Source organism: Bidens hawaiensis, unplaced genomic scaffold (genome assembly GCF_021521415.1).
Source record: "Bidens hawaiensis isolate Kalapana, Puna unplaced genomic scaffold, B.hawaiensis_p1.1 tig00032184_1, whole genome shotgun sequence".
NCBI classification, from domain to species: Eukaryota; Viridiplantae; Streptophyta; class Magnoliopsida; order Asterales; family Asteraceae; genus Bidens; species Bidens hawaiensis.
Genome location: NW_027495478.1, coordinates 1 through 72,089, shown reverse-complemented (window position 1 = coordinate 72,089; position 72,089 = coordinate 1). Strand labels below are relative to the sequence as shown.

At 36.3% G+C, this 72,089-nt stretch overlaps 6 protein-coding genes and 1 pseudogene across 7 annotated transcripts; 5 read left to right on the top strand and 2 right to left on the bottom strand.

The window, feature by feature from the left end:
* The first annotated feature begins 44,543 nt into the window (after positions 1-44,543).
* On the top strand, positions 44,544-45,829 carry LOC143583251 (putative proteasome inhibitor). The gene is made up of 5 exons (XM_077065604.1): positions 44,544-44,632; positions 45,121-45,221; positions 45,324-45,495; positions 45,607-45,750; positions 45,808-45,829. The coding sequence occupies exons 1-5, from the start codon at positions 44,544-44,546 to the stop codon at positions 45,827-45,829; spliced, it is 528 nt and encodes a 175-aa protein (XP_076921719.1).
* Positions 45,830-45,953: 124 nt separating this feature from the next.
* Positions 45,954-49,479, top strand: LOC143583250 (deoxyhypusine synthase-like). Its single transcript, XM_077065603.1, has 10 exons — positions 45,954-46,151; positions 46,277-46,444; positions 46,628-46,786; positions 46,918-47,004; positions 47,114-47,231; positions 48,126-48,355; positions 48,795-48,968; positions 49,035-49,202; positions 49,289-49,361; positions 49,451-49,479. The coding sequence occupies exons 1-10, from the start codon at positions 45,960-45,962 to the stop codon at positions 49,477-49,479; spliced, it is 1,398 nt and encodes a 465-aa protein (XP_076921718.1). The 5' UTR covers positions 45,954-45,959.
* Positions 49,480-49,483: 4 nt separating this feature from the next.
* Positions 49,484-51,664, top strand: LOC143583252 (deoxyhypusine synthase-like). The gene is made up of 6 exons (XM_077065606.1): positions 49,484-49,501; positions 49,697-49,789; positions 50,009-50,118; positions 50,152-50,174; positions 50,739-50,974; positions 51,482-51,664. The coding sequence occupies exons 1-6, from the start codon at positions 49,484-49,486 to the stop codon at positions 51,635-51,637; spliced, it is 636 nt and encodes a 211-aa protein (XP_076921721.1). The 3' UTR covers positions 51,638-51,664.
* A 582-nt stretch (positions 51,665-52,246) lies between these two features.
* LOC143583249 (uncharacterized) lies at positions 52,247-55,633 on the bottom strand (annotated as a pseudogene). Its single transcript, XR_013144133.1, has 6 exons — positions 55,602-55,633; positions 55,372-55,504; positions 55,165-55,268; positions 54,900-55,071; positions 54,664-54,804; positions 52,247-54,581 (listed from the first exon to the last, which is right to left on the bottom strand). The product of XR_013144133.1 is annotated as an uncharacterized LOC143583249 (transcript).
* A 1,760-nt stretch (positions 55,634-57,393) lies between these two features.
* On the top strand, positions 57,394-59,790 carry LOC143583248 (uncharacterized). The gene is made up of 6 exons (XM_077065602.1): positions 57,394-57,526; positions 58,286-58,335; positions 58,410-58,495; positions 58,751-58,836; positions 59,107-59,172; positions 59,552-59,790. The coding sequence occupies exons 1-6, from the start codon at positions 57,460-57,462 to the stop codon at positions 59,584-59,586; spliced, it is 390 nt and encodes a 129-aa protein (XP_076921717.1). The 5' UTR covers positions 57,394-57,459; the 3' UTR covers positions 59,587-59,790.
* Positions 59,791-63,855: 4,065 nt separating this feature from the next.
* LOC143583247 (uncharacterized) lies at positions 63,856-64,587 on the top strand. Its single transcript, XM_077065601.1, has one exon. The coding sequence runs from the start codon at positions 63,856-63,858 to the stop codon at positions 64,585-64,587; it is 732 nt and encodes a 243-aa protein (XP_076921716.1).
* Positions 64,588-67,263: 2,676 nt separating this feature from the next.
* Positions 67,264-68,813, bottom strand: LOC143583246 (putative phospholipase A2 homolog 1). The gene is given in 5 exon segments (XM_077065599.1): positions 67,264-67,442; positions 68,252-68,371; positions 68,608-68,633; positions 68,697-68,758; positions 68,760-68,813. Coding segments are annotated over 5 exon segments (441 nt in total).
* Between the last annotated feature and the right edge of the window lie 3,276 nt (positions 68,814-72,089).

Here is a 72,089-nt window from a genome sequence, read left to right as displayed (position 1 = left end):
CCAATCTCAAGAAGTGTTTAGCTGACGAGAACCTTCACATTCCACTTGATGAAGTTCAAGTTGATGAATCTATGCATTTCGTTGAGAAGCCTGTTGAGATTATGGATCGCGAGGTTAAGCAAACCAAGCGCAGTCGTATCCCTATCGTGAAAGTTCGCTGGGAGTCCAAGCGCGGAGCCGAGTTTACATGGGAAAGGGAAGATCAAATGAAGATCAAGTACCCGCACCTGTTCTCTGCGCAACCTACTTCGAGATAAATTTCGGGACGAAATTTCTTAAAGTAGGGGAGACTGTGACATCTGCCCCGATCCGACCCGACCCAGGTACCCATTTCTCTGACCCGATCTCTTTCTTTTATGATTTAATATTTATTTATACTTATATTTTACTTTTAATAATAATAATGTTTTCCTTCCCGCCTTTTTCTCTCTCTTTCTTTCCGCCGTCCCGTCCCTCTCCTCCTCTCTTTCCGCCTTCTTTTCCCTCTTGTCGCCGTCCCGCCCTTACGCCTTGTTTCCCTCTTTTTCTTCTAACTCTTTGCTTGTCCTTTGTTCCTTCCCGCCTAAGGTTGTCTGCGCAGCTCTACGCGCCAGACCCCTTACAAGGAATCCTGCGTGAAGACCACCTGTTTCAGCGATACGCGAGACGAACTCTTCTCGCAGCGCGCTAAGAATTGTAATTCTTCTCGCAGCGCGCTAAGAACGGTAGTTCTTCCCGCGACGCGCTAAGGATTTGTAGTTCTTCTCGCAGCGCGCTAAGAATCGTAGTTCATCCCTCGACGCGCGCTAGGAATTTTAGTTCCTCCCGCGGCGCGCTAAGAAATGTGATTCTTCCCGCGACGAGTTAAGGTTGGTTCTGTCTGCCTTCGCGCTCGCGCTCTCTTGACCTTCTATGTCTGCCTTCGCGCTCGAGCTTTCTCGCGCTAAACCCTTTGAGTTTTCTTCTGTTTAATCTAGCCGTTGCTTTTGAGTTGTCTTATCTTTTGAGCTGTTGACCTAATCTGCTTTATGTCTGAAAAGTTACTTTCGGCGCAGCATGCGCACCAACCCCATTGGTTGGCAGATAAAGTGACTGACATAATCTTTTGAGATCTGCTTTTTCCATGCTTGACCTGTACCTTTATCTGAACCGCCCATGCTTTTTTTACTGTTCCCTGACAGCTTTATCTTGCCTCTGCAGCTGCCATATCTTTCCATATCTTTTGCTTGATCCTGTTAAAGATCCTTTCCCCTTTTCTAGGGATTATGTCTCCTAGGGTTTTCCTATAAATAATAATAATATTTTCATAACACTACACACACAAAACACTTAATCTCTCCTGTTCTCTTGCTCCTTGCTCCCTCTGCCGTCTTCCTCTCTGCCTCCGTCTTCCTCCCTGTTCTGCCCTGCTTTTCCGGTAATATATATTATATATAATAATTTACTTATTAATTATGCTAACTTATAATCAAGACTTAAAACAAATCATTAAAACAATAATCTTATTTATAGGTTAACTTGTGCTTGTTTAAAGTTGGTTCTTGCTTTATCTTACACCGCATCGTTTATCAAGTGAGTAATCTCGTACCTAATCCCTTTTTATTTTTAATGTTTTGGGATGTTCATGTGTTCATACAAACTTAGAGTCTTAAACTTATTTATGAACTTTAGTCGCGCAGTATCCCATGTGTTGAGGACGTTTACTTGGCTGTTTATTTGTATGTGTGTATCATTAACCGCTTTGTTCGGCCTATTCCGAAGTTTTCATGGATCCATTAGATGAACACGGGAGACCTATCGTTTACGGTTTTCTTTGTTTACACTTGCACAGATGTTTTCTCGTTTTTGTGCTCAATTGGGAGCACGGATTGAACTATGAACTATGAGCTATGATCTATTTAGGCTTGATCACAATCTGATTGCACCCTTGTTAAACACCAGACATACACGTGTTGCGCGCAGATTTATTGTTATCTATGTATTGTATTAAACTTGATTTCTCACCAACACGCAAGTGTTTGACGTTTATTTTAACACATGTTCAGGTTTGCAGTAGCTGTTTTGGAGCTTGTGAACACGTAGGAAGTTTTCTTTATTTTGGACCTAGATTAAAATGTATCAAGACAAGTTATTGCTGTTCGAATATTATGATTTATAATATATTGATTTATGTTGGTTTATTTATATCTTGTGTTTACGTTGCGCGTGCGCGAATGAATGTATTTATTAAATATTGACACCCAATAGTGTCATGAGTAATGAAACAATATGTGGCGCCCCGATGTATAATCCGCCTTTGGTCGGGGTGTTACAGTGACGGCTAAGGTATGAAGATTAGGGTTTAGCTAAAGTTGTGACAGGTGATTTAAGGTTAGTTTATATAGCAAAATCTAAACCGACCCAAGAAGCAAGAAATTACGTAATTAATGAAGAATCACAGCATATATCATAAAGATATGATCTTGGTGAATAAGAAACGAGGTATAACATGTATATCAGTTATAAAACGATTCCTAGGCCCTTAATTCTCGCGATTCATGCCGAAAATAACCGATTTTATGCCAAAAACGAACTAAGGAAACAATATAAACGAGCTGACTGTGCAGCTATCCCACCGCGTCGCGCGACGGCGGGCCTAGGGCCGCCGCGCAGTGCTCCAACGACCAGCAGGGGCAACTTTCATGTATTGGCAGTTTTGGTCCCTCTAGTTTGAACATTGATAATTTTATGAATTATTTTGGATATATTTAGAAATATACAATAATTAAAACATGTATGGTTAGATGTGAACATAAGGAAACCTAATAACTCCTAATGCAAGGTTTTATAAAATATTAAGATCCAAATAACGCTCAGACAATGATAAACAAATATGATAAAAACCGAAATGTTACACAAGTTTCCAATTTATCATCTTTAATGATCAATTACTTGAAAGACAAAGGCACGTATGAAATACCAAAGTTCTAACAATATACTAAATAAAACTACATAATTAACACACTAATATACATACAAAATACCCGACCATCAGCGGGAATATCTATCAATCCCGGCATTAGTACCACTTTGCCATACACACACAATTCAAAGGTTCTCCAAGCCAAGTAGCCCTTTAGAGAGCTCGTTATGACTGGCATTTTAGCATGTCTGCATGACACTTAGCATGCTTGTTTGGTCAGTTATGTTTGGATCTAGACACATGTGTAGCCGGTCTGAGTTGCTTTTATTTTCTATCTTGTATGTTAGAGATCACGTAATCTCTTATAAGCATTTGACTTACTCTTTACGATAAACAAACCGCTTATTTTATTGACTATAAATTTGCTTGACTGACTGTAAAAGGTTTACATATTCACACAAAGTTGAGTGTATCACGTTTGTAAAAAAAAAAGATTAAACGTATTCACCTGTGATTGTCTATTCTGAATATGTGGTGATCTCGTTTGAAAACATTTATGAATGAATGGTGCTTAGCCTATAATAAAATATGTTTACATAAATATCCGAATTGTCTCTTGATCTGACAACAAACCTTTAGTTTGGTTTGGTAACTTTACACCTTTATATATCATTTATTTGAATAAAATAGTTAGACATGTAGTATTTTTGCTTATTTACCAATCATGTACTACGTTTCTTCTTCATGAAGAAACATTTATGCTAGGTTTCTTCTTCAAAAAGAAACATCAATTTGACTATACCTCTTGTATGTAAAAGTTTATGTTTCTTAATCATGAAGAAACAATACTTTACACCTTTCGTATATATATATAATTATAAAGGTTATGTAAGCTTAAATCTGATCAAGGTTTGGGCTATACTCCCTACTATGGTCTAAGCCATATAATAAAATAATAACTTAAGCGAAACCCATACCTTACACTGGTATTTGGAGTTAAACGCCTAAGCTTGGACGAGCAGCACTTCTATGCCGCGTACTAGATCTTAAACCGTTGGAACTTTGGGGCTCGGGACTCGTGGCATGCTTTCCGGAGTTTTATGTATGTAAAGAGTGTTTGGGATTGTTAATTGGGAATGAGACCCCTTATATAGGCAAATTTCAGAGTTCATCACACATCGTGTAGCGTGACGACTCAGCGCGTTCAATTGATTCCACGTGTTGACACGTGGTAGGACACGTGTCACGCAACTGTGGAAGTTATGTCACGTATCGCGATGGTTGAAAGGGTAAGGCCATCACGTAGTGCGATAACGCCCAAATATTAGCTTTTATGAAGCTTCATCGCGTATCGCAATTTCAAAACTCAAATTTTCATTTTTGCTCATTCTACTTTTCACAAAAATACTATGGCGGCTCCCAAGCGGCTCGCGATGGTACAAAGTGCAAAGTGCGCTATCAAAGCGCCACATTACGGCCATCGCCTAAGCCCGTGCGCATGCGCATGCACATCGGGTGCTTCGCATCCTTGCTAAGGCCATAAAGTGTCTTGCAATACAAGAATATTATCTTCCGATCCCTTCTCCTTATAAGGAGCTCACAAGTTTCGTCTTCTATCAAACATAGGACAAATCCATTTTCTTTTTATACCAATATGGAATAACTCCATTTTCTTCTTTCTCCAATGTGAGACAACTTTATTTTCTTATTTCACCAATGTGAGAGAAACATACTTCCTTATCTTATATTCTCCATCACATATATTGGGAATATTTTGGGTCCCTCATCTTTTCTAAGTTGTCAAATTTAAACTGAAATTTTTGAGATGTTACGGTAATAATTGAGGTAGTTGAATATATGGGCTTCAATATATGGGAAATACATACCAGTTTATAGTCAACAACAGGTTTCATGAATTGGGCAATGAATATATGGGCTATATATATGTTGGGCTTCAATATATGGGAAATACATGCCAGCTTATAGTCAAGAACACGTTTCATAAATTGGGCAATGAATATATGGGCTATATATATGTTGGGATTTGTGGGATGAAATACAAAAATGGGAGTTTGATATTTTTCAATAATTTTCAACAATTCAACTTGTGGAGCAATGGGAAATTGGGAAGTCTGCAACGACATAAAGAATTTTAATAGAAGATCGTCAAAACAATATACTATTCATTGTCAAACGAATTTCCGCGCATATTGCATGTTTCATGTTTCTTATTTTAAGAGTTTGCCAGTATTTGGTTTGATAAATGATGAAAATTGTTATAATTAGTTAATTGTTTAAAATAAATAAATAATAGTAAATAAATAAAAAGAAAGAAAAGAATAAAGAAAATAAATAAAAAAAGAAGGGTAAGGGGGAATCAAAACCGCGCCCCTAGCCGCTTTGAACCTTACGTGAAATGCACCAACCATGAGGCAAGTGACTAACCTGTTGGACGGCTGCAACATAAAATACCTATACATTTAATCCAATAGATCCCAATTAAATCCTACAAACCTACACTGTGATTAATTTTGCATTAGATCAATAAACGACTAGCTAACAAGCAAACTAAACACAAACAAATCATTACAGCTTGATTGTTGTTCTTTTCACTATCATATAACCAAATGCAGAAATTCGTAACAGATAACAAGCGAACATTGCACAAATGATTACACTATTTTGTTCCCTCTTTACAATTTTTTCCCTCTATAAGAAATGAACAGCTTATAAGCAAACTAAACATAAACAAACCATCTCAACCATTTTTCCCTGCTCAATATTTACAATTTTCAATTTATGGAGCTTCATGAGGAGCATGCTTTGATTTCACGGGGTAGTAAAAGATCGCTTTTATAAACCCATAAGCCCAACCAACAACGAGACTCCTTATGAAGATTTTAGTCACCTCTATCGGGTAACTTTGAACACTCAATAACCCTAAGAATGAAATAACAGTTGATCCAAAACAAAAGCGTATAAAACCGGATCTGTAGGCGAGTGAATATACCTCCATTCCATGCCGATCCAAATCACATACGAAAACATAAATAAGGTTCCAAAAACCACAATAGCTAACTGATAGTGATTCGCGTTAGTCACATGCAGCTGCATGTAACCAATTAGGATTAGTATGGCTCCCATACCTGTTTAAAGGATTTTGCATTCTATCTTATAACTCTGAGTAATTGGTGGGATTGGATTGTCCAGGAACAAGAACGGGATTTTATGGATTCGATCTTGGAGTAGAAACAACGTTTTTTGGCTTGGGATTTTGGGTGTGTTTGGCTGAGCTTTTCAAAGTTGCTTATTTGCTTTTCAAAAAGAAAATAAGCAAATAATCATGTTTGGGTATCATAAAAACACTTCTAGGTTTTGCGTTTTGTTGTGTATTAAAAAATGGTTTCAGAAGCAAGAAATTCAAGCTTTTAGTTTTGCCTTTTGTTTTACTTTTTTGCTTTTGCAATACCAAATTACAAATATAGCCATTGTTCCATTATCTATTAAACTAGTAAATATATAAGAATGTCCTGTTTGGTCAATTTATCTACTTTTTTGTTTTTCCAACCACAAAAGCTAATTTAGGCACTTTTCTTAAAAACTATTTTTGAAAAAAGCCATAAGTAAATAAACATTTTTGCCAAAATCATTTTCAGAGTTAAATAAGCTTAGCCAAACACCCTATGTAAGGCCCCAAACCTGGGCACCTTACTTTAGTTGGAATTGCACATGAACAATGCCTGACATCAGATTTTACACTTTCTAATTGCAGCAGAAATATAAAACTTTACATAAATATTTTCTTTCTCTAACTATTCTTCTATACGGATAGCATTATGCGCACTTCAAGCTCGCTTCAATCATTTACAATACATGCATGCATACTAAAAGTCAGCTACACGCTGAGTGAGTTCTAGTTTACATAATTTTAGGTTCTTCTTTTACATTCTTTTATTAAGTACAATTTATAATAAAAATCACATCTTTCTAACATTCATACATAACTTAACGTTGCTCATTCATTATTTACTTGTTTTATGTCTGTCTATCAATCAATGCATAACTATATTCTTACATGTTTGCTCATAACCAAGCCATCTATGCTTGCTCATAACCGAGCCTCCCATGCTTGCTCGTAACGGAGCTTCCTATGCTTGCTCGTAACCGAGCCGTCTATGCTTGCTCATAACCAAGCCGTCTATGCTTGCTCACAGCCGAGTTGCTTATAACCGAGCCATCTGTGTTGCTCATAACCGGGCCATTTTTCTCTACCTAGTGCTGTATTGCGTTCAAAAGGATTAAAACGTGTCAGTAACCTGTTGGTGCCTGATGAAAACTACACTAAGTTTAAAGATTGTGTCGACCAATATTGACCACCTGTTGGAGGAACAAAATACACATGTATTGTTATACTTCTTCAAACGATTATAATTCCATTATTTCCATCACATAGAAGATATCTAAACAAGCAGAGGTGATTGAAATGTGACATCAGTAGTATTCAAGGAATCAAAGGGTTAGCAATGAGAAAAACTATGTGTTTTCATTGTCCTGTTATGGCAACCGTGCTAGCAATGTGAAAATGTTTTTCTTTTTGCGTTACAACTGGTACGTTTTGAAGCCACAACGATTATGAGCCTGACCAAAATTAGTAACGAGGTTGACATTTCGAAAAGGACGCTAATCAAACAACCGATGATGTAAAAAAAACAACCTCAAACATATGAATGATTAAAACTTTTAGTACAAACCAAGGATCTTAGTTGCAAACCAATAGCAAATGCATCCATGAAGTAGCTAAGGCCCAACGCGGGTGTATCCAACTAGTTAAAATAAATAAGCAAACAGTCACAAATAATTAAGCAACCAATGAAAGTATCATGCATTTATGGAGGGTATATCCCTTTCTATTCTTTTTTAAACAGAATTACAGAAATTGTCCTTTATCTTTCACCCAAATTTCACTCGTGGTTCCTGATCTTCAAAATTGATCTTTTTTGTCCTTTACGTTTCAAAATCCTTCAGCGTTTGTCCTTTTCCCCTAATCCAGTTAAAAATTTTTGTTAAGTAAGGTCATGTGCAAAGGCACATGAGGGCAAATCAGTCATTTTACCTATTAAATTAGAAAAGTGTTTTAATAAATAAAGAAAAACTATAAAAAACAATTAATATATATTTATATTCTTTCTCTCCCCCCCTCTTCTTCCTTCGTAGCCACCACCAAGCTTTACGGCAGCCACCACCGCCGTCCGCCGCCATCTTCTCCGGCCACTCCACCTCCCGCCGCCGTCTTCTCCGCGGCAGCATTATTATTCTTATTATTATTTAAAAAGGAAGAAACAGGAGAGAAAGCAAGTAGGTAGTAAGTACCGGCGATTAATATGTCTGAGGTGGTAGATTCCGGCCCTGAAAAACCATCCATTCTTTGATTCATCTTCTCTGGTGACGTAGAATCACAACACCGCAATCTTATCCCCCTGTATTCTAACCCTCGTGTTTTCTGAAAACTGGTTCAGCCCTGATTTAGTAGGTGTAGTTAGAAGGTGGTCATCATTCAACCTCCGCTGCTGCTCTCTTCTTAGCAAATCCCCTAATCTCTTCATCATCATCATCCTCCGTTAACATTCTGTCAGGAAGAACCCAATCTCTTCTTAACAAATCCCCCAATTTCTCCAAATTAGGATTTTGAAATTCAATTTCGTCTTCTTGTTCTTTGGAGCCCAACCATAAATTCCGCAGCCGGAGAACAATTCGGTCGAAGGCAGTGGTTCGGCGGGAGCGGCAGGTTCAGATTATTGGGAAAGCTTAGACCTTTTGTTGGGATTCGGATTTGAAAGTATGGTTTGGTGATGGTGGGGAGGACCAATTTTTAAGCCATGGGGAAGATGAAGAATGATTGATGCTGGTGGTATTATTATTATTATTATTAATGGTTCTGTATTACTTTGACTAGATAGGTTCTGTATTACTTTGACTAGATAGGTAGATCTATTAAGGATGGCAACAAGGCCGCCAAAGGAATCCAGTCAGTTGAGCATCTGTTATGCCGACCAAGTGATTGTGGTCGATAATTGGTTTGCGGTGCACCCTTGTGTTCGAGATCTGGAGGTTTAGAAGCAGGCCGGAGAAGACGACGTCGGCAGGCGGTGGTGGTCGCCGGAAAGCTAGGTAGTGGCCATGGATGAAGAAGAAGGGAGAAGAGAGAGAAAGAATATAAATATATATTAATTGTTTTTTATTGTTTTTCTTTATTTATTAAAACACTTTTTTAATTTAATAGGTAAAATGATCAATTTGCCCTCATGTACAAGACACGTGACCTTGCTTAACGAGAATTTTTAACTGGGTTAGGCGAAAAGGACAAACGCTGAAGGATTTTGAAACGTAAAGGACAAAAAAGATCAATTTTGAAGATCAGGGACCACGAGTGAAATTTGGGTGAAAGATAAATGATAATTTATGTAATTCTGTTTTCTTTTTATTTTTCAGTTAATCAATTTATTTAGTTGCCTAATTCAAGCCTCATAATTCATAAAGCCTTTGATCCCCATGCCTCACTTCGCAAAGCACGTGGTGAAACCTCAGCAACTGATTGCTAGTCGTCGGGTGGTACTTTGATCCCCATGCATTACGGGGCGGACCCACATAGAGAACACCGGGGTACCAGGACCCCAATATTTTTTAAAAATATTCTAGAAGCGATATATTAAATTTCTAAGGGACCTTATATATTAGTAGACAGACACCATACTTAAAATGATGATGTGCTGTAGTGGTAACACTCTGTGTTTCTAACAGAAAGGTCTCGTGCTCATAGTCGAGCATTGCAGATTTAGTTATTTATTACGCTATGTTCCCAAGTTCATTTAAAAAGAGAGAAGAAATGAAAGAAAATTAAAAGAGAAAAGAAAGGAAAATATGTGATATTATTTCGTGTTCCCAAGTTTAATAAAAAGGAAAGAAAAGAAAAGAAAAGAAAATTAAAAATTTTATGTGTTCCCGAGTTTGAAAGAAAATAAAAGAAAATTACAGCGTTACTATTATACCCTTTAAGTTAAATTATAATTAAAAAATCCATGTTATAACATTATGAGCATACCTTCTCCAACCATGGCCCATAAACTCAAAAGTGGTCAGATTACTTTGTATCCGAACCAATATTTCAATTCAAGTTTGACTATCAAAAAATCAACACATCTCTTATGGCCACAATTGATCAATGATCTTCCGTCTAATAACTACCAATTTGTACATCATTGTATTGAAGGCAACTTTGTAAGGATTACTAGTTGCAAGTTTGGATTTAAATATAGAAGCAACGTCATTGTATATTTCAAAAATATCAATAATTATAAATTAGCATAATAAAAAATTAAAGCAACATCCATAAAGAGCGATAAACTGTGTCACACCCCGCCAAAAAGGAAGCATGGGCGCGTGACGTTATGTATATCGTAAGCATATGATTATCGCAAACATAAATTTATATAGGATACCAATTGTTTAAAACGTTAACAAAACATGAGCTATTCAAAATACATAATAAGATTTCAAAATGCTTTAGGTTATAATGAAATCCTTCAAAAGATGGTACCCAACGATGCATGTGTGGTCCCTACTTGTCTTCCACGACTTCGGTTTTAACCTAAAAAACATACTCGAAAACGCCAACATAATGTTGGTGAGTTCACAGGGTTTTAGAGTCATAATGTACACCATTTTCTAAACAAAACAATTAAAAGGTACGTTCATAATATGAAAATATGCTTGTCGAAAATGTTAGTAGAAATCTTGTGGACATATATAGAAATCTGCTTATCTTGAGCGAGCTAGGGATATTCCAGAGACCATATTTAGACAGCGTTCCCTTAAAATAATCAGTAACAATCACGACAACGTTCCGGTGATCATAATTAGGTAATCAATTGCATTTAAAGCATTAGTAACAGTAACAGTAATGCTCTTGTTAATAAGCATGAGTAATGATATATAAGACAGTGAAAGCAAGTATGATCGAAAACGTCTTTAGTAGTGAATATGTATATTTGCATGATATGATAAATGAAACACAAGTAAGCTTCGATCCTCGTACATCTAGATTGGACTACGGGTATGCTATTATATGAGCCTATACCTAAACCACGACGTAACAGTAACAGTAATATGCCTCGCGTCATGTGCCCTTGCACATGACAAAACAAGGTGGAACGATGTGATATCATTGACCAGTCGGGTAATGCTGGTCTAGGTTAGCGCTACTAACCATGATTGGGTGTCGCCCCAATAGTACTATTCATATGATCCAAGGCTAAACAATTAGTGGTTATAGTAAGGGTAACACTAATATGGGGACTTGGCGCAAAACAAAGTAATATCAACTCATATAATCATAGATCGAAGCGGAACCTTGTTTCATATTATCCCGTATAAAAAATCAAATTAGCAACATGTATAAGAATGAAAACATTAGGACTTTGTATTTCTCAGCTGGTAAACTTGTATAAGAATAAACACGAAAATGTTGAGGTTTTGATTTCTTAACCAGTAAAGTCGTATAGAATAAATACGAAAACATTGCCACTTGTATTTCCCATTTGGTAAAACCTTATAAGGATAAGTACTAAAATGTTGGAACTTATATTACCCATTATCACATAAATTGAGCATTTAATAGTTTTTGAATATCGTAATAGTTTTCATATACAAATAAATAGTTTTGAATATGTTTCTCTCCCAGAGTTATAAAAGCAGTAAAAAGCGTAAAACTGGGCCATAAACTCACCTGGTAATTTAGTTCCGGTGACCTAGAGAATTTGTTAAGTTCGGTTTTCGTGCTGACCTAAAACGTAAGGACCGTTATAATCTAATTATCATCTTGCAGGTCCATTTATGCCAGTTGTTCACCCAACATAGGGATATTCATTTTATTCTCGTTACGAACGTTAAATCTTGACGGCACGTTGGTGATGTAATCTAGTGTACTTGAGGTTTTGTATTTCTCAACCGGTAAAGTCGTATAGAATAAATATGAAAACATTGGGACTTTGTATTTCCCATTTGGTAAAACCTTACAAGGATAAGTACTAAAATGTTGGGACTTATATTACCCATTATCACATAAATTGAGCATTTAATAGTTTTCGAATATCGTAATAGTTTTCATATACTAACAAATAGTTTTGAGTATGTTTCTCCCCCAGAGTTATAAAAGCAGTAAAAAACATAAACGGGGTCGTGAACTCACCTGGTAATTTAGTTTCGGTGACCTAGAGAATTTGTTAAGTTCGGTTTTCGTGCTGACCTAAAACACAAGGACTGTTATAATCTAATTATCATCTTGCGGGTCCGTTTATGCCAGTTGTTCACCTAACATAGGGATACTCATTTCATTCCCGTGTACGTTACGAACATTAAATCTTGACGGCACGTTGGTGATATAACCTAGTGTACTTTAAGAGAATATAGTATTTTGTTTTTCTCTCGCAAATATTCCGGTCCTTTTCAATTATTTTTCGTTTATTTGAATACAAAGAACTCAGTTGCAAAATAAGTATATACTAGTACTAAGCCTACCCCCCCCCCCCCCCCCGCGTTGCAGCAGGGGGCGCAAAACCATTAAAATAACATTGAAACGTTTTATTGAACTTGTGAATTGAAGAGGCGTTGCGGCGGGATTGTGATACAAAACGAAAAGTGGGCGTCTAACTGTTTTAACTCATGTTCGTTATGGTGTGTTAACACGCTAAAAAGACCGAAATGTATAATATCGAAAAGAAAAACTAAGTTGACTTAGTACCAAGGTGCTAAAAATTAATCCTACTATAATAGATAGTTTTTATATCCTTGATCAAGCACTTAAAAACCACTCAGCTTATAGCCAGTTTTGAAAAAAGTATGTGAACTCCAATGTTGCCATTTTAGAGGACTTTTAGTAGATGAATCAAAGCATCACAGAAGTTTACTCAATGGAGAATTATGCTTATTACATTCAATTGTTTCATGTAAACACAACATTACTCATCTTGCAAGTTCGTCAACTAAGAACATGCCTTTATAACACCCACGAAAAAACCAAACTCCCAATCCCCTTTTCTATAAACCTTCATATAGGCTATAGCACCCACCACACAACTTAAAAGAAACAGATCTTTCTCTCCCTTATCTCTTTAGGCAATAGCCTTCCATCTTCATCATAGATCAAGTATGGAGCTTCACCTTTTATTTCTTGGCATATCTATTATTAAAGCAACAAATGTTCTCTCTCGGGATCACATGATCCAGTGGAACCGATCTTGCTTGAAGCTCAATTTCATCAACAACCAACGTTTAAACGTTTAGACCGTCGTTAGGACTAACAATAACTAACAAAAGGTTCAGATTAAACCATCACAACCTTTTAACATATTGATAGAACATAATCAAAAGATAACTGACATAACCTCAGAACCAGACATAGGCTGATCAGTTGAGTGCGTTGAACACAAATGGCTGCAAAAGAACTTTGTTCTTGGGTGATGCCACGCCAAGATGTGATTCTTTATATCAATCATCATCACAGCCTCATAAGGTAATACATATAAGTCTCAAATCAACAAAATTGGGACTTTGATGATAACCAATCCTCTTGTAGAAGACTCATAAGTTAGTCATTCCCAAACTGTATAAACATTGTTGAATCCCCAAATTGATCGACACCAAAACTCAAAAGAGCCAAATTGTATAACTTTCAATTTCAAAGGTGAAATAAAATCAAACTATAGTGCTTCAATTATTACCTCAAAGAATGCATAATAAACTCAATTGAGGAACTGCGGATCCACCGCCGCCGCCATGGAACGGTCGTGGTCGACAGGCGCCGATATCCGCCATCCCTCAAATTGTTCGTGTTCGTTCGGTTCGTTTACAGCCCTACCTATAAACATGTAGTTATCTAGATTAACCATGTGGGTGACATTTGGCATAACTTACTGTAAACCCACATTAGCATAGATTAGGGAGGGTTTAAGCGTACTTAGTTCTAGGATAGTATTATAAGGATGATTAAGATGCTCTTGAGTTTGTTTCGTCACATCTGACTTGTCATACTTCTTGTAAGCTCATACACTTTTTGAAACACTTATAATGTTTCATAGTCCTTTCCTTAGACTGAAACCAATACCGGGTTCGATGCGTCCTCTTTACGGGAAGAGACCGAAGAGTGTTTCGGACTAGTTTAGGTCTAATAGCGGGCCATAGAGGTGTCAGGTGAGGTTTGGAGCCACACCCGGGTGTTGCGCCAGTATTGAGTGGTGCTTGGCGGTGGAAGATGGTGGTTCGGGGTGATGTATATATAGAGAGAGAAAGATGACGAGATAGAGAGAGAACCGAGCGGAAGGAAAGAGAGGTTAGGGTGTGTCGAAGCATGAAATGAATCTGACCTGATCCATGACGATGTTCCCACGGATTTTCGAGATGAACGAACCACAACTTGATCTTCTTCTCCGATTGCTTGAGACCTGCAATGGCTTTTCGGGGGTGTGGAGGTGACTGCTAAGAAATCCTGAGGATCTCTTGTTTACAGACACAAAAATGGTATGATGGTGGCTCTTATTGAGAGCAATCCAAAAAACCCCCCCTGATAAGGAGGTGGAGACCTCCTTATATAGGGAGCCTCATGGCCACCATCATGGTACCCTAATGGGCCTAGCCCAGTTAGGGTTACCTCCACAAAACCCCCTCAGCCCAATAACATTGTATTAGTCCATATAATAAAATAAGCCAAACATAATAAATTAGGGTCGTAAACCGGGTTTAGTACCATACCCCTACAAGCCCCCCAAGTCCAGTGTTGCTCCTAGGCGTGCAAGCGTTTAGGTGGAGCGCTGGACTTTATAAGGTATGTTAGGACACGAGGCGGTTTTTTCCCTTTTCTTCGGCCTTGTCTTTATTGTCTTTGAGTTTTGGGAGGTTTTCTCCATGATGGTGACATGTTGTGATCTTTATGATGATGATGGTGCCCTGGCATGAATAAGATATAGCACGCACCATAACAATAGTGGCGCGAGGCCTGATAAAAGATAGAGCGCGCATCTCGATAATGATGCTTAATTGTTTGCGCGCGAGGTAGCTTATAAGCTATAAGAATAATGAAGCTTACGCGCAATGTCGACTTACGATAGTGGCGCGAGGCCTGATAAAAGATAGAGCGCGCATCTCGATAATGATGCTTAATAGTTTGCGCGCGATGTCGACTTACGATAGTGGCGCGAGGCGACTTACGAGCTATAAAATAATGAAGCTTGCGCGCAATGTCGACTTACGATAGTGGAGCGAGGCCTGATAAAAGATAGAGCGCGCATCTCGATAATGATGCTTAATAGTTTGCGCGCGATGTCGACTTACGATAGTGGCGCGAGGCCTGATAAAAGATAGAGCGCGCATCTCGATAATGATGCTTAATAGTTTGCGCGCGAGGTAGCTTATGAGCTATAAGAATAATGAAGCTTGCGCGCGAGGCGACTTACGAGCTATGAAGCATGCGCGAGTTGCGGCTTATGAGCTATAATATGATGATAATGACTGGCCCACAAGGGCCTCTCCTACGCAGGATGACTATCCCCGTTTGTTTTCAAAATAATAATGGAGGCGCAATCGGCCAGATAATAATAATGTCATATGTGCTTATGCGACTCGTAGCCGAACCTGCAAAAACATATCAAATTGGCGCGTGGCCGTTTGGGATATTGTTAGGCTCCCGCCCTAAGATTCGGATGTCTTCCATCGCGATAATGTAGTGGTGGTATACCACGATAGTCCCCTAGTTCATTACTGCTAAATAATGTTGTCCTTATCCTGATTTGGATTAGACTATTCTCATTTGTTGCGTCGCTTACGCATAGGTTTTGGCTTTGTGTCATGCGCAGATGTTTTATGCGCTTGCGCATAGGCTGTGTCATGCGCCACGCGCAGATGTTGCATGCGCTTGCGTTTAGGTTTTTTGTCATGCGCCAAGCGCAGACGTTGCATGCGCCTGCGCGTAGACTTTTTGTCATGCGCCAAGCGCAGACGTTGCATGCGCCTGCGCGTAGACTTTTTGTCATGCGCCAAGCGCAGACGTTGCATGCGCCTGCGCGTAGACTTTGTGTCATGCGCCACGCGCAGATGTTGCATGCGCTGATGTGATATGCGTGAGCATGTGATGCGTGAGCATATGTCATGCGAGCACGTGTGATGCGTGAGCATATGTGATGTGTGAGCACATGTGATATGCGAATTCCCAACCTTTAAGTTTGGCGCTTGGCCTTATGGGTTTATGAGGATTCCCAACCTTTAAGTTTGGCGCGTGGCCTTATGGGTTTATGAGGATTCCCAACCTTTAAGTTTGGCGCGTGGCCTTATGGGTTTGAGGATTCCCAACCTTTAAGTTTGGCGCTTGGCCTTATGGGTTTGAGGATTCCCAACCCTTAAGTTTGGCGCTTGGCCTTATGGGTTTGAGGATTCCCAACCCTTAAGTTTGGCGCGTGGCCTTATGGGTTTATGAGGATTCCCAACCTTTAAGTTTGGCGCTTAGCCTTATGGGTTTGAGGATTCCCAACCTTTAAGTTTGGCGCGTGGCCTTATGGGTTTGAGGATTCCCAACCTTTAAGTTTGGCGCGTGGCCTTATGGGTTTATGAGGATTCCCAACCTTTAAGTTTGGCGCTTGGCCTTATGGGTTTATGAGGATTCCCAACCTTTAAGTTTGGCGCGTGGCCTTATGGGTTTATGAGGATTCCCAACCTTTTAGTTTGGCGCTTGGCCTTATGTGCGCATGCACGGCGACAGAGTGGTGACTTGCGGGCGCGCGTGCATGGCAGAGAGTTGCGCACACGCATGGTAGAGGGTTGCGCGCATCTGCATGGCGTTGGAGACTTTACGTAAAACCAAAAGCCTGGAGTCGTCTTTCGAACTCACATAGTGGTTTTCGCGGGCGCGCATGCATGGCTGTGGAGTGAGGATCCGCGAGCGCGCGTGCATGGCGGCAGTCTTTTGCGCAAAACCCACATGGTGGTTTCCGCGGTGGTTTCCACGGGCGCTCACGCATGTCGGCGGAATGGTGACCCGCTGGCGAGCATGCGTGGTGGCAGTCTTCTGCGCAAAACCCACATGGTGGAGGTCTTTTGTGCGAAACCCACATGGTGGTTCCCGCGGTGGCACATGCATGGCTGCGGAGTGAGAATCCGCGGGCGCGCGTGCATGGCGGCGGAAGTCTGGTAATTTTTGGATCTGCAATTTGAGAGTTAGGTCTGTAACTTTAAACCTAAAATCCAGGTCTGTAATCTAGATCTAGATCTGTAAATCAGATCTAGATAGATCTGAAGCTCGGAGCGGAGAGAATTTAAAACCATCATAGATCCGGAGGCTTGATCATCCGAATCAGGTAGTTTCTTTTTTGCACAGATCTGGAAGCCTCTTTTAGATCTATGGATCTTTTTGAGCTTTAATAGAACAAACCTTGAAGCCTTTTTCTTTAAACTTCCAGATCTGGGTTTTTCTTGGGAGAGATCTGAGAGCCGAGACGAAAATCGGTAGTTCGTTGCCGTCCCAAGGATGGCGCCAATGTCGAAGCATGAAATGAATCTGACCTGATCCATGACGATGTTCCCACGGATTTTCGAGATGAACGAACCACAACTTGATCTTCTTCTTCGATTGCTTGAGACCTGCAATGGCTTTTCGGGGGTGTGGAGGTGACTGCTAAGAAATCCTGAGGATCTCTTGTTTACAGACACAAAAATAGTATGATGGTGGCTCTTATTGAGAGCAATCCAAAAAACCCCCCTGATAAGGAGGTGGAGACCTCCTTATATAGGGAGCCTCATGGCCACCATCATGATACCCTAATGGGCCTAGCCCAGTTAGGGTTACCTCCACAAAACCCTCTCAGCCCAATAACATTGTATTAGTCCATATAATAAAATAAGCCAAACATAATAAATTAGGGTCGTAAACCGGGTTTAGTACCATACCCCTACAGGGTGGTGAAGGTGGCGGTTGGTGGTGGTGTTACGATGAAGATAGTGCCATGGTGGAGATGGTGTGCCGTTGGCGGTGGTGATGTTGTGCAGGTGGTGGTGCACCGGTCGGAGGGGTTGTTTGGGTGGTGTCCGACGCAAAGAGCAAGAGGGAGAAGAGAGTGTTGAGCGTGAGGATGGAGAGCCAAGAGAGATAGATAGTGTGCCAAGAGCCATCTGAAAGTGTGATGTTTTGAGAATATATGCAAATTTTTTATGTGGAGTAGAGTCTAGCAGTGAAATAAAATGCAATTTACTAAAGGTAGTAGTATGGTGGATTCGGTCAACAAGGGAGGGATAAGAATATGCATGTCCAATACTTTAATTAGATTTGGTATTGTGATTTTGCAAATAGTCCCATAAGTAGATTTGTTTGAAATAAATAACTTGCAAAAATAAGTGAAGTATGGTGTGTGGTATCTTGAAATTATTTGGACCTAGAGTTGAAAGGGTAGAAGCTATGGTTGAATGGAGTTGGTGATTATGAAGTTTGAATTTTGTAACAGTGAATAGTGGTAAGGTTCTAGTAACTAATGTCATGTCATGGGTTTTGAGTGACCTGGTAGATAAAGTAACATGACATGAAATTATATATAAAAACAAACGTGCAAGAGCTTTCGGTAGGTTTTTGCGGTACCCATCATCAATACATGCATTACTATTATTATTTCAAATATTAATATTAGAAGTAGAAATATAAGCTCACAGTAGAAATATATACGGGTCAATACATGCATTCGTTTATTTATTTGTGTCACATACCGACATACACTAGCTTAGGGTATTATAATTAGGATTTAATTATGTGTTAAGTATTTATGGGTTAGCAAGTTACTCAATATATATAATAAAATTCCCTAATCAAACAGGTTTAGATGCTTAATTATCTAGAAGTCATGGAAATCAATTCGATGTATACTTAGTGTAAAATATTACACCCTCGTACTCCAATATGTTTGTGTGTGTGTGCGTATATATTTCGTTACACATAGTTAATTATGTATTAGATATGGTTCTGTTTTCAAATTAATACCCTATATTCGAACACAAATGCTACTTTTAAATTTTCGTATACAGAATCATAAGTTACGTGTATTATTATTATTATTATTATTATTATTATTATTTTCTTTAATACTTCTCTTGTATTGAATATTTTCACCCTAGCGTTCATGCTTGTCGGTTGTTCCGTGTGTGACCGGATAGTTTCTATAATTGCCTATGTGTATGCTAACGATCAAAGGCTTTGTTAATCATAAGAGGACTAGATTGATACTAGATTAATAAAGTTTAATATAAGGAAATTAACAAAAAGAAATCGTGTTCAAGGTTTGTACGAATAATAATATTTTTAGCCGGGTGTCACAAATTGTATAAAAAGCTTCAATTATAATCAAACTACCATTGAACCCAATTACATAAACATGCAGTTAAGTGACTTGAAACCTAATCCGTAGGCAACGAGTAAACACAATACAACCTTGAGTACTAGGGGTGCAAACAAGCCGAACCACTCGCGAGCTACTCGAGAGCAGATCATGAAAAAACTCGATCGAGTCGAGCTTAATCGATCCCGAGCCTAAAAGTAAGCTCGTTTAATAAACGATCCCGAGCCCAAGCTTCACTTATTGAGCTCGAGTCGGCTCTCGAGCCTAAACGAGCATGCCATTTATATGAATTTTTAATGTATAAATTTAATAATTATTTATATATATATATATATATATATTAAAAGATAACTACAAATAACTAAAGAACATATATTATTTTATTATATATAAAATTATAATTGAAAAAATATATACAATAATAAATATAAAAATATAAAATCAATTAATAAATAGTAAACAAGCCGAGCTCGAGCTTAAAAATCTACTCATGCGCCGAGCTCGAGCTTTGAAGATAGAGCTCCAATGAGCCGAGCTCGAGCTCCGTGTAAGTTAAACGAGCTGAGCTCGAGCCTAGTCGAGCTCGGGCTCAGCTTGGCTTGCCTCGTTTGCACCCCTACCCTTAGACCCATTATCAAAACTCAAAAGTGCCTAAACTACTCCCTTGAATACATGAAATAACTCTGTTATACATGAAAGAAAATTACACTCAAAACATTGATAATACAGGTTATGGCTTATCAACATTTGCAAAAAATGGGGAACCAGAACTTCAATAGATGAAAATGTGTGATGTATGGGAAATTCTGCAATCAAGTTGGAGAAGGGATAGCAATTTTGGTTTTTGCTTGTGCAAGCATGTTCATTGTCTCTGCGTTATCTGCGTTTAGCCTCTTTCGTTTGTATGAAAATAAAGCTTGGTGCACCTGATTGTTACTTGTATAATTAAGCCCGGCTTACCTTTTAAACCTCTATAATGTGTTTGTAATAACTTTTGATTGCCATGCAAAAGATAAACAATACATGAACCAGTGATGATGTTTACTTTTATTCAAATATCACAATAACAGGTATATCATTTATAACTCATGGATGGCTACATTTACATTTACAAGTGCAGCACTTATAGATGTAGGGAATTCAGGTTTGCTTTAAGAACGATTTTCACATACTAGTAATTCATGACAAAATTGTACCAAAATCAAACATATACCCTAGTGCAGTTAATCGGTTCGGTAAATGAATGTAGTTTTGTTATACGGGTTAACTGGAATAACCCGACAAAGTTAAAATTTGAAACAAGCGTAATTGCCCTTGACATCACAGTTGACTAATTCCTAGTCAAACTACCAAATCACAACTTAAATTGGTAAAAATATCAATTTTATGCAGCAATATTCATAAAAATCGCTTATAAAATGTGATATTCAAGCACCGCAAAAATGGTAAAAATCTAATCTGCTGACTACGTCTTAGTCAAACAGCATAAACTTTGTGCACGAGACAGAACACAAATACAAAAGGGTGATGCAAAACATAAAAGATAATTAAAGCTAAATTACACTATGCACCTGTGAATCATCAAATCTGTAACAAATAAAAACCAGTAACAGTAGCAAAAACACAATTCATCACAAAAACAAAAATAACAAGCTCTTTTGCTATAATTCGAGCTCGACTCGTGAGTTATTTTTTCAAGATCAGCAATGAAATAGTCACTGAAACAACATATATGCACCTGTGACTCGAACTTTAAGGATAAAAAAACGCAATCACACTATTCACCAATGAATCATCAATTCTGTAACGAATAATAACAATAACAGTAGCTGAAGATAAACTTGGTATTGTTGTATATATTGATTGTATAATGATTTGTGATTTCAATGAGACTACATGTAGGATATATATAGACAAGGATTAGGGCCGGCTATAATCAACTTAGGGTTGTGCCTATACTAAGACACCTAACAACTAATACTTCCCCTCAAGCTAAGGTCGGGACCGGACTTTCAGCTTGGACTTCAAGAAAATGAAACGATTAGAAGACAAGGGTTTTGTGAAGACATCAGCAATCTGATCATGTATAGAAATTAATTGATCAAATAACTTCTTGTTTGCAACTTTCTCACGAACAAAGTGAAAGTCTACTTCTACATGTTTTGTTCTGGCATGGAAGACTGGATTGGCAAAAAGATATGTAGCTCCCAAATTATCACACCATAAAATCAGAGGTATCTTCATAGAAACACGAAGCTCAGCCAACAATGTTTCAAGCCATGTTAATTCGGCAACTGTATTGGCTAAGGCCTTGTATTCTGCTTCAGTGGATGACCGAGAGACGGTCTTTTGCTTCCTGGCTGACCAAGAGACAAGGTTTGACCTCAAATAGATGGCATATCCCCCCATGGATCGACAGTCATCTGGACAACCAGCCCAGTCCGCATCAGAAAAGGCAGTTAACTTGTGGGCATCAGTATAAGCATGCAAAATAGATGAAGAAGTGCTGGAAATCAAAAGACCATGATCAGACGTCCTATGAAAATACCGTAGAATATGTTTAACAGCAAGCCAATGATTTTCAGTGGGAGAGTTCATGAACTGACAGACTTTGTTGACTGCATAGGTGATCTCAGGCCGAGAGAGAGTCACATACTGTAATTCTCCAACCATTTGCCTGTATTTAACTGGATCAGCAAACATGGGACTGTCATCAAGAGAAAATGAGACATTGGTAGTGCACGGTGAGGAAACCGGTTTAGAATACGATAAGTTCGCTCGAGCAAGTAATTCAGTAATATATTTATATTGAGAGAGGAGAATATCAGACCCAGTACGTACGACTTCAATCCCCAAGAAATAAGATAAGGATCCCATGTCTTGTATGGCAAAAGATTGGCTGAGACCCCTGACAATACAATCAATTGCACTGCTGTTGGTACTTGTCAAAACAATGTCATCTACATAGACAAGCATATACAAAAGTGTGCCATTGTGTGAGTATATAAAAAGGGAGGGATCCGTCTAAGAACCCCGGAAGCCAAGAGTAGTCAATGTTGCAGAGAGTCTTTTAAACCACGCTCGAGGTGCTTGTTTGAGCCCATAAAGGGACTTATGTAAGAGGCACACATGATTTGGTTTTTGAGGATCAATAAACCCCTATGGCTGTTTCATATAAACTGTCACCTTCAAGTCACCATGCAAGAAAGCATTATGAACATCTAATTGACGTAAGGGCCAATGACGTGTAACTGCCATGAAAGAACAACCCGTATAGTGGTAGATTTTACCACTAGACTGAAAGTATCAGTATAGTCAATAACTGCTTGCTGGTTAAAGCCTTTAGCAACCAAACACGCCTTGTGACAGCCCCATGCTGATCCTTTTTAACTTTATACACCCATTTGCAATCAACTATATTTGTGTTAGGAGCACGAGGAACCGATGACCAAGTACCATTTCGAATAAGGGCACTGTATTTATCTATCATAGCTTGACGCCCGTGAGATGCGTTGTTGGCAATGGCAAAGGAGGTGGGTTCCACATCAAATGATGATTCAAGTGTAGTGGTGGATGTATGGAAGGGGGTGGGTTTAAATGTGTTTGTTTGTTTGGGGTTTTGACGTAGGTTTGGTGGGCGAGTATGAGGCTGAGGTGGATGATTTATATTGGTAGTGGATGTGTTGAAGGAGTAGGCGGAGGTGGTCTTGTTTCGGTGGAGGTTTTGTAGTGGTCAAAGGCGGTTGGCTGAGTTGTGGGCTGAGATGTGGGCCGACGGGAGTAGGTAATACCGGGCTGGGTTTGTGGTTGGGTTGATTCTGGGTTTGGTTCAGGGCCGGTGTCATGAACCGATACGGTGGGGGGCGTCGATGATTGGTGTTGGGTTGGGGCTGAGTTATGTTGGGCGGTTGTCTGGACTGGCGTTTGGGTGTTTTGGGGGTGTCGGTGCTGGTGTGGTGTGGGCTGTGGGTATATCATGTGGGATAGGAATGTGCGGATTTCGATAAGAGGAAACATAGGGGTTGTTAGGTGGAGGTGTGGTTACTTGGTTTGTGGTGGTAATGGAGAAGGGAAAAATATGTTCATGAAACCGAACATGACGAGCAATATAAATGCGCTCAATGAGAGGATCAAAACAACGGTATCCATGATGAGATGTGCTGTATCCGAGGAAAATATAAGATATAGAACAGAAATCCATTTTATGTGGATTATAGGGTCGAAGATGGGGAAAACACTGACAACCGAAGACATGAAGGAAGTAGAAATCAGGTGGGTGCTTGAATAAATATTCAAAAGGAGAAACTGTGGAGTGTGTGCGAGAGGGCATGCGGTTGATTAAATAAATAGCCGTTTCAAATGCATAGTGCCAAAAATGTTAGGGAACATGGGCTTGTGCCATGAGGGCGAGACCAGTTTCGGTGACACGACGGTGACGGCGTTCAACGATACCGTTCTATTCACTGGTATGCGGGCAAGACAAACGATGGAAATGCCAAGAGAGGCAAGTAGAGGTGAAAGACTTCTAAACTCTCCTCCCTAATCGGACTGGATAGTATTAAGTTTGGTGGAAAATTGGCGTTCAGCCATAATCACAAATTGTTTAAAAATTTCAAACACCTCAGACTTTCGTTTCATAGGGAACAACCACATAAATTTAGAAAAATGGTCAACACTATAAGGCCCCGTTACCGGTAGCCCTACTTTCGTGTTGGATTTACTCATAAACACAGTTCTAAATATCAGAGTTAATTAAAACATTTACGCGGAATATAAAACTTTCATAAAACATTACATAATTCATAGCTAGTCTCAAACATTCTTTGTCTTTCAACATTAAAGCATTAAAATTAAAGCATCATAAGTCTTCAGATGCCAGACTCTTGTTCAATGCCACGTGTCTCCTCAAGCGAGCTGCCTCATCCTACTCACCTGCGTGCATACTAAAAGTCAGCTACGCTGAGTGAGTTCTAGTTAATCATACACTATACAATACACATAAACTCATATTCTTTCATTCATACTTTCATACTTTCATACTTTCATACTTTCTTACTTTCATATCTTACGTTATAAAGAGCATTACGCCCTACATTCCTCGAGTATTATTAGGGCTCGGTACCCTCCTTCCTCGAGTATTATTAGGGCTCGGTACCCTCCTTCCTCGAGTATTATTAGGGCTCGGTACCCTCTTTCCTCGAGTATTATTAGAGCTCGGTTTCCCTCTTTCCACGAGTATTATTAGGGCTCGGTTTCCCTCTTTCCTCGAATATTAGTAGGGTTCGGTTCCCTAGTTCTCGAATATTAGTAGGGTTCGATTCCCTCTTCGTTACCATACAACCATACATCATACCTCGAGTATTATTAGGGCTCGGTACCCTTTTCGTAACCATACAACCATGCAACCGTCAATTCCTTCTTTTATTAACTTTATCACGTTCATACACATAAGCATACATATCATACTTACCTTACACATAGCGTTACAACCTGACAGTACGTGCAATATCCGAAGATCGTTCACGTACCATCAAGCAATCATTCATACATATCATATCATTCACATAAGGCATACACTTATCTCTTAGGATAAGCGTATTAACAAACATATTGAGTATGCACACAGCCCCGAAAACATAACACATAAATGGGGCTAGAAACTCACATGAACACGGTTACGTTCACCGTTAATCGTAATCCCTTTCTTCAGTTGTGCACGGCTGACTATATAACAAGTACACGTATCAAACAACTATCACTACTCATATCATCTATCCAGTCTTAACTACTACCCACAACGAACGGGGGTCCGGGGGCAGCGCCCCTGGCAGCGGGGTCTATGGGCGGCAGCCCCTAGCAGGGTCCAAGGGGTAGAGCCCCTGGCTGGGGTCGAGCTGCCAGGTCAGCTTGGAAAAATTTTATTTACATTAACTGTCTTAACACATTTTTCATTAGATTTTTAATTTATTTTCTAATCGAACTTGACTTTAGGCGAAGTTAACCCTCGGGCGAACTTAGCACTAGGCGAAGTTAACCTTAGGCGAACTTAGCTTTAGGCGAAGTTACCAGCTAGGCGAACTTAGCTTTACAGCGAAGTTGCCATCAGGCGAACTTGGCTTCAGGCGAAGTTGTCATCAGGCGAACTTGGCCTCAGGCGAAGTTACCAGTTAGGCGAACTTAACTTTACAGCGAAGTTGCCATCAGGCGAACTTAGCTTGCAGGCGAAGTTCATCAGGCGAACTTAGCTTGCAGGCGAAGTTCATCGCTTTGAAGGCGAAGTTGCCCAGTTGCAGGCGAAGTTGTCCAGATCAACCGCTGTTCGATTTCTGACCAGCATTTCGAGCGATTTTAACACCCTTGCTATGGTTCAACATCACCCACTACGCTTCCCGACCATTTTCGGTCGCTTATACACTAAAAAGCTTGGATCTTTAAACTTCAAATATCAAGAATCATACCTTTTTGAGCTTGTTAGGATCTCGTTTAACTTGTTAACACACTAATCGCTCTCTCTCTCTCTTGGATCTGCCCGGTTCTTCCATTGGTCCGGCCGGCGAAGTGTGGTGTGTGGTGTGTGTGTTTTTCTTTTTTGGAGTATTAGAAAATGAAAGGAATGAAAGATATCTTGGGTTTAAGGGATATTTATATCCCTTAGATCCCATTCTCATTTAACCCATCTCAATTAATCTAAGTCCATGATCCGCTCCTTACCCGATATTAATTAATAACGCGAAATCACTAAACATAGCTTTCTTTATTCATCATTAAAATTTTAGGATGTTACAAACACATAGCAAAAAGTAATTTTGGCCATCATACGAAGTAACAGAGGCTGGACCCCAAACATCACAAAATATTAAGTCCAAAACATGAGTACTTTATAATCAGAGGACAATAAATGCAGTTTGGAGGATTTCCCAACAGAACAAGAAGAACAATCAGAATTAAAAGTCTTTATAGAAACAGGTAAACGGTATTTGGAAAGCATAGTCTTGAACAACTGAGAGTGTGGGTGTCCCAATCGTTGATGCCATGTGGTTGTTGTAGCACGAGTGGTTGAAAAAGCGACCTTTGGAATTGGTTGTTTAGTTGGAAGCTTGATGGAGTAGAGTCCACCTTCACTTTGACCCGTGAGGAGGGTAGTGCGTGTAGACTTGTCCTTCACAGAAAAAAAAGTTGCATGAAATTCAAAATACACATTATTGTCTTGACAGAATTTTTGAACAGAAAGAAGATTTTTTTTAAGTGCGGGAACATGAAGGATATCTTTTATGTAAAAGGTTTTGTTAGGAGAGGATATCTTTTGTGAACCAATATGTAAAATGGGTAGAGCCATACCATTACTAACATGAAAACTCATCACCGAAGTAAGGCTCAGCAAAATCAAAACCTAACATATCTACTGAAGCATGGCCATTGGATCCTATGTCCGTAATATAGGTAGTGGAGGCTTGTGATCGAAAATCCGCATAGTTGGCAGTGGGTTGTCTGTTCCGAATTGAAGATGGATCTCTGTTAGGGAATTGGGAGGGAACATGTCCTATTCCATACCTGTTACATGTACCATACACGGTGTTTTGGTTAGAAGCCCAACTGAACTGACCTGGAGTGCGATTGCCTTGGTTGCGATTGTAGTTGGTATGCCAACCACCACGGCCACCACGTTGACCACGACCACGTGAATAGTTTGGTTTTCCAGTCCTGTTGGTATAAAATGCTTGAGGAATGGGATTTTGAGGGGCACCTGAGACAGGTTGAAGTTGAAACCCCAAACGAGAAATAAGTTGTTGGATGACCTACACTGTTTCAGCCAAGGTGGTGAGGAGTTTACTTCTGTAGCAGCCATGAATGCTTGTACAGGAGCAGGTTCTGGAACTGATTTGTTGACCAAAAACTCGTGGTCAGCAAGGAGACCAGGAAGTTCATTAAACACAACTGTGAATTGTCTTGCAAAGAGAGTTTGTTTGACTCCATTGTACTAGTTACGGAGACCTGCAACAACAAGCATCACAATATCTTTATCAGCCATGGGTTGGCCAATATTGGCATTGGCATACTCCTCTGCCCTGGACAGATAGGCGACTGATGTCTTTTCCGGTTTCATCTGGATCTTCAAAAGCTGCGTTCTCAATGTAAATTCTCTAGAGGAGGTGTGTGGTGCATATGCACGTTCAAGACCTAGCCAAAGATCATGGGAAGTGACACCTTGAACGTGTTGAAAAGAGGTTTCCGAGATAGTAGAGATGAGCTACATCCGAACATGCACATCGTTACACAACCATGCTGTGTATTCGAGGTTGGGTTGAATAGCGGGTGCCGTGTCTTCTTTGTCTTTACCGGATGCGGATGAGGCTGTGATGGTTGGTGGCGGGTAGGGAATACTGCCATCAACATAGCTGAATAGGCTGTGGATGGCTAAAAAGGGTTGTATCATAAGTTTCCAATGGCAATAATTTGTGGGGGATAGGGTAAAACTAAACTTGTGAGAGTTGTGTGATGTTTTGTCTGCTGTGGTAAAGGCAGTGATTAGATGAGCAGCCATCAGAAAATGAGAAGAGGGGATTGTTTGCAGCTGTTGTAGGCGGCAATTAGGGTTGGACCAGAAAAGTCTCTGATACCAAGATAAACTTGGTATTGTTGTATATATTGATTGTATTATGATTTGTGATTTCAATGAGATTACATGTAGGATATATATAGACTAGGATTATGTAACACCCCGGCTAAAGCAGAAACGCCTGAGTGTGACGTACAGATTGCTCAAACACACGTGACACTATTAGGTGACCATAATAACATTATTTCATTTAAATCATCATGTAACACGAGTTTATCAAATTATACAAGTGGTAAACAATTAAATAAATGAAGCGATAAATTGTTCTTTGAACATCCTATAAGCATGCTAAATGTTTTCTAATCTTCATCTTCATATCTCTACACCTGTAGCATATGTATAAAATAAAGTCAGCTATGAACATAGCTGGTGAGATTCCCACAGTTTGATATAATACGTAAAAATCATACAATTCCATGAACTTGTGAAATGACCACATAAAGGTTCTGTATACTCGAGGCAATAGACCTAAGTGTAAAGAACAAACGAAGGTCCTTTCCAGTTGGGGCTACCAACGTACTCGGATATGAGGTCCCTTTTCCACTCCATACAAATGGGCCTGAGTGCAAAGGGGGGCGTATGATCATACTTATTGAGGCAACCACTTGAAATCCACGTATATAACAAATAAGCGAGTAAGCACACAAGTCCATGATATAAATTGTAGTTTGTAAGCAAAACTGTAAATCTTGAAGTTTGATAGGATACATATACTACCCCCAAAGATATGAAAACTTTTAAAAAGGGGGTGTGAGAAACTCACCTCGAAATCGATGATAACTTGAGATATAAACCGAAAGCACAACAATGAAACCGAAGCAAATGAAAATATGTTTAAAGAATCCGAAACGTTTGAACTTCTCGAGCTATAAATAAAATAAATACGAAACTTTAATCGGTAATCTAACGGGATTAATTTGATAATTTATGTTGAGGTTTGAGAATATATTACAAGTTTTACAACTCTTGATTATTATATTATTATTTAAGTTTACAAAATTTATATTATTGTTTTATTGGTGACAACATGAAGGTTATAAGGTTCGAGATTCTTGAATTAATAATTATAAGTTTAGAAATTTATTTGACGTTTTAACGAAATCAATTTTAATATTTTAAACCTTACCATATAGATTATTGACGATTTTTAATTAATGTTTTACGCGAGTGAAAGTTCGGTTTTTAAACGAAAATAGTGAAATATATTTTATACTTAATTTATATAATTTTTATTTAAATTAAAATGATGTTTATGATTTAATTATGATTTTAAGATTATTTTTTTTAATGATTTAATAAATAAAAGATTAACTAAAAACAATATAAAAAAATTAAAGGTTTGAAACGGGTTTCGAACTCGGGTCTTAGAGTTATAAGATCAATGAGTTAACCAGTTGAGCTATGAAGTCCATTCGTAGTTAAAATTTATATTACTTATATTAACAAGTAAAAAAAAGTTTATATTAAGCATTATTAATTAAAAAACTGACCCGGGGTTTCGAACCCGGATCTGGCCGTTAGTATAAGCGTTTTCTAACCACTAAACTACAACATCAATTCTGTTAAGATTACGAAAAAGATTATATATAAACACATCTTCTTGTTCATCTTCAACCTACAAATCCTAGGTTTCAATTCATGAATATGGCTCTATGTTTGCTTGATTATTGTTGGGGGGTTTTGACTGTTGATCGAAAAGTATTAGAATCAATATTTTGATTACCTGTTATCATGTGTTTTGACGGAGAACGGAGATTCGCCGGAGACGGTAACTTCGGGCTCGATTACAGCCGTTTCAGAGTGATTAAGAGAGAAAGAGTGTTGTGAGCAAGTTGTAATGAGGGTTTAGGCTTTTTTTATAGGCGTAATTTGTAACACACAGTCAATTCGCGTTTATTATTAAGGCCTAAGATCCGGCGAGTTTTACGGCATTAATCGTCGGTTATACGTCGTTATAATATAATTAAAAGATTGATTACAATTTAAAATCGACGGTTAAAATTGTTATAATAATTAATTAGTCAAATAACAAACTTTCCGGCGAGAATCACGTTTTTTCGGCGGCGCCAGAATCCGGCCGGAGCTGCTTGACGGGGGTGGGGATTGGGGTTGGGCTTTATTAATATTTGGGGAAGGTTCATGCGCATTTTAGTCTTAACATGAGAACGTAAGAAATAATACCAATTTATAAAAAAATGAGAACGTAAGAAACAATACCAACTATAATACCAATCTACATAAACAATTATTTATAATAACAAAGAAAAAAACCTAAAAATTACAACAAAAGAATCAAAATCAAGAACAAAATAATAACAGCAAATACCAACAAATACTTATATCAGCAAAAGAAAAAAACTAATAATAACAACAAAATATAAATAAGCAAATACTTATAACGTCTCATAATCGAAAATTAGCAAATACGAACAAAAACATAACAGCAAACACTTATAAAAATAAACCTAATAATAACAGCAAATTAGTTCTCACTGTTTTCATATTTAGAATAAAATGCATTTGATCCTGTTTCATTAATATTTTATATTATTTTAAATATTAAATTTACGTTTTTGGTCCCTCCAATTCCATAGATTATTCAAGTTATAATATAAACTTAATTAATATGAATTTACAATTTAATCTTGAACTTTGAAAGATATTAATATTGACATGAAGTTATAAAAACTTGAATATTTTCTATAATATCCGTATTGTTCGATAGTTGATTAAACAAGATAAAACTTAAAATCTCGGGATCCAACATAAATAGAAAACGAGCGAAAGGTAAACGTAGATCAGCGTGATTATAATATTAACGAAGAATAATGAACAAGAATACTCGTAACAATATTTCGGGTCGACTCAACGAATTCAAAAAAATAACAAATAAATAAAAAAAAAATACATGAAACGAAACAAAAAAAATATAACAATAAATTTATACCCAAAATCAAAATTCAAAATAGGTCGGGTTTTCGGGTTGAAAAGTAACGAATGTTACAGATTACAAGGATTAGGGCCGGCTATAATCAACTTAAGGCTGGGGCTATACTAAGACACCTAACAACTAATAGCTGAAAACACAAAATTCATCACAAAAACAAAAATAACAAGCTCTTTTTCTATAATTCGAGCTCGACTCGTGATTTATTTTTTCAAGATGAACAGTGAAATAGTCATTGAAACAACATATATGCATATGTGATTTAGCATCAAAGCAGACTCAAACTTTAAGGATAAAAAAACGCAATCACACTATGCACTTGTGAATAATAAAATCTGTTACAAATAATAGCAGTAACAGAGTTGCAACAAAAACATAAACAATCCCAAAACAATAAAATACCCAACAAATAAATTAAAGTCATAAAATGTACTAAGTTGCTAAAAAAGGAAAACTTCAACTAGATAAAATGCATCATAAGCTCGCTTAGTTACCGAAATCCATCATATCTTATAGTAAATCCAATTGCATCTGAGGAGGACAACTAAATAATGTCCTTGCATCTGATTGGTTGGCCGCCAAGTACCTTAAAGCTCCTCGTATTTCATAGGATTCCAAACCCATTGGCTCCAATGCATTGCAAATTTCTTCACCCGTGTACCCTTGATGATAAACTCTTTCTAATAATTTATTGTCTTCTAAAATAGCATTAGCCACACTGCCAACATTGCACATAATCATAGAGGCTAAATCTTCATTTTCTTGTTCAACTTTCCTTTTTCTACTCTTAAATTTCTTTGCATTTGATGACTGCTCAGATAGAGAAGACACAGCATGTACAACTTGAATATCATCATCAATATTGTATTGGCTTTCGAATATTGCACCATTTGCAGAATAGAAAGAATCCACTTCTGGAACTGTTTCTAAGTTAATACCGCCATTCTTTTGGAAGCGAGCATTTCTATCTTTAGTAGTTTCAACTTGTGCATGCTGGGTTCTAATGGTTATCAGTCAAAAATTTATTATTAAACTCGGTTCAATAATATGTCGAATAATTAATTAATCCAATTAATAAATATATACGGAGCATAAAAAACGAGTAATCAACACCGAAACTAAACTCGACAGGATCCGGTTACAAAACCACACGAGCGCAGTAATATAAACAACCCATTAAATATAATTATTATAAACCAATTATATTTAAGTTTACCTCAGTTAATAAATAACCGATCGAGACAATGAGAGTTAACGAGCAACCCTAGGTGACAAACGAGACCCAGTGGTGGCGGTGCACTAGGCAGCGACAGCGGCGGTGAACTGTAGCGGCGGAGGCAACGCGGAGCAGCGGCAATGGCGGTTGAACAGTAGCCGCGGTAGCAATGGCGGGGCGGCGGTAGTGGTTTGTGGTCACGGACAGCAGCGGCGGCACAGGAGAGTGGCCGACGATGGTGTAGACCTCATGGACAGCGGCGGCGGCGGCGATGGAGGTCGGCGGCGGTGGTGGTGTGGAATCTTGGAAGAGATGATTGCTTAAGCTGGCTAGGGTTATGATTAATGATAGGTTAACTAGTTTATAAATAAACTAGTTATGCTAATATAACCCACCAAGCCCATATCTTCTTTCCAAAAGCCCGTTCCATAATATCTCGTTAATTTATGCCGTACCCCGTTAACTAACTTAAGCGGGGTTCACGCTCGTTACCAACTGTGTAACTCTAACAGGTCAAAACTCGGTTAGCCGCGTTGACTTTACCAAACCGGTCCATAAAATCCAATAGTGCACCTAATGCCCTGTCTTTTGCAAAAAGTTATATCATTTCATTAAAGTTTGAGACTTTCTTCGTCTTCAATGCTTCAGCTTCAGGCTTAGACTATTAACAAAAACAAGATAATTAGTTTTATAATCGATAATCTAAATATTCATGTTTATACTTAAAGTAGGGGTGGGTTTTTTTAACCACACCCGAACACCGAATCCCGACCACGGTGAGCCAAGAGCCAATATAACAAAACCCAAATACAACCAACCCGAAAGAATGGTAAGCCCGAACCCGAATAACCCACCCGAAGACCTAAATAACACCCCTAAATTAAAGCTTACCTCTATTAACTTTTTCCAGACTTCATCCTCTGCTTCAATTAATTGAGTTGTTGAATTCCACGAGAACCCACTCAATGACGTTCCACGAAACAAATCGTGCCATTGAGAAAAATGTTCTTTCAACATTTTTAATCGCTTTTTTCAAAAGTTTGTTGGAGACCTTCATTTGGAACTTTATGCTCAGCTCCTCCACCATATTGTCATATGCGGTTGAGGTCAAAGTTCCATTAACCCTATTGCCGTTATCCTTTTGCGTTGTCATAGCTTGTATGAATGCGTTGTCCATATTTCCCGTCCACTTTAGTGTTTCCTTCTTTATGGTTGCTTCGTGTTTGCTCATTATAGTTTTCTACATGGTAACATAAATAAAATTTGAATATTTAAATATGTAAATAGTTGCTTATGCTAAATAGAATTACTAAATGCACACACAAGTAATAAAAAAGGAACCAAATCATCAATTAATTGAAACCATAACAGACTTGACAGTCAATACAAAACCAATATGAAACACCAAAATGTACTATTCTAAACTACATTGACATGTCTATTTCATCGTTTGGATACATCATATAGTTAGTCCACAGGTTTGTTGCAATTGAGTTCCTTAGTTATTCATATTCGGTACTTCCCTCACGTATGCCTCTTGTATTTCGACGTTCTTCCTCTTGCGGTCCATCTAACACCTCTTGTATGGCCTCATCTTCAAGATCTTTGTCACGGTCTTCCTCAAGTAAAAATTTGTGTAAAATACAACATGCCAAAAAGATATCAGATTGTGTTTTGCAAGAGTAAAATGGTTCGGTTGTACTTCTGTGATAGGAAACCTTTTTTCTAGGACACCAAATGCTCATTCAATTGTGTTACGTAATGATGCATGACAAAGGTTAAACAACTCCTTTGCACTCTAAGGGGCATGAGTGGAGTACTCTTTCAAATGATACCTAACACCTCTATATGGTGTCATTAGGATACTCGTATGTGGTAAAACCGCGTCTACTAAACAATATCTACCTATAAACATGTTGTAGTTAGTATTATAACAAATATTTATACAATTAATTAAACTTGGCTTAAAAAATACCTGTTGGAATAACTAGTTTATCTTCTCTAGTAAATGCATTTTTTATAATTCTAGAGTCGGATGCTGTACCCTCCCATCCAGTTAACACATAAGTAAACTTTTAAGTCAAATGTACAAGCAGCTAGCACATTTATCGAAGGGTATCCCTTACGACCACGATATCTAGGGCATCCCTATTAGGTACTTTGGCACGTACATGTGTTCTGTCAATTGCACTGATACAATCCTTAAAAAAAGAATAAAATCTCTTTTTCTCTTGAATTTCTGTCGGTTGTTGTATATAACGATCTTCTAATGGTATAATTGCTTGCAAAACTCTATGGAGGCACCGACTAGTTGTTGATGCAGAACGACGGTATAACCAAGAGGTAAAGCGATTTCTCAAATCGTTACATACAATATGTAAAAAACTTGCAACTTGCTCTTCAACAGACATAGCATTGAGTAGGTCGAAGTCCACCATCACACTTTAAGATACCACACGATGTCATAAAAGCTTTCTCACTCATGCGTATAAGGTCACGACATTTATCTCCATTTAAAAGGTTGTGTAACATCTCTTCTCGTACATTTAGTCGTTGTAAATATTTTATCGCTAGTAGGTAAATTAGCACGCTTTCTACTCTGTCTAAGTAATGCAACAAAAGTCACCAATAAGCAAATTAGGTGAGCTGCTTGCAATTGTCTAGCATGAACAAGTTCAACTACCTTGTGTATCTGATTATCCATCAAACTACCTATAATTTGTAAAATCAGCATAGATATGGCCTAAGAGTCAAATTTGTTAAATTACAAAATCGTCTAACAAAATACTATAATAGTTGAGCACCAGTTGAGAGCAATTAATGTATTATTATGAAACTACCAGTAGCAAATAAGAGTGTACTAGGATGTTTTATTTAATAGAAAAACTAGGTTAGTTACCCGTATTACACACGAGTTGAATAAATAAATTTATTTAAATAATTCCAACAGATATATTATATAATAGAATAAATTAACATTACATAATATGAAAATAAAAAGGTTGTTAGAACATTCATAAATCCCTAAATATTTTCTTGTACACAATATTTGTAGTTTTATTTGTAACTTTACTTTCTATATTAAAACTTAGTAGTTTCATATTGTTTGTGCTTTTAACTTTAGATAATGCAACGAATATGTGACATTTGTCAATTTCGGGTTATTTTATACTTGTATTCTTAATGTAAACCCGACGCGTTTTGTATCCCGAACCTTTTGATATTATCAAAATGATGAATTGTATGTTAAATATTTGTTTTATAGTTGTTGGATAAAAAAAAACACCCTTTTCGGTTCTTAAAATTCCCCGAAAACGCTCAAAACGAACTCCAGGGACTAAAACTACCAAAATGGAGACTTGAAGGACCCATTTGTAGTTTGTGCTTTCTTGGGTATATAACCAACCCATTTTCATGAAACACCCTTTATGAAAGACCCATTCAACTTACCCTATATATACACACCCATCTTCTTCATTTGTGCTTGCTCATTTCTTCATTTCTCTCTCAAATTCTTGAATTCTAAGGTTGTTCTTCATAAGCTAATCTTTCATTTTAACTAACTTCTCAATACTTAAAGCTTGATGTTACAACATATATATAATATACACTCCTTGTTTACCTTCGGTCTTTCATTTCTCCGGTCTCGGCCGGTTGAAATGTCGGACTAGTAAGGCAAGGTTACATGGAGGACTTTGTAGTCCTTGTTTATATATTTAACAAATCTAACCATATAACTTGTTATACTTTCTTAAATTCTACATATTTTAGTTTATTTTTCATATTTGTCAAGTTCCATGGTATTGGGTATGTGGTGACTAGCCTCGGTTTCATCCCGATTTGAGAACCGAACCAAAAACCGAACTTTTGTTTAAAAGCATTATTGTTAACTTTTTGAATGTAAAACTTGAGTATTATTATTTATAAGTTATTTTACAAGTTCCATGGTAATTGGGTATGTGTTAACCATCCTCGGTCTTATTCCGAGTCAAGGACCGAACCAAAAACCGAACTTTTGTTTAAAAGCATTATTGTTAACTTTTTGAATGTAAAACTTGAGTATTATTATTTATAAGTTATTTTACAAGTTCCATGGTAATTGGGTATGTGGTAACCATCCTCGGTCTTATTCCGAGTCAAGGACCGAACCAAAAACCGAACTTTTGTTTAAAAGCTTTATTGTTAACTTTTTGAATGTAAAACTTGAGTATTATTATTTATAAGTTATTTTACATGTTCCATGGTAATTGGGTATGTGGTAACCATCCTCGGTCTTATTCCGAGTCAAGGACCGAACCAAAAACCGAACTAAACCGAGTTCAATCGCTTAAGACACACAAGTGTGTTTTTAGCCACCAAAACTCATATTTTTCTTCAAGATTATATTTTAAATCAATTTTAGTTAATTTCTAAACATACTTGGCATGTCGGTAACCAACTTGATCTTATAACAAGTTCGAACCGATAAGGTCGTATACTCGCTTAACGAACGTTAAGGTTCTTCACAATAGAACTACATACTTGGTTAAGTCTATTTTGATTTCATTGAGTTATCTCATAACATTTATTATTTTGGGAAGTTAACTGTGAGCTTGGCAATTATCAAGTCTCGAACCGACAAACCCGAACACTCGTTTAAACCTCGTTTTGGTATTCTTATAACCAAAGGTTTTGCAATATCGCATTTTAACCCACATTATTACTTAACATAGGTTGAGTGAAAAAAGAAAAAAACTAATGAATAAAATACCGAGACCCGGTTTCGAGTAAACTTATTTTACAAAACTCGTTTCTTTAATTTCTCAAATATTTACATTTTAAATTCTAAACTTTATTTATTTACTTTATTTGTCATGTATTTTATTTTAAACTCTTCCAAGACTACATACTAACACAAGACCCGTTTAATATAGGTCTTGCTCGTTAAACCGATCTCTCCGATTATTCACGACACTATCTTTCAAGTTACTTGTTAATGTGAGTACTTTTTCATCCCCCGTTTTCCATCTTTCGTTTTGGGGGTGGCATTGCATACTTATTCAAATTCAAATGATTTATACTTGAGTCTTAAACCACAACACGTATTGTATATGTTTACTTAAATAAATGCTCGATTTGGTGTTATATGCTTTACATGATTACGTGCAAATTCTTGAATGCTAAGGCGGGTAGCCTCTTGAATACTAAGGCAGGTAGCCTCATCAAAGTATGATCATACGTTAATTCCGAGTGTATATGGTATCCCCATATAGAAAGGTGTCGTCAATGTATTCTTATTGACGATTTCATTATTGTCGTCAATGTATTCTTATTGACGGTTTTATTTTCTAAATTGTTGCTATTATTTATTGTTTTCATATACTAGTTGTGGATTTCATACTATATACTTATTGTCCAAAACTATGAAAATTGTTCACCAACCTTCGTGTTGACAAACTCTATTTTATGCAATATTACAGGTTTGATGTTAGCTTGATTGGATTACTTGAAGAAACTTATTATCTTGGCTTTAGGATATTAGAAAATAAAAGAACAAGTTATTTGTTTATCTATCTATTTGGAATTTTGTATGAACAATTGTTGTGTTATTTATGATGATATGGATTTAAATGAGTTGTTTAAATATTCTAACTTTATAGTGTCATTGTGCAATGAGCAATCATGTCGCGCCTCGACGTTTCCGCCTTCATTGGTCGGGGTGTGACAGTATAACTGGTCACGAGTTAAAATAAATTGTCCCAAAACAAAGCAACCATCTATGGTGACTGGCCGCTTTTATTAATCTTCATTGCAAAACAAAAACAAAGTGAAAATTTCATTCTTGGAAATTAATCATTTTATCTAAAGGTGTAGGATTTTTCTTTTTAAGAATAAAAGTGTGAGTTCTAGTATTACCTCCGGATATGATTTCCGCTTCTATAACACGGTTATCATATCGTATTTTCACATGTATTTTAGTTTCATTGCAAAGACCACTTAAGCAACATCACTTCAACATCGTATTTCAGGACTAACCTATGACTTGACAACCTTAGATTTTGTGGCTATTTAAAACATCATGAAACTAAGACTTTGTTGTAATGTATCATTTTATGTCAAGTAGATACCATCTGAATAATGGTAATATTTTAAATCTCCCAAAAACATGGATAGAAATCGTTTGCTAATTTCTTGAACGACCTCATTTTTTGGTACAAGTATAACTCGTTAACTAAAAAAATCTATATTTTTGAAATCTTTAATGATAGAAGGATATACAAAGTCAATTTATCATCTGATTAACAGTGTGCTAATATCTAACATTTGTATTCCCAAGGTAAGAAGTCTCATTCACCTGAAAAACCAAAACATGTAGTCTAGTGTTTATATTTTTGTGGATTTTTAAGTCAATTAAAAAAAGTTGTAATGTCTATTTTTTTTAAAACCAACCCGTGGACCGGAACTCATTCTAATAATAAACTGTTTTCACCTTAACCATATTTGATACTTTAACCGGGTAAAGAAACCCGCTTGTTTAAATTAACATAAACACCAAGAGTACATTAATAGCGAATTTGTATTTTAAGGGTTAGAAAGAAAAAAAAAACTTGCTTTATAGTAAACATCATATTTTATTGAAAGTTTAATTGTAAATTAACCTTGCCTCTTTCTTCAATAATATCATTTCTTATAAAACCTCAATATTAGTTAACTAATAAAAAATATTTAAAATTTTAATTTTTGGCATCATTATTAAAAATGAACATGAAAATTGGTTACTTATAAAAACCTAATATTGATGACTAATAAAATATCTATATCTTTATTAAAAAATTGAGTTCTTGGACATCTGTCCTCTTATGATTAGTCCATAACTATTAATTCCATATATATCTATCATTCTAATAATTTCTTCATAATTAAATAAATCAAAAAAGAATTAAAATATAAATATTTATGATCATTGATCAATGAATTATTAATTTACATTGAATTCTATGTTTTGTAGGAAATTAACGCTTGAATTTGTAATATATTTTGACTCCCTTATAAGGATCATAAAAATGCTTACATTCTTATTTGATCATTCTCAAAGAAAGTTTAGCGAGTAGTTCAGTAAATGAAATAGTTTCATAATATTATAATTATTAGGCATGACTTTCTACGCATTCCATTTTTGGATACATTTAAAAAACATAACATTTATATAGAATTATCCGTTCATATAAATACAAGATTTACAATATATATTTCAATATACTAACATGTATTTATAATTGACGTCTTTTTATATAATTTTCTCCTGTGTAGCGCACGGATCACTAACCTGTAACCTATTAAAGCATATATTTTCGAACGTTTTTCTTAATGTTACAAAGTTTTGGGCATGTAACATATGAATTAAATAGATTTTGCATGTCTTTCTTAATACATTTTTTTGGTTCATGGTTTAAGTTATAAAGATGATTGAACTTATAATTTTACTCTTATAAATACGTTATACTTCATATAGAAATATATTTTTTTAGAAATACAACTTTTTACAATTCATTATAGTGTATAACATATATATATATATATATATATATATATATGACATATGATACATTTTTCGCCTGTGTGGTAAATGGTTCTTTGATTTACTAACCCGTGTTGAATATTTCTCTTTTTATTTTAAGATAATTTATTTATTTTTACAACCAAATCTTAGTCTTTGTAAATTTATATTTTAAGTCCGTGATAACATTTTTTTTTCTAAATATTATTTTTATATACACAAAATGTAATATAATAATATGAGTATGAATGTTTTATTTTTAAAATAAATCACACCAAATTTTGGTTTGCCATTTATAATTAATAGTGTATAAATATATCAAAAACTTATTAAAAGTCACATATATAAAGGTTATTATATGAAATAACTGAATTTACGTATTATATATATATATATATATATAATTGTCACTGCTCAAGGTGGATCTTTAAAACATTATTTATTATTTTTAATATGTTTTATGAACAATCTAAATTATAAGTAATTTAATTAAATTATTTCTAACACATAACCATTTCTTACACAACAACTCATAATCAAGTTCAGAAATGTTAGATACAGAAATAATGAATTACTTGAAGACAATGTTGGATTCTCAAAATCCTTTGGTTCAAGGATGCCGGATGGTAAGTGACTATTTTTAAAACGATCCCGGTATGTATTTAAAGTTATGCATTATTGGAACAACGCAAAAAGATGCAAGGACTTACAACCTGCTAAAAACTTCTAAAGTTGTAGGTTTATCGTTGGTGATATTGGTGACACAATAGATAAGCACGATATAATTGTAACAACATCTCTAGCAAGAGTTGGAATATATATGAGACTTATTTTTACTTATGGCCAACTATATGTTGCTTTATCAAGAGTGAAGAGTAGAGATTTTATTAAAAATCTTATTTTGGATAAGCAAGGTCAAGTTACAAATAAGACAACAAATATGGTTAATAAGGAAAGTTTATAAATTTGTAATTTTTAAAGTTTTAAATTATGTTTCCAAACAATGTAATATGAATCTTCTTTTTAGTAAGTTTATTATGTTTTTAAGTACTTTGTGTTACATGCAAATATGAATTGCAATTATATCAAATAATTCTCCTAGTAAACATATAAACAAATTGTTGTCATCTTAAATATGTCTTTATGTCTTTAATTGACGATTTCTATATTTCCACCCGTGTTGTACATGGGTCAATAACCTAGTATTTATATAAAACAAAATAATATATATATGCTGGTATTAGTTTTTTTAAATCATGAAAGAATTATTAGAAAGAGAAAATGAAAGATTAAATAGAAAAAAAAAAATAAAATACTAAATTATTAATAAGAAATAGAAACGTATTTAATATGAAAGAGAGGAGGAAAAATTTTGTAAGGATCATCATGATGATGACATTTTGCACTTAGAAAGCTTTGTTTATTATAGTATAGATGGCTTAGGCTACTCCCATTCACAACCCACCCAAACCTAACTTTTCATTAAAAAACTAATATCTCTCTCTTCCATCTACACAACCAACCAAACTTAAAATTTTCACTCCCATTAACAACCCAAACAAACCAATTTTTTAATAAATAAATATATATTATGATTAATTATTGTATTTATTTAATAGAAAAAAATTAAACAGTATAGAATTGTCTAAATTTAAAATATGTATTTCTAATCTTTAATAGTAGTCCTGCAGAATGTTCAAACTTGTACTTGTTTGTGCAAATTAGTGGCAAGGAATAGAGTTTCACAATGGAGTGGTCTTACAGTAGCATAAGTTTCTTCAAAGTTGCAGATAGCATTTACAGCTAAACAAACCAAATGCATATATTTGTTTGAAAACAACTGTATTTATATTCTAATCTTTAAAGTTGCAGATAGCATTTATATTCCAATCTTTATTTCTTTTTACAAATTGAAAAGGGGAATTGACGTGAAACTGAAATTAGAAACTAAAACATTTAGTCGTTGTAAATATTTCATCTCTAGTAGGTAAATTAGCACGCTTTCTACTCTGTCTAAGTAGTGCAACAAAAGTCACTAATAAGCAAATCAGGTTAGCTGCTTGCAGTTGTCTGGCACCAACAAGTTCAACCACCTTGTGTATCTGATTATCCATCAAACTGCCTATAATTTGTTAAATCAAACATAGATATGGCCTAAGAGTCAAATTTGTTAAATTACAAGATCGTCTAACAAGATACTATAATAGTTGAGCACTAGTTGAGAACAATTAATGTATTATTATGAGACTAACAGTAGCAAATAAGAGAGTACTAGGATGTTTTATTTAATAGAAAAATGGCTTAGGCTACTCCCATTCACAACCCAACCAAACCTAACTTTTCATTAAAAAACTAATATCTCTCTCTTCCATCTACACAACCAACCAAACTCAAAATTTTCACTCCTATTAACAACCCAGACAAACCATTTTTTTTAATAAATAAATATATATTATGATTAATTATTGTATTTATTTAATAGAAAAAATTAAACAGCATAGAATTGTCTAAATTTAAACTATGTGTTTCTAATCTTTAATAATAGTCATGCAGAATGTTCAAACTTGTACTCGTTTGTGCAAATTAGTGGCATGGAATAGAGTTTCACAATGGAGTAGTCTTAAAGTAGCATAAGTTCCTTCAAAGTTTCAGATAGCATTTACAACTAAACAAACCAAATGCATATATTTGTTTGAAAACAACTGTATTTATATTCTAATCTTTAAAGTTGCAGATAGCATTTATATTCCAATCTTTATTTCTTTTTGCAAATTGAAAGGGGGAATTGATGTGAAACTGAAATCAGAAACTAAAACAACTTACAATAAACACATCTTTTTTAAAGTAGGGTTACGCATATCTTCAAAATCATATACAATTGATGTGAAATTGAAATTGAAACTGAAATAAGAAACTAAAACACTGCAGATGCTGGTTAAAGAAACATAAGGCGGCTTTAGAAGATGCAATCGAGATGAATGCGACAGATGCTACCTGTGGAAGCTGTGAATCGTGGCTTTGGTGGAAGATAACGAGAAAGGGAAAGAGTGGGAGTACTGCAATATATAGGAGAGATAATAGAAGTTCAGTTGAAGAAGACATAACGGGTTGAGGGAGATAATCTTGCCATTTTATTGAAGCGTGTAAAAATGGTATTGATATATGAACGTGATCTTGATCTATTTCTTTCACTCGAAATCTTTCCGATTTGGAAAGAAAGATATATAAACTAAGGGGCTGTTTGGGATTCTTTATTTTGACCTCCTTGTAACTTATAAGAAGAAGTAATAAGTTATAAAAATGTAACTTATCAACATTTCCTCTCACGTAATAAAGAAACCCAAACACTTTTTTTTAATTTATAGTACAAGAGGGAAAAAATAAGAAATCTCAAACAGCCCATTAAAAACCCATTCTCCTTTCTCCATCTCTTTCTTCCTCTTTAAAAAGAACAAAAACTTCCGTAACACCAATTCCAAATCTTTTATTTCCTCTCATTTATTTATTAATTAAACTTGGAACTGAGGGTGGTTTTAAACTTGAGACAGAAGCACACAGAGGCAGCTAAACAAATACGACCTCATAACTACTTCGCCGGTCGCCTTCCTCCTCTACCGGCACCGGACCTCCCCATCTCCGGCTTTGTCTCATACCAGGCACAATAGGTAATTTTAGGGCTACTTGATTGATTTTATGTCGGTAATTGCATGTTGCATTATCAAATTGTTACTTAATTTTGTTAAAACTTGAATTTTAGGGCTAATTGCGACTTAGTTTTGTTAAAAACATTAATAATCAGATAGGTGGTGATTACATGAACGATGCGTGTATGTTATATCGAAAGAGAACTCCTTGCCAACGTTATGCTAGAAGATGTAACGGTTAGTTTTCAAAATATGAAAAGCCGTAGGGGAACTCTTTAAAAGTTTGTAATGTTTTTTTTCCCTCGTTTCGAATGTCTTTGTATTTTTTGATGAGTAATGATCATGTTTGTTTTTATTATGACATTGTTTTTATTGTGTTTCTCGCCTCGACCCGACCCGACCCGAACAACAATCAACCCGAAAATCTGAACTCCAAAAAAATGAGGACCCCGCTGGATAAAAATCCTGGGTCCGCAGCTAAAATCATTTTTTGGTGCAGTTTGGTGCCATGCTATGCAATTGTTTAATTTCTAATAATCTTGATAAAAAGATTTTTTTTGTTCCACAGTTTAGAATGAAGATCGTTAGTCGTAACCAGGGGCGGATGCATCATGTGGGCAGGGGTAGCACCCACTACTCCTCAACTTCTCCGACGAAGTGTAAAAAAATTTTTATTTTTGCGTTTTAGATGTCTATGTTATCCCTGAGATAATATTATGTTACCCCTCAAATATTTATGAAATCCTATTATATAATTAAAAACCCACTAGTTACTTAAACTTAAAAGCCCAAGTTAAATAAAAAGCCCAAGTTCAATTTTGTTTGATTAATCTTTAAGGGTATTGATGTAAGTTAACGGCAACCAGTCAACTACCACTGTCCACCGCTTCCTGTGAATCGTTTCCACTTCGCCAGTTGCCACCCGTCGGTCACCGGACCACCAGAGACGTCCAGACAGTCAGACACCAGCGCCACTGCGCCAGACCACCGCAACCGCAGCACGGTCCAGCACCGCTTTCCGCCTGTCCGTTGCCTCTGTCGCTGCCGTTGCGGCGCTGCCTCTCAGCCTCTGTCTTCATAGTCGGTCATCGGTGAGTTTGATTTTTCATTATGTGTCGGTGTGTGCGCATAAAAATTACTGTATGAAAGAGTGAAAGTTATATATGTTTTTCAGTTTTTGTATATTTTGTATTTGATAAAAATGTTTAAATAATCAATTTTAAATTATTGTTGAAAGATGTTTTTCCAAACTGAAGCTTCTCAAAACGCATTTACGCAATCGAATGGGTGAAGAGTATTTAAACAATGCTTTAGTTTGTGCGGTTGAAAGAGAAACATTTGATAAAGTAGCAGAAGACGATGTAATGGCTCGGTTTCAAGCTTTAAAATGCCGAAGAGGAGAAATCTATTAGGTATGTCTTTAAATTTATTAATTATCGTGTTTTTATTTTTGTTTTGTTTACATTATATGAAATATGGTAATTTTTTTTTATGTTACCCTGAAAATCTAGTCTAGATCCGCACTGGTTGTAACTGTAACTACATCAGATTTTAGTTCACGGGTTACTACCTTTAGGTTGAAGAAATGTCGACCGGAGTTCATTCCGGAACTGCTTACGGTTTTGTTCATTCTGGTTAACCTAATAATTTAATACACGACTATTTATACTGACTCGCGGAAACCTTCCGCGAATTCTGAGTATTTTCTCCGGCAAATTGTAAGTCTTTTCTCCAGCACTAAATCATCTATTATTTATGCTATGTTGTTTAGTGTTGAAAGTTAAGATTCTGTCTTGTTTTTGACAGTGTATAAACAATGGCAACTGAGTAATCAGTAGCAGCGTTGATAAGTGCTTTTAGACCTTGTTTTCGGAACCCAGCTGATAGCCTTGCGTTTAGCGTATTCTCTGTTTTCCTCGCAGCATGGGGCTTCACCTTCTACGTCCCGGCTGCTGCTGCTGGTACTTAATTACTTTTTTAATTATATTATTATTATTATATGTTTTTTAGGGTTTAGTTTATAACATAAGGTGTGTATAAACAAACTTATTATAAAATACTAGGTTTGGGAATTGAAGATGGAGTTGATGAAGCTGATTATGCGTTTGCCTACTCATTCCCTAAGGATAATGATGATTCCAACAAAGTACATGTGAAGTATCTTGTTAGGAACAACCACTTGTTTATTGATGCTTTAGTTTCTGGCTCTTCTGATCCGGTTCGCCTCAAGATCAAGTAATCGTTCACTCTCTGCATTATTATTTACATCTGATTATTAGTTGTATATTGAATTATTATTGCATATATTGTGAATTCTGCTACTAACTAGCATGCTATTACTTGCAGTATTGATGATTTTGCTGGAGAAACTGATGATAACAAATACAGGTCACAGTATAAAAACTTGGGTGAGCTTGTAGATTCCATTAACAAAGGCGTGTTAGACAATATATTTGGCTCTTCTACAGCAAGCGCTATCAATGCCAAAAGGTAACTAGTTGATGTCCCTTAAACATAATAATTCTGTTATCTTTCTTTAGTTTTTAGGATATTGAGCTTAGTTGTTTAAAAATGAAGTAAACAGTTATTATGTTATAATATAATATGTCTATGGAAAGTTTTATTATTGGTTTCTGTATGAGAAGCATGCATGCGTACAAGTTGCTAATTACATAAAATGGTAACTCAGAGTTGCAGAAATGAGGGAAGCAGAGTTGATCGAGAAATTGAAGTCAGTGGTATTTAAGAAATCAGAGAGTTTAGAAGGCATTAAAATTGAAGGCTACGATTTCGGCAACGGGCTTAACGTTTCACAGATTCTTGAATCCCTAGGCCCCACTGGCACTCAAGCTTCTAATCTTGGTGACGCCATTGAAATCGTGAAACAAATGGTAAGTGAATCTCAAACTCACTCATACTTGGTTTAATATATTTGATGAACTGTCAGACTTGATTATTCATTTGGCAAATGAAGTGTGTGTGTATGATTTTGAGAATTTTATTTTGATGATTGAAGATAGAGTGGAGGCTTTCTCATGAGCAAGTAACAAAAGATTGCAGTGAGGAGATGAAGAGCCCAACCCATAGAGAGTTTGTCAAATGCAAAATCTTTCTAGGGTTCACTTCAAACATCCTTTCCCCTGGTGTTAGAGAGAATATTCGCCATCTAGTTAAACATAATCTGGTTAGTATTTCAAGGTTTTATGACCATGAACATATGTATCACTTTGAGTCTTAATTCACATGATATTAAGTTTTGATTGAAAATTTGTAATTATTTTATGATTTAGACTTCAGACATAAGCCAACTTTAAGTAGTTTTAGATATCATTCTGATTCTTTAGAACCTGCTTTTAATTAAAACGAGGTTGACGTGCTCGTGACAACAAGCGGTGGCATTGAGGAAGAAATTTTAAAATGTCTTGCAGACAAATCCAAAGGTGATTTGCACTCAAAAGGAGATGATAAGCTTGAAGATTGGATCGTCCCGATACTTGACAGAATGTTGGGAGAACAAAATACAGATGTATTATGGTATTTCAGAGCTAAGTAGGATCTTTTGAGTTGTATTCTGATGAATTTTTAAACTTTCATTAATAATCTTTTTTGAGCAAGTTATGTAACAGAAATTTGTACTTTATCCTCTTTGTTCAACAGCATGTGTTATGGACGCCATCAAGAGTTATAGCACGTTTGGGGAAGGAAATCAATAACAAGAGTTCGTTTCTTTATTGGGCATATAAGGTAATCACATCTTCACCTCAATCTCAAGTGCTTTATGTTTCTTTCATAATCTTTTTTTTCATTTTTATATTTAACAAAGTTATGACTTTTGTGTTTTTTTTTCTTGTAGAACAGCATTCCCGTCTATTGTCCTGCCTTCTTCTGCACTGCCTTAAATGGGCCTCTTCGAAAAACGTTACATTCTTATTCCATTCGCAATCCTAGTCTTCTTGTTGACTCAATGCAAGGTGAGCAGATTCTTTCATCCAGCTATGAAAAAGATTAATTTTTTGATATCTTATGTGTGAAAGATAAATAAAAAATTTTATTGTATATAGATTGCATGCCTAATATGGTTAGATATGTTCTCTTTATATAGATAGCAATATATCACTATTGGCTACGCGCTATACTCCACTCTATACCATTCTGGCTATTCGTCACATCACCGCCACCTTAGTTTTTCCTCCACCTTTTAACCCCGCCATTCAACCTAATTTATACGTCATTCTCCACCATTCCATTTATTTATATTCTTTAAATACAAAACATGTACATACATGTGTGTGTGTGTAAAGTGAGAGTTAGAGATAGAAAGAAAGAGAGAGCTTTTGATTGGTTAGTGGTCTGCGTGACCATGCTCATGCTCACCCTGTCACTAGTGAGATGGAGGGGCGCAGCGCGGTGCTAGCATAAGACCACTAGTGCCATGTCACCACCACTAGTGGTGATCCGTGGTGCGTACCACATAGCCTAAATATCTTTTAGATGCGATAATTACATAACCAGTCTAATACTGAAATTCAATAGAATCTAAATCTATACATGCATAGACACCAATGACAAAAAAAGGAATCTTAGAATCTTTAGTGGACTTTTAAAATTTTTGCAAGCTTAACATAGAGAAACAACACAACCCTCATTTTCTTACATTCTTAACTCATACAAGGCAAATGACTAACAGATTGCTAGAGATTGATTCAGTCTGCATTTTATAAACAATCTTCACTTCTATATGTCCAATATTAACCGCAAAGAACAACTTTTATGGTACTAATAATAATTAGTGTTGCTGTTATTATTATTACTACTACTATTATTATCATGACTTCATGTGTATAAGCTGTTAATTTTTTAAACAGAACACGCAATGTTGCACAATGAATCTTTGCATGCAAACCCTAGGAAGACAGCAATGATAATTCTAGGAGGAGATGCAAATATGATGTGCAATGGTGCTGATTTTAAAGTCATCATCAACACTCTCGAGAAATTCAATGGTAGAGATTTTAGTGCTCGTTCCGATGATGTCTCATGGGGCAAAGTATGCGCTTCTGACAAATTTGTCAAGGTAAAATACATGTGTTTTTTAGTTATGCTCTTGATATCCCAAAATAAACGCAATGATTTCTTTTAGAAAAGTGTCAATCTAAAATGACCTCTTTGGTCATATAACATTGTTTTTGGATGTTGTCGTGTTATGTGATATATTTTAGGTGTTGCCCAGCCATATGTTTTCTTTTCAAACGTGTTTCTTAGAAAGATTGCATTTCATATGTTTTGAGATATTTTGTGAAAAGGGTGACCGTTAGTTCATTGTGAAAAAATAATAGAATATTGTGGACTCAAATAATGATATCAGTATTCTTCTAGTAGTAAAAGTATTCGACCAATAGACATTTGTTGAAACTTTAATAAAAGTGACTACTTTGACCAAGAAAGGCACTTTGCTTTTTTAAGGGTTTGGAATCAATAAGATATACTGTATTCTTATCAACAATGTAATCATTTATATTGGTTGTTGTGATCAGGTGCACTATGGTGCCACAGTTGCATTTCCATTACTTGTTAGAGAGACATTTGGTAAAATACAAGGCTATGAATACAACCAAGGGCTTAGCTTGTCACGGATTCTTAATCCCGTACCCTCTACTGGCTTCTTAGTTTCTTATCTTGGTGAAGCCATCGAAATCGTTAATCAAATGGTAAGTAGATCAGTTTGATTAAGGTATTTATATATGATACTAAGAGTTTTTGTTTAATTACTAAAGCTAGAATGGAGGCTTTCTCATGATCAAGTTGCCGAAGATTGCAGTGAGGAGGAAAATAACCCAACTTACAGAGAGTCTGTAAAATGCAAGATCTTTCTAGGATTCACTTCAAACATCATTTTGTCTGGTGTTAGAGATATTATTCGGTATCTAGCTGAACATCGTATGGTTAGTATTTTAAGGCTTTGTGACCACTTCAAACTGTTTTTGATTATCAAGCTGACTCTTTGTAACTTATGTTTAATTAAATCGAGGTTGATGTGATTGTGACAACAACCGGTGGCATTGAGGAAGATATCATAAAATGCTTTGCAAACACATACAGAGGTGATTTTTCTCTACCTGGTGCTGACTTGCACTCAAAGGGACTGAATCGAATTGGTAACATGGTGATTCCTAATGATAACTATTGTAAGTTTCAAGATTGGGTCATCCCGATACTTGACCAAATGTTGGAAGAACAAAAGAAAATGTTTGAAGAACAGAAACTGTTTGAAGAAAAAAAACAATTTGATACCCAGGTATTATACATGCTTTGGAACTAAATAGTAACTTTTGAGTTTAGTTTTGAATCTTTTGATTCATGTTACTTTCATCAATATTGTTCCAGTTTGAATAAGTTGTGTAATAGAAGCTTATACTTAATTTATTTCCTTTGTATTCAACAGCATATGTTTTGGACACCATCAAAAGTAATAGAACGTTTGGGGAAGGAGATCAATAACGAGAGTTCATATCTATATTGGGCATATAAGGTAATCAATTTTCACCTCAATTTCAAGTGCTTTACACAATTCTTTCATTTTACCATTTTATCTTTTACTTTACAAAATTATAACCTCTTTTTATTCTTTCAAAGTTCTAGCATTGATTCTTTTACATTTATGAGGTATAAAGTATCTTTTGATATGAACAATTTCAATTATAAAATTGAAAAATAATTTAAATGTTATATTATTTCTTTTTTATTGCAGAACAAGATTCCCGTTTATTGCCCTGGCTTGACAGATGGGTCTCTTGGAGACATGTTATATTTCCACCCCTTTCACTATCACAAACGACAATGCCCTGGCTCAAAAGATGGGTCTCTTAAAAACGTGTTATCTCACTATCCAAGCTTTGTTGCTGACGTAGAACAAGGTGATCAGATTTCTCATTTTGACTTTGTTGATTAAATTAACACTTTTTTAATTGATAACGAAAGTTTATATAATTAAATTCTGCATAGGATTCAATTTTTTTGATATCTTATCACTAAAACTGTATAGAACTGAAAAAGTGTGCATGCGTGTATATACACACACAAGTAACCAATGACAAAAAGGAATCATGGAAATATTTAATGGATTTTTAACAATACTGCAAGGTAAAAAAGAAGAAATATAACCATCATTTTATTGCTTTCTTTTAAACCAAAGTACATGTCAGTTCCTGCATTTTCTTCTAATAATCAATCTTCATCTGCATATTCTGAAAACTAACACTACAGAACAACCAATAAAACAACAATAATAATGGTAATAATCATATTATTATTGCTAGAGTTAATTACACAATAGTTTGTAATTTGTCAAAATATTTGGGGTCTACATTTACCACGTAACATATTTGGTACATGCGGTTGCCAATTTGTAACAAGTTTGGGTTTAACACTGACTTTGGGTTGTGGACTTGATGTTTATAATTTGTGGCCTTTCTAAACAGATATCATGGCAATGAACGGCGAGGCTGTGCATGCAACCCCTAGGAAAACAGGGATGATAATTCTAGGAGGAGGGTTGCCAAAACATCACATATGCAATGCAAATTTGATGCGTAATGGTGCGGATTATGCGGTCTTCATCAACACTGCCCAGGAATTTGATGCTAGTGATTCTGGTGCTCCTCCCGATGAAGCTGTCTCGTGGGGCAAAATAAGTGCTTCTGCTAAATCTGTCAAGGTAAATACATGGATCTTGTTACTTGTTATGCTCCTGATGTCCCAAAATAATTGCAATGTTTTTAGTTTTGGTAAATATTGTAATCTGCTATGTCCTCTTTGTGTTTGGTTCTCGTCATGTTTTGTGAGAAATTTTAGCTCAAGCACAACCATTTACTAATTTGGTTTTTGACCAAAAAAGTGGGTATTTATCATGTTTTTACATAGTTTATGATAAGGGTTTACTATAATAGTCCAAAGTGGTAAAATAACATAATAATACGGACTGACATCAATATTTCCCTTGTGGTAACTTTATTGAACCTGCATGAGTTAAAACTTTACTCAAAGAAAGACTTGGTTATTTTGCAATGTAGCAACTATATCATTTGTGGTTATAGAAATGACTATTTCGACCTTAAAAACCAACTTGTATTTGAAAGTTTTGGAACTGATGGAGTTTTACTTTATTGCATTCTTATCACCGTGGTTCTAATATTAATTACTTATGTTGATTGATTTGATTCAGGTTCAATGCGAGGCCTCAATTGCATTCCTGGTGCTTGTTGCAGAAACGTTTGCTGCAAAGAGGGAGAAAGAGAAACAAATGCTTGCTGCAAAGAGAAAGAAACGCTTGCTAGAGAGAAAGGAAGAAACAACTGATTCAAAGCGAAGTTGCAAATAAATTCATATTATATTGGAGCAAGTTAGGAGCAACTTTATCCGATCAATGATCTGTCAGTGAGATCAAATTATAACAGTAGATACATATTCTTTTCCTTTCAAATTGATAGATTTGGACGTTTGGTGACGGTAAAATTTAGGGTTTATTGCATATTATGCAACAACTCGTTCTGACGTATTCAAGCCTTCTCACATGATCCTAATTTTTGTGGAATATTAAAGTTCTAGACAATTAATGTTATTCAATGCTAAGATAGGTCTGTAATTGCTGAAACCAATTTTTAGTGCAATCAGATGTTTGATGTCATAGGCCTTTCTATTGTTGCAAACGATAAACCAACCCTTCACCATTTGCAATTTATAAAAGACAAGCTGTGTATTGATTGTATAATGGAGTCTACACCTCATAGACCATGATAGAGTGATGGTGAGCTTGCAAGCAGTTAAAGCTATTGTTGCAAACAGCTTGGAAATGCAATAAAAAAAAGGTAGAAAAAATGAAGAAATACTAATAACAAAATGAAACAAACGAATACAAAATAGTCTCCAAAAAGGGATATGACTCTGTACCATTTATTTTATACTAAATGACTCAACTCTATTATAACCGATTCAAACAAAGGTTCAGACCAAAATCACTCACATAACAAAAGGTAAAGTAACAAGTCTCATCTATATACCAATAACCACACAAAGCAGTAAAATATAAATTTACTGCCGATCAGTTCGCAAGAACTGTAAACGAGCAGCTAAAGAGTCATACTCGGGAAGCTTTGGATGAACATGACTTGGTTTCTTAACTCCCGACACCTTTTCAGATCCTAAATTCTGCATTTTATCATCCTTCAATTTACCGGATTCAACCTCAATTCTTGAAGACACGCGTTCATTCACTGGCTTCTTAGACTCTGACATTGTCTTAAAAGGTTCTTGTTTGGTATGTCGAAACTGGTTGACTTGAGGCTCGGATGTTGCTGACCTGGTTTTACCGGTTTCTACAGTTTTCCTAAAATAGCTTAAGGGTTCAGGTTCGGATTCAGGCGCAGGCTCAACATGAGTCTTTGAGTAAGCAACTGAAGGAGATCCTCTTGTCCTTCTAGAAAGACCCGCACCCAACCGAACCTTACTTGGCACTTGTTTTGGAACATCATCCTCAGAATCAGTTTCGTCATCATTAAAAAATGAAGAATCAGAAATTGGTATAGAAACCTTTGGTTTTTTATCTTCTATTCTGCTCACCCTTGAATCTAAAGAACCTTGAAAAGATGCTTGACTTCCTGTTACGGGGAGTTCATCTGTTGACTTTTCAATTGCTGCACTTTTTGTATAAGGCGGGTACCTAAGACCACCTTTGTTTTTAAGGCCACCCGTCAATGCTCCAAAGTTTAAACCTTGATTCAAGGAATCATTGTGATCTTCATACGTCTCAGATGATTCTTGGTCCAAAGTATGCTTCTTCAACTCATGTTTCTCTTCATCATCAAAAGATGGGCCCGCTTCAACCAAATCATTCAACTCAATTCTGGACTTTCTTGAATTATAAGTTTGTGAAGACTCGGTAACATATGACGGTTTAGGATTTATGGACAAAAGCTCGTTCTCACTTTCAGAATCTGGACCATCAGAATGATCAAAACTTGCAGGCTCATGCTTCTCTTTTTCTGAAGGCTCCACAGATTTTATAGACTGATCGCCAAAGGATTTACTTTCTGAAAAAATATGTGATTGAGAAAGCGGTTGGTCAACTCTGTTCAAATTCGGGTTCCAGCTGTATGGATCTTCTAGTGAATGAGTAGCCTCAATTTCATCATACTCAAATCCTGTATCAAACCTAGGACCACCATCATCATAATTATCATCATCGTCATCGTCATCATCAGACATGGCTTTATCATTAATATTGGAGCTCGCCTTTATAGTTTCTTTAAAAGCGCTTTCTTGATCAACAACAGCAAAAGGATTCCCAACAACACTTTTCTTGCCAATATTAAGTTCTTCACTAGAAGTGCTTGAATGATGATGATGATATGAATGAATGGTTGGTTGCTTTCCAGTAGCAAAAAAATTAATATTTTCATCTTCAATACTTTCTTTCTGACCACTAACCACCTCGGTTTTGGACTCCCTTTCAGGAGAGGAAGGAGCTTCTTCATCTGCATAAAAGGACTCTTCAAAATAACCGTCCTCAATTGAACCACTATCGGACCCATCAAATCTTTCAGTAGTTTTTTGTGAAGTATCATATCGACTTTGACCAATGTTAGGTTTTCTATCATCCAATGAGCTTTGACCACTAAATCCTGAAGGAGCAGAAACATGAGGTTTGTCTCCGCTGTTAGCAACGTGGGGTCCAACGAATCTTTCAGTAGCATTTTGTGAAGTATCATGTTGACTTTGACCAAAGTCCTGATTCGATATCTTAGCTTTTCTATCATTCAATAAGCTTTCAGCACTAGATCCTGAAGGAGCGGAAACATGAGAAGATTTGTCTCTGCTATTACCCAAGTCGGGTTCACTTGGCTGACGATTGGCAAATTTTTCCTGGCTTGAGAACTGGGCAGCAGCTCGAGCAGCCATAGCTGCCCGTTCAGCTGACTCAGCCGCTGCTTGTGCTGCAGAAGTAGCATCCTTGAATTCCATGTTCCAATTCTGCCTCATTTCCTTCCATTCATTAGTTACTCCTGATCGAAGTGAGAAATTTGACTTAGTCACTATTATTAACATGAAAAACTTAATACGATGATCGACAATTAATAATATATAGCTGAAGATGATGTTTCACCACCATCGGTAGAAGTTACATTCTGAGTACTTTGTGTGTATTTTCTGTTTTGCTCAGAGAAGTCAACAGGTGCACTCTGCTTCTCTTCATGCCTATGCACCGGTTGAATCTTCGGTGGCTCAACATTTGCCACACCGGCATTCTCAAAACTAGCAGGTCCATTCTGCTCAAATTAATCAAGTCATATCACTTTTTAGTTTTTACATATAAGATAATAACAACTAGTTTCAAAAATAATATCTCACCAACAAGTCACTTGGAGGCTTAGATTCTTTCTCCTCAAACGTAGTCGGATCCCAATCAACATTATAATCTTTCGCCACATCAGTCAACACTTTAATCTTCGTCTGCAAGTCAGGAGCCACTGCAGATAACTTCTCAATCAACTGAAAACAAGACGCCACAAAAACATATTAAACAACACTATTTCCAAGATGTAAAAAACCTTAAACCATTTATGCAAGACCTTAGCCAAACTCACCATACGACTCACACCACAGTTAGGATGCAACTCAATAGCTGCAGACACAAATTCCTTCCCATATTTTGCAGTAAACTGCTTTTTAACATCAGCGAGTTCGGTAATGTCAGGACATCTAGGAGCTGCAAATATCAAACTCGTAACGGCTTCCTTCAGGTCAATCGGACAAATCCTACAATATTATAACCACAATTGATCAGAATAACATTAGAGTATGCTTATACTATATTTTAAATAATAACGAGTTAGCTTACTTTCCACTTACTTTTGGGAATCGATAATGGGCAAACGAGCAACGATAAGTTCACAGTATATCTCAATCAAATCATACGCAGCAACTATTTTCTCTTCCCTAATCACATGTTCAACCTGATATAACATCAACAACAATAATAATGATAATAATAAGTAATTCAAGTTATAGTTAAATTAGATCACAGAAACGGTAATTAATATCAATTAGACAACATACTCGAATTCGGGCAGTACGGTCCTGTCCGGTCTCGAGCAGCTGAGCGAGTTCCTTCTTCATCTGATTAATCTGTACTCCTTTTTTATTTTTCATCAGTTTAATCCGAGACGAAGCGAGTTTTAACGCCGTTTTACTGAATCAATCAATTTGAAAACGAAAAACAAAAATAGTATTAACGATGTGTATATTTAAATAATAATAATTTGCAGAAACAATCTATGAAGGGTTACCATTTGGCGGACTTGAATCGTTTGTGAAGCATTGCTGTGCTGCTGTTAATCGACGATGCGTATTGTAAATAATAAATAAATTAGGGTTTGTGTTATTGTGATTTGTGACTGACGATTGATTACAAGGGAAAATATGATTTGAAATTGAAATGGGAATAATATTAATATTAATATTATAATGTTATGGTATCTTATATTGGAAGGAAGGATGGGATTGTTCGTGGAAATTGTATGGAAAAGACTTCCAGTTACAAGAAACTGACGGGCTGGTGTCGGTTAAAGGAAGGTGTTAGGAATTGAATTTTATTTCTGTGTGTTACGCGTTTTCAAATTGAAATTAAAATTGAAATTATTGAATTATAAGATATACATGTTTAGTGTATTCTCGAATACAATCAGATATTGTAAACTTGGCAAAACGGGCCATGATTTGTGTTTGATGTTAGGTTAGAATGAGTTTGGATCAGTATAAACTTTTTGGTAACACTATTGAGCCATAGATTTAACAACAAACATTATAAGCGTATAGTGTGATTCGGATTGGTTTTCGTATGGATCAGTTCGGTTGTGGTGTGGTTTGGTTTTAAAATAATTGAATCCTTTTTTTTTGTTTTCAAAAGAAATGTAACATCAGTTATTAGTTTGAGTTGTTTTTTTTTATCTGTTTTAGGTTTCAGTTCGGTTTTTTCCCCACCCTTATTAAGATGTATGGGATAGCTATGGTATATGATTTTGTAATTGGTTGAGATTAAGATCATGTGTAGTGGATGAAGCCCATATGAAAGCATTTTACGTCATGTCACTATTGAGGCTTTTTGCCGATGTAGTGGATGGAGTGATTGGTTGAAGTTTGTGAGAATACTTTTGATTGGTTGAAGGGTTTAAAGGAGGGGCGCCATATGCAAAGAGCCCAGCCCAAAAAGCACCCCCCCCCCCCCCCCCCCCCGAAGGTGGTGTTTGGGGCGCTTTCACCCATCCAAAACGCCCACTGCATATAATCTAAGATTGCCTAAACTTATCCATATGTGATTCATTACCATCCTATACTAGTTATCATGTTATCTAAGACATGATAACAAAATACTCAAATAGTTATTTGACGTGCCTTGTCCCTAAAAACCTCTTTTAGGAGCAATATTCAGCTATTGTATATAAAAGAAGTTATAAATTCGAATAATTATGTAGATGGCTCGACCGGAAATCATATACTTGTGTATTAAAATATTTTGATCTTATTTGCCATATGGCTGCTTATAAAGACTTAGTTCTTTCAAGAACTAAAACATGTTAGAAAGTTAAGGGACCAGATTGTAATAATTCCAAAGTTAGGGTGCTAGAATGTAAATAGTTTGTTTGTTTGTTTGTTAATCAGTTGGTTTTAAGTGCAGAACTTAGGGGGTGTTTGGTAGAGGGAATTAAGGGGTGAGAAATGGAATTGGAAAGAATTCTCTTGTTTGTTTGTGAAAGAAAGAGGTGAGAAATGGAAATAAACCATTTCCATTTCTCTGGTTTTGTTTCTCTACAAAAAGCGGAGAAATGGATTTCTCTGATTTCATTTCTCAGCCTCACGCCTCTCCCTGCCATCTGAGCTTACCGCGTTTCACCGGACCAACAAAACCACTGGTAACGATTGCTTTATCTTCAACGGATTCAAACTATCCATAATCTGTAATATATTTTCAATTCAAGTTTGCAACCATTTGATTTTGATTTCTAGGGTTTTGATTCCTAAACATGAAACAAGCAGGAGTTCTCATTCTTTCTACAACACAACTAGGGTTTCTCTTTCCTCTTGAAGAACAAATCCCAAATTTCAAAACCCTCAAATCAATCTCTTGTTGCAGATCGAATTGGGAGGATGGGAAGAGGCAAGTTTAAGGGCAAGCCTACCGGCCGCCGTCAATTCTCCACTCCCGAAGAGATGCGTATGTCAATTCAATACACTCCTGCTTTTATTACCATTAATATTCGTTTCTATTGTTGATTGATTGTTATTCGATTCATATCTGATGTATGTAAGTTTGCAATTCATGAGTGGATCCGTCTTACGCTGATTTAGGGTTCAATTTGGGGTTTTAGCTGAAGTTAGGTCTTGTGATTGGTTAATTTAAGATTGTGATTTCAAATTGATGATTATATGTGATGGTCATTGGAATAATCAGTTTGAAGATGTGAATCTGTTTGATTAATATGGGTTTAATTCACTACATGTTAAACAGAGGAGCTGCTGCTTTATGTATTAACTTATTAATTAATGTTAATATAAAATTAGTATGCAACAAAGGAGCAATGTTTTAAAAGATTCTCAATATGCCAGATGAGTGTTGACTATCGAGCAAGGTTGTGGTAGTCACTAGTCGGGCGGTGGGGTGGAATATCTCTGGAAACCGCTGATTTTGGTTGGAATCAGGCCAGAAAACGCCGACCAAGTCTGATTTATTCCGAGTTTGGTTGGCCGTTAGACTGATTAGACCAAAATTAATTAGTAGGGTGGGGACCAATTATTAATCGGGGATTAATAGGCGCCTAGTCGGGATTTTTACAACCATGCTATTGAGTTTTGACCTTGTGCATGATCAATGAACCTTTCTTGTTAAATATATCTTTTTGTTGTAACGGTTGAAATTTGATAATTCTTTAGCGCGATAATTAATTTTGTTTTGTTTTTTTCTTGGTGGTTGCAGTTGCCGGTACTTCTTCTCGCCCACGCACGTTCAAAAAGGTAAATATGGAGGTTAATTTGTAACGGTTAGTAAATTCTTTCTTTTTTCATTTTTATTTCTTTTGTATCCACTTTGGTGTTTTAAGGAAGCCACAAGTATTGAATATGTTTTGCTTGAACTGGGTTTGGGCAAAACATGCGAGCTTTTCTCTGAACCACTTGAGGACTCCATGTATTAAATATCATCACAAAAGCTATTTTAGAAAAGTAATGATCTAATTTTCACAAACAAAGGGATTTATGATATTATACGCATTTGAGTAGTTTCAACAACTTTCAAGTTTCAATCAATTCACTTGTTACTTTTTCTTACCTGTTTGTTTTGCTATTGGTTTAAGTAAGCATATAATTATAATATCACCGGATGCTCATGAAAAACGAGGAAGTGCAAATGCATTTAAATCACGTGTTTAATTTTATGTTGCAGTGAAGAAATTGCGAAACAGAGGGCTCATGAAAGGTATATGAAGTTGCAAGAACAGGGTAAAACAGAACAAGCAAGAAAGGATTTGGGTGAGCATTCTGATATTTATTTGAAATTATATAATTGTTGTGCAAAATATGCACATGAAATTCATATAGCATTTATATATGTATATTTTTTTGGAAAAAAACTTGATAATTTTACTAATTTCTAATGCTACTATGGCCAATATATATATATATATATATATATATATAAATTCCAATAAATGTGACTTATAATTTAGCTCTTTTATTGATTTTTTACTTCATCTATATATATTCAAATGGTGACTTTGATTCGTGTATTGTATTTGCCAGAGCGTTTGGCTCTTATCCGACAACAAAGGGCAGAAGCTGCTAAGAAGCGAGAAGAAGAGAAGGCTGGTAATGTTCAAAGTTCTTTTTGTTTTTTAAAAGCTGGGTTTGGTAACGGGTCAACGATGGTTTCCATCAAAACGGTTTTTTTAGTCTTGTTCATGATTTGGTTAGGTTGACAACTTGACACAAAACACTATTTTAGAAGTTATAAATAGCAACTATGTTAAATAAAAACTATATTGTACACTGGTCTACTTTTCAGATAGTATGAATGTATGATTTTGGTTAATGATGCTACCTATTTGGAACTAGATAGAAGTATAAAACATACTTTTTTGTACATAAAAAGTTGAACAAACTAAAGTGCTAACGTTTATATTACTTAGTAAAGCAATCTTTCGCGCTAGGCGCTCACTGATTATATAACCCCGTTTTGTGTTTTCAGCCAAAGACCAAAAGAAGGCGGAAGCAAGGAAATGAGGCTGTTTGGCAACTGATGAATGATGGTTGGAAACCGGTAGTTTTTTATATTATGTGTAACGTTTAGTTGGTTTTATGTTGGAGATTTATACATGCCTATTGTTGGGGTATCTATGTTTTTATCATTTAAATTATCTTAAAAGCAACTTTGCATAAATCATTGATTGGTTTTGGTCTCTTGTTAACTCTGGTTATTTTTTGCCAAAATTTTCTCAAGTTTTAATGTTCTTTTTCTGTAAGTTTTAATAAATGAAAACATCTTACATATTTATAAATGTACAAACATATATTATTCAACCTTGAACATTAGCTAGAGCAACACCCAGCATTATTTTTATTGACAGTAGGTACATCATCTTTCCCTCCAACATCAATTGTTTTGCCTTTTGATGGTACCGTAGAATCATTACTGACGTCGAGCGCCCGTTTGCTCACGACATGATAAATCCGAGTCAACACTTCGGTGAAAGCGTTCTCAACGTTTATCGATTCGAGTGCTGATGTTTCCATGAAAAAGTTGTTCTCTTTCTGCGCAAACATCTTTTCATCTTCTGTTTGAATGGCCCGTAGGTGTCGAAGGTCCGCTTTGTTCTCCACGAGCACGATCACAATGTTGTGATCTGTGTGGTCCCGAAGCTCTTTAAGCCATCTTTCAACGTTTTCAAATGTTACGTGCCTTGTGATGTATGGTTGAAGTATGTTTTGTATGTGAATTGGTTTTAACTATGGTTGATGTTTTTTGCTTAAAAACTATGTTTTGTATGTGAATTGGTTTGATCAATGCATATTTTGATTGGAATTTATGCATCTTTTTATATGTTTTTTATTTTTTAATAAATATTTATTATGAAAAAAATACTTGTGCTAGATATAATTCTCTGTTTATTTTCTATGTACCAAACAAGAGAAATAATTCTCAGCTGTATTTCTCTACTGAAATCTCTTAACTACCAAACAGAACAGTCAATTCTCATTCTTTACCAAACATCCTTTAGGGTTCATTGTTTGTAATCTTGATTTCACAATTTCTTGATACAAATCTTCAATTAGTATCAGAGCAAAGGTAATTGCTCTTGATATTGATCCGACGGACTGGATCTTGACTCACGATTCACATTGAAGTATTCTCGGCGATCAAGAATGACGACTCCTCAACCTCCACCGCGTGATAACTACATGTCAATTCCTTCTCAATGTCCGCTTCTAACACCGACTAATTACACGATTTGGGCTGTGAGATTGAAGGCAATCTTCAATCTACACGGTCTCTGGGAAGTAATTGAGCCGACAGATCCGGCTCCGGCAAACATCGACGTTAAGAAGAATAACGCAGCAATTGCATACTTGTTTCAAGCGATGCCTGAAGTGATGGTTCTTCAAGTTGCGAATCTTGCAACGGCACGAGAGATTTGGGCAGCGATAAAGACGCGATACATCGGAGCAGATCGAGTCAAGAAAGCCAGGTTAGCAACACTGAAGAACGAATTTGAAGCCCTAAAAATGGATGAAAGTGAAAGTATCGATGAATTTGCTTCCAAGATTATAGCAATTTTATCCAAAGCAAGTGATCTGAGTGAACCGTTTGAAGAGAAGATATTGGTTCGAAAATTACTTGATGCAGTACCGGAGAAATACATTTAGATTGTGGCTTCTATTGAGCAGTTCATTGACCTTGAAACAATGATGTTTCAAGAAGCAATTGGAAGATTGAAGACCTTTGAGGAAAGAATAACTCTAAAAAGTAACCAAGTGTTAGCAGCACCTAAAGATGATCAGGTACTGCTCAGTTATTCAGAATGGCAATTAAAGAAGAAAGATTCTGCATCCAAGAATAAAAATTGGGGAAAAAGTGAAAAGAATTCAAAGTTTAACTCAAAAAAGAAAGAAGGTGATGGTGGTAAATCAAGGAATAATAATCTGGGTAACCGAAAGAGAGTTGATAAGTCAAAGATTAAGTGCTTTAAGTGTGATGAATTAGGGCACTATGCCAGTGAATGTTCTGGTCTAAATGTTAAAAATCAAGAAGCAAATTTAACTCAAACTCAAGATCTAGATACAGATGAAGGTGGACCAGTCTTGTTTATGATTGAAGAAAATGTCAAGAAGGAAGTGGTATTTTTGAATGAACATAAGGTGGTTCCTTCACGTTTTGAAGGTGATGAGTTAGAGTGGTATCTAGACAATGGTGCTTCTAATCACATGACAGGTAATCCATCAATTTTCACAACTAAATAAGAATGTAGGAGGGAGTGTGAAGTTTGGGGATGGGTCATGTGTAGAGATAGAGGGTAGAGGTACAATTGTTTTAGAAGGAATGAATGATGAGCAAAGATTGCTCACAGATGTGTATTATATACCACATCTAAGGAGCAATATATTGAGTCTTGGGCAGGCAACTGAAAAAGGGTGTGAAATAAGAATGAGGGATGAGTACTTGTGGTTGTTTGATAAAAGTGGGAAACTAATAATGAAAGTGTTAAGGTCTGCAAATAGGCTGTACAAGATTAAATTGAAAATAGGCTCACCAAGATGTTTTCATGCTAAGTTGGACAGTTTACCATGGCTTTGGCATGGTAGGCTGGGTTATGTAAACTTTGATAGTTTAAGAATGATCACTAAGAAGGAAATGGCGAAAGGGGTGCCGTTCATAAATCATCAAATACAAGTTAGTGAAGCCTGTCTGGCTGGAAAGCAGACCAGGCAATCATTTCCAGATCAGACACACTACAAGGCTAAGGTACCATTGAAATTCATTTATGTTGATTTGTGTGGTCCTATATTGCCCACAACTCAAGCAGGAAATAGGTACTTTATGCTTATTCTAGATGATCACACCAAGTTTATGTGGGTTTATATGCTCAAGAGTAAGGATGAAGCACTAGATTTGTTTCAAGTCATTCAAAGCTAAGGTGGAGAATGAATATGAGTCTAGGATTAAAGTCTTGAGATCATATAGAGGAGGGGAGTTTACCTCCACTCGGTTTAAAGAGTTTTGTAATAAAGAGGGAATAACAAGACTTTTAACTGCACCATACTCCCCACAACAAAATGGTGCAGTGGGAAGAAGGAATAGATCTGTGTTAAATTTGACATGGTGCTTGCTGAAGGCAATGAGCATGCCTCAGGATTTTTGGGCTGAGGGTGTTAGACACTTAGGGGGTGTTTGGTAGAGGGATTTGATTGGGGAGAAATGGAATTAGAAATATTTCTTTTGTTTGTTTTCCACTTTTCATTTCTATTTCTCTTTCTATTTCTCTAAAACTAGAGAATTCCATTTCTCTTTAAAACAAAGAGAAATCCATTTCTCAGCAGCCTCCTCATAGCATGTCACCACCTCGTCTCCGGCCACCACCCCGTCTCCGGCCGCCACCTCGTCTCCAAGTCTGCAACCGCCACCTCGTCTCCAAGTCTGCAACCACCACCCCGTCTCCGCCGTTCGCAGTGGTGAACACAGAGATGGTAACCGGTTGTAGGTTGCAGGTGGTACGGGTGAACGGAGATTAGGGTTTCAAGTGGTGGTTCGTGGTAGGTTAGGGTTTTCAGATGGTCGGGTGATTGTGGTCGCAGGTGGGTGACAGTGGTGGTGGAAATCGGCGGTGGTTGCAGGTGGCTTCTGATTATCATCATCATCATCGCCACCACAACCACCACCACAAAATCTCCAAAGAGGCAGTGATGACAGATCTGAGCCTCCTTTTTCTATATCTTATGTTCCAAAAATTTGAATCTTTTTAATTTCTTGTGTACTGTGGTTGAAGAAGGGGGTTTGGTGGCGGCAGCTGGTGGTGGTGGGCTGTGGTTGAAGAAAGGGCTGTGGTGGTGGTGCTGGTGGTGTGGGGCTGTGGTGGTGGGGCTGGTGGTGGTGGTGGTGCTGTGGTGGTGGTGCTGGTGGTGGTGGGGCTGTGGTGGTGGGGCTGCGGTGGTGAGTGGTGTCAGGTTGGGTGGAGGTGGGGTTGGGTATGGTAGAGTTCTCTGTTTATTTTCTCGTGTACCAAACAAGAGAAATGATTCTCATTCTCCATACCAATTCTCTTTCTCTACAATTCCATTTCCATTTCTATTTTCTCTCCGTTTCCATTCTCTGTACCAAACACCCCCTTAGTCTATATCCTAAATAGAGTCCATACTAAGTCTCTAAAGGAGTGTACTCCTTATGAAGCTTTAAAGGGAAAGAAACCTGACTTGGGACACCTAAGGGTTTTTGGGTGTACAGGGCATGTTAAGATTACAAAGCCTGGTCTAAAGAAGTTAGATGACAGAAGTAATCCAATGGTCTATTTAGGTGTGGAAGCTGGTTCAAAAGCACACAGAATGTATGATGTGCTCAAACGAAGGATTGTTGTGAGCAGGGATGTGTTTTTTGAAGAAAATAGACCGTGGGATTGGTCAACTTACTTAGCAGATGTAAGTGGTAAAGACTCCAGTTGGGTAGAATTTTATGTGCAGGATGATATGTATCATGAAGATAGTATTCAGGTAACTGAGCCTGTTCAAGAACCTATGGTCAATGATGGTGTGAGATCTCAGTATGAGCAAGATCAGAGTTCTACTCAAAATGTGATTGAGCAAATAGATCTAAAAAGGTCAAGCAGTTTGTCTACTTTGCCTCCTAGATTAAATGATTATGTCTTAGGTGTTGGTGTAAGACATAGAAATGAAAGGCTTGAAGAAAATAACTTTCTTGAATTGTTACTTACTCAAGAAGGAGAGCCTAAGTTCTTTAAAGAGGCTGTTAAAGAAAGAGCTTGGAATATAGCAATGGATGAGGAAATTAGTGCCATTGAAAGAAATAAAACATGGGTCTTGAAAAATCCACCCTTACATTGTAATCCCATAGGGTTGAAAAGGGTTTATAAGATAAAGAGGGATGCTAATGGGTTTGTAACTAAGTACAAGGCTAGGCTGGTTGCTAAAGGGTATGTGCAGCAACCGGGTGTCGATTACGAAGAAGCTTTTGCTCCTGTAGCACGAATAGAAACCATAAGGCTGATCCTTGCATGATCAGCAAAACTGAACTGGAAAGTATATCACATGGACGTGAAAGCAGCATTTCTACATGTGGAGCTTAAAGAGAATGTTTTTGTAAAGCAACCAGAAGGATATGAAAGAAAGGGTGAAGAAGCAAAAGTGTATAAGTTGTCAAAAGCTCTTTATGGCTTAAGGCAAGCACCAAGAGCCTGGAATCTCAAGCTGGATAAAGTTTTAAATGAATTAAAGTTTAGAAGATGTCAACATGAACAAGCAGTGTATGTCAGATCTAAAGAGAATTCAATTCTGGTTATAGGAGTCTATGTGGATGATCTTCTGGTTACAAGTAGTAGTGAGATAGAAGTTGCAGAGTTTAAACAACAAATGAGGTTAAAGTTTGAAATGACTGATTTAGGTTTGTTGAGTTATTACTTGGGAATAGAGGTTGCTCAAACTAAAGAAGGGATTTTTATTAAGCAATCTGCATATGCAAGTAAGATACTGAAATTAGCAGGATTGGAAGATTGTAATGAGGTCAGGACACCTATGGAACCGGGGCTGAAGTTGTTTAAATCTGAGGGTGGTGATCTTGTGAGTCCAACAGTTTATAGAAAGTTAGTTGGATCTTTAAGGTACCTGACTCAGACTAGACCAGATCTGAGTTATGTTGTTGGCTATGAAAGCAGGTTTATGCAAGAACCAAGAGTTGAGCATCTTAAAGCCATTAAACATTTGATCAGATATGTTAAAGGTACAATTCACTTTGGGGTTAAGTTTCATAAAGGAGACAGAGATGGTCTTGTTGGTTTTAGTGATAGTAATCACTCAACAGATAGTGATGATGGAAGAAGCACATTAGGTAATGTTTTTTACTATTATGATTCTCTAGTGTCATGGTGTTCTCAGAAGCGGTCATCTGTAGCCTTGTCAAGTTGTGAGGCAGAATTTATGGCTGCAACTACAGCAGCATGTCAGGCTGTTTGGTTGCATGAACTGTTAGAAGAGATCACAGGAGTGAAGCAAAGGGTTGTTACTTTGATGGTTGATAATAAGTCTGCCATAGCTCTTATGAAAAACCCTGTTTTTCATGGAAGATCCAAACATATAAACACTAGATACCATTACATAAGGGAGTGTATTGAGAATGGTCAAATTATAGTTGACTGTATATGTGGAAATAAGCAAAAGGCTGATGTAAAGTTTTTAGAGATGAGGCAGTTGTTAGGAGTTGAAGATCTGCAGCAACTTTGGAATTAAGGGGGGAGAATGTTAGAAAGTTAAGGGACCAGATTGTAATAATTCCAAAGTTAGGGTGCTAGAATGTAAATAGTTTGTTTGTTTGTTAGTCAGTTGGTTTTAAGTGCAGAACTTAGGGTTCATTGTTTGTAATCTTGATTTCACAATTTCTTGATACAAATCTTCAAAACATTAGTCTCCAATTACCAAATTATATGCTTGATTGTCACCACTACTTATCACCTATTAATCCATCTAGATAAAAGGCCATATTATCGTGAGACCATCACATGATGTGGGCCATTCTCATTCATGAATATTTTCATGGGTTTGTACACCCAAAAGGACGTCGGCCCACAAAGTACTCAAAATTGTTTTTGCATAAATTGGGTAAGAGCTAAAAATTGCATAAACAAGTAGACAAGTGTATTGCTTGGATTTGTCTCCTGAAGATGGTGATATTTAGAACTGATGTGATATAATAAAACATGTAGCATAATTTGTGTGTATCTTATTACGAATAAGATGCTAAATTCTAATCACTATCAAATATGTTGTTGAACATGACGAGCTAGTGAGTGTGGCCTTGAAGACCATAATCTTCATAAAAAGGCAATTGAAAACCAATGAACTACGATTCTCATAAAATTTAAATTAGGAACTTTGATCCGGTTAAGTGTGACTCGATTGCTTTAACCTTCACATTTATGATTTGAGAACTATGACTCTTATAAAGTAGTAAATAGAAAACATTTGGTTCATGAAGCTTAAGATCTTCAAATGATACTCATTAAAATTAATTGTCATTGAAAAGCATGATTCTTACCAAATTACATAGAAATTGATTGTTACTGCGGCCCTGTTGGGGATGGTGATGCCATAAGCCCAGAATTATCATATGCACATTAGCTTAAACCTGCTTAAAAACTTAATATATACGCATTGAACCAGGTTGTTCTACTCTTACGCTGAAAATGAGCTGCAGACCCACCGGAGCCTACACCTTTGGCGACCACAATGCCCATTCATCGAGTTTAATACATGATCTCCTCATGTTCACATATGGATGCTCTTAGCAGGATGAATTAGACAAAATTATACAAAAATATATCATTACTAAAATCAAAACTCATATACAAGATATCAAGTGATATTGATTCAATGATTCGACCCACACTGTTTGATAAACGATAGCTGTTATATTGTATTTTGGATGACTGGATATATAAACACACAAAAAATTCACCCCAACTCAACTTCAAGATAAAATGCAAAACCAACTTACTGAATCTAACGAGGTATAAGATCAATAAAGTGCGATTACATGACATATTCTGGATGTAAAATTGAATTTCTGATGTAACTTTTACAAAAAATAAAATAAAAAATGACATGGACAGGCAATAAGAGATCATAGCCAACTGTATATGGATTTAATGTCTAATCTTAAGCAATCAGTACTACACTAGTCCATTAAAGTTCAAGCTTGGAGTTGCCAAACTGGCTAAACAAAATGGCCATATCCATACCCTGTTGCATTGTTGGCACTGCAGTGTCGTACGGGCAGTCATTAGAAAACCTGGCCTTCCCTGATTTCTGAACCTTTTTTATGCAGCGTTTGAACTTCTCGTGACACTTAACATTAGTCATTCCTGGACAATGTAGATCACACAAATCAATTAGAGTTCAAAAATAAAAGACATATCTTTATTTCATAAATGTGATGGCTCATTAGCCAAAAAAACCTCAGAAAAACACATTTTTATCTGTTACTAGTTTAACATTGAAAGAATAAGCTTTGCCACATCTTCTATTGAGATTAAGAGTGCAAAGAAAACGAACCGGTAGCAAGCTACTCGAGATCGAATCAATAAAAAGCTTGGAACAGGCCAGCTTTTTTGAGGTCGAGCCTCAAAATAAAGCGTGTTTATTTATCGAGCCCAAGCTCGAGTCTTCTATGGGAAGCTTGTTTAGGCTCGTTGATCCTGAACAAGCCTGTGTGTTTTTAAGTTTCACTTTTGGGCTTCTATGTATTAATTATTTAATTTCACAATGCCCAGCCTAGCTGGAGACGAGCTTAGTCTCGTTTAAGGTTTTTCTCAAAATATATATTAATAATGTATATAAATTAACTAATAAACAATAAACAAGCTTGAAAAACCAACTCATGAGCCGAGCTTGAGCTTTAGAAAAATAGCTTGAAATGAAGTCAAAACAGCTCGGCTCAGTTTGAGATTTCTTTACCTGATTGCTAGCAAATGCACTTATCATTCAAGCAGATTTACAACATATGCAAACAATGCAAGCTTCTACAGTTATGTGAACATTGCTAGGGCTCAATAACGTATGATCCTATTCATGCGACTAAATCATCATTAAATCTTATTTGTTCTAAAGAAACCGATTAATTAAAGGCACATCAACAGGCAATCAATCATGTAACTGAGTTGACAAAACAGACCTTTTTTCTCGACACATTCGTCATGAATCTGACAGCAAGCATCAAGGTCATCGCACGGCTTTTCACCTGGACATCCAGTCCATCCAACACCGCAATACTTTCCGTATCTTATTCCAAGCGCTGATGACAAATAACAATTGATATTCAGAAACGAGGATGTTATATCCAGACACTGTCTGTCTGACATCTATATGAGTCGCATGCATGACAGAGTGTGTCAGGAGATGTTGACCATTATAATATACGCCTCGTATAACCTTATGCGAGTCATATAGGCATTCGTGCAAAATGCACCTATAGACACTATAACGAGGCATCTATACTACTCGTATAGACCTGAGGCTCGGGGCCTATACCTTGTATAGGCCTACTGGTGTGGTGTCTAAACATAATCAATCAAACAACTAAATGGAATAACTTCCAGATGGACAAAAATGAGGATTACAAGTTTTCGGCAACGCATCTACTGCTGCATCTGACCTGTCCATTTTAATTAATAAAAGACATGATTTGATATTCTATGTATAATTATAAAGCACGAGGAGATTTTCCTCCAGATCATTCTCTATTGGATACATTACAGTCTATTGAGTCTCTACTATGAGTATTCGTATTGATATTGATTTCTCCCGGTGGCGCTTTCCTTCCTTCTGATTGCTCCTTATTGCTGCTGTCTGGTCCCACAACCAGATTATATTGGCTTACTGGCCAGCTTTTTATTGCTCTTTTAACTCTCTTTCCCAACGACCAACCACCAGGAAATTTCCTTAAAACAAAATAAAAAAATCTTTTTCTTTTTTTATTTTTAAATGTTAGTTTTTAAAAAAGCTTTAGCAGATGGGAGTGATGCGAAAAATGAGTAAATCTATTGTTTAAAGATGGTTAGAGATGAAATTGAAAACAAAAGAAAAAAAAAATTGTTGTGGAAGAGAGAATAAGGTGTTGTTTGTTTTTTAAGACAAAAACTGTCTGCAATTTAATTTCATTTAATTTCATGTCTGTATGAAGATTAGATTTGGTTTGAAGGTCTACAATCTAAGAATATAATACTATTTGTTTTATAAACTGAATATCGCCTGCATAAGCTGAAAATTAGTTGCCTATCATACATATCACAGTAAATATAATTTATTTAACGTCTGTAGACTATTAAAATAATTGGTGGTGGTGTACGAACTGTGGAAGTGGGTGGTGGTGGACGATTGGTGGCAGACGATTTGTGGTAGGCGATGAACGGTGGTGGTCAACGGTGGGTGCAGGTGATGGACAGTTGTGGGGGTGGTGGATGGTGGTGGTGATCGACGGTGGGGGGGGGGGGGGTTGATGGACAATGGTGGTGGGTGGTGGTAGTGGACGGTAGTGGTGGCAGACGATGGGGTGGTGGTGGTGATGGACAGTGGTGGTGGGTGGTGGATGGTGGGGGTGGCGGACAGCGGGTGGTGGTAGTGGACGATGGTTGTGGCCGACGTTAGGTGGTGGTGGTGATGGACGGTGATGGTGGTGGGTGGTGGACAGTGGTGGTCGGTGACGATGGGTGGTGTTGGTGGCAGACGGTGGGTGGTGGTAGTGGACGGTGGTTGTGGCGGACGGTGGGTGGTGGTGGTGGTGGACGGTGATGATGGTGGCGCATGGTGGGTGGTGGTGGTGGTGGACATTGGGTGTTGATAGGATGTGAAGAAGTTGAACAATAGCTTATTTTTTAAGACCATAAAAGCAGTTTTCAGATCTTTTTTTTCTATAAAAAACAAACAGTCTTCAGAAGCTTATGTCTGCGCGTCTGCAGACGTAAGCCCCTTGCAGACCTTTTAAGTAAAAACAAACAGAACCTAAGTTAGAGATGGAAAGGATGAGAGGGACGAGTCTGCTTGGTATGAGATAATAGAATGAGCGAGAGAATGGAATGAACAGAGAAACATAATTGATCATTACCATTTCGTTGTCAAGTTTGGTTACTTTTTAGAAATGAAATGTACTATTACATTGTGTTCTTTATTACGAGGAAAAGGAATAAATAAAAAAACAAATGAAATACAATTCATAAAACATGACAAAAAAAATTCATTCTTCAAAATATTGTCATTTTTAAAAATTTTCACAACATTATCTAATTAATATATTTAATAAATTATTTGTTATTTATTATAAGTAGATCAAAATATAGAATGATATAAACAATCATAGTGGAATTAAAATAAAATTTTATTAAACATGTTTTCTATTGCTACGTTTTATTACAATAATTATAAAATAATTGTTCAAATACAAAATAGAGAACTAAGTAATATGAAAATAAGGTAAGAAATGAGGAAAAAATGCAGGAATAGAAAATTGTTCAAATACAAATAGAGAATTAATATGAAAATAAGGTAGGGAATGAAAAAAAAAAAAAAAACAATTCCCTTGGTAATGGTCCAGTTTGTTCCATTTTCAATCAAATATATTTATTTCCATTGCGTTTTGAATGAGTCATTTCATCCCATTTTTTATTATCTCATACTGTACGCTAATTTAGTTCATAATCAAACTCCATAAAGTCATTGTGTCATGAAAGAGTATTACCTCTCTGCTCAGTTATGTAACATCAACGAAACAAGTGCCTATCGTCGATTGATAGTAGTCAGCTTGTCTACGCTGAGTTAGAAACGAGCCAGTTTCGCGCTTAAATTATCAACATAATGGAGCATATCAAGTCAGGGTGAGTTGCCTTGTTCATTTTTGAGCTTAGCTTATAATGTGTTTTTTTTTTTTTTTTACTTTCTCAGCTTATAACATGATTTCTTTTTACCTCTTTTTTTATTCAGGTATTTCATTTATATCGTGTTTAAGAGAAACTCCAAATGTTTTTTTTGAGAATATTGCAAACTCACACCAAATGAAAAGGTAGTTTCGTAATTTTAAAATTGATCTCATCCAATTTTTAAAACTAATTAAACCAGTGCATTTGTAAAACGATTTGTTTGATAACCGATTCAACTATGAAAGCATTATTGGCTTTGATAGAATGTCAGTTTACACATATTTTATTTTATTCATGGAACTTGAACCCTTGCAACCTTATCATTTAAAAATACAAACTTTTATTCAAAATCTTGATACCTAGACCGAAAACTACCCTTTAATAAAAACGTTATTGATAAAAGGAGATATTACGTACCTGCATAATGTTTGTTTTTTAAAATAAATGGGTTGGTCGTCAGCAAGGGTCTCGCCTCATGAGGCACGAGGAGTTTTGACTAAACTCCATTGCTTGCGTTTTGGCCATCTCCATCAATCACTCCTTAACATATTAACAACCATCTCCCAATCATTCTTCTTTGCCTTTTATATGCCTCGTGATAATGATATTCACGTTTTTTTAATCATTAAACTTGACCTAAACCCTTTTTATAATATGAGTCAGGTAAGCTTTCTTCGATTTACAATGACCATACGTTAGAGTTTGATTTATATATTTTATTTTTAAAATACTTTTTATAATTCATTAATTTGGCATAAAGTCAATATTTGATCCGGTATATGACTTGATAAAGGTATATTTACTACTGATCAAATAAAAATCATCTCTTTAGACGAAGACAAAGTTTAAGAAAATGTAATAATCATAATTACTATGATCAAACATGTTACGATTAATTGATAAACGACAATACAACCAAAAAATAGGTAACTCTCAAACTCTATTAACCAAGAAAATATTCCTCAAAAAACTTAATTACAAGGTAAACAAACGCAGTGTATATAGATAACATAGACTTGTTAGACTATAAAATGATCTGCTAATTAATAGCTATAGCCAACCTGTTATTATCCATTTTCCCTACCTTTAACTACGCCCCAA

Bases quoted from the DNA above. Each gene is read 5' to 3' on its own strand.
- LOC143583251 (XM_077065604.1), top strand. From the start codon at position 44,544: ATGGGTGAAGAGTATTTAAACAATGCTTTAGTTTGTGCGGTTGAAAGA. The intron at 45,496-45,606 runs GTAATCGTTCAC...TATTACTTGCAG, and splicing joins CCGGTTCGCCTCAAGATCAA to TATTGATGATTTTGCTGGAG. The intron at 45,751-45,807 runs GTAACTAGTTGA...TTTAGTTTTTAG, and splicing joins AGCGCTATCAATGCCAAAAG to GATATTGAGCTTAGTTGTTT.
- LOC143583250 (XM_077065603.1), top strand. From the start codon at position 45,960: ATGAGGGAAGCAGAGTTGATCGAGAAATTGAAGTCAGTGGTATTTAAG. The intron at 46,445-46,627 runs GTTAGTATTTCA...AATTAAAACGAG, and splicing joins ATCTAGTTAAACATAATCTG to GTTGACGTGCTCGTGACAAC. The intron at 49,362-49,450 runs GTGATTTTTCTC...AACTATTGTAAG, and splicing joins CTTTGCAAACACATACAGAG to TTTCAAGATTGGGTCATCCC.
- LOC143583252 (XM_077065606.1), top strand. The intron at 49,790-50,008 runs GTAATCAATTTT...TTTTTATTGCAG, and splicing joins ATCTATATTGGGCATATAAG to AACAAGATTCCCGTTTATTG. The intron at 50,119-50,151 runs GTCTCTTAAAAA...TCACTATCCAAG, and splicing joins TGCCCTGGCTCAAAAGATGG to CTTTGTTGCTGACGTAGAAC.
- LOC143583248 (XM_077065602.1), top strand. From the start codon at position 57,460: ATGGGAAGAGGCAAGTTTAAGGGCAAGCCTACCGGCCGCCGTCAATTC. The intron at 58,496-58,750 runs GTATTAAATATC...TTTATGTTGCAG, and splicing joins GAACCACTTGAGGACTCCAT to TGAAGAAATTGCGAAACAGA. The intron at 59,173-59,551 runs GTAATGTTCAAA...TTGTGTTTTCAG, and splicing joins GCGAGAAGAAGAGAAGGCTG to CCAAAGACCAAAAGAAGGCG.
- LOC143583247 (XM_077065601.1), top strand. From the start codon at position 63,856: ATGGTCTATTTAGGTGTGGAAGCTGGTTCAAAAGCACACAGAATGTAT.